This window comes from Euprymna scolopes, chromosome 15 (assembly GCF_053919585.1).
Source record: "Euprymna scolopes isolate OS-2025 chromosome 15, ASM5391958v1, whole genome shotgun sequence".
NCBI lineage: Eukaryota > Metazoa > Mollusca > Cephalopoda > Sepiida > Sepiolidae > Euprymna > Euprymna scolopes.
The window spans coordinates 132,578,513-132,639,568 of record NC_136496.1 but is presented as its reverse complement, the minus strand read 5'-3'; the positions used below and the strand labels follow the sequence as shown (position 1 = coordinate 132,639,568).

At 38.2% G+C, this 61,056-nt stretch overlaps 1 protein-coding gene across 1 annotated transcript; it reads left to right on the top strand.

Annotated features, from left to right (window-relative positions):
• The first annotated feature begins 1,587 nt into the window (after window positions 1-1,587).
• On the top strand, window positions 1,588-23,451 carry LOC145294158 (uncharacterized). Its single transcript, XM_080141265.1, has 2 exons — window positions 1,588-1,888; window positions 21,533-23,451. Exon 2 carries the CDS (start codon window positions 22,197-22,199, stop codon window positions 23,319-23,321), a length of 1,125 nt encoding a protein of 374 aa, XP_079997391.1. The 5' UTR covers window positions 1,588-1,888; window positions 21,533-22,196; the 3' UTR covers window positions 23,322-23,451.
• Window positions 23,452-61,056: the final 37,605 nt, after the last annotated feature.

Sequence of the window (61,056 nt, the reverse complement as noted above, 5' to 3'; positions counted from 1 at the left end):
GATAAATTAGCTGACAAGAGCCATGTTTATATTAACACTTAATATTTATAAAAAAAATTAAACACAATTAATTAAAAATTTATATTGTAACGGAATATTTTGAAATAATGGAATTTTAATCGTTTTAATCTTTTTAAAATTAATTTTTATGAAGTTTCTTTTTTTTTTGACAATTCAACTGATTATTGTATATATTAATTCGAAAAAACTCTATTAAAAAAAGGCAACATAATAATATTAAATTTATATATATTTTTTAATGGCAACTTCAAGTCAAATTTTTGTTCAATGTTTAAAAAATAAATATGTTTTATTTATTTTAACTCTTATTGTTTCATGATAAATAGAAGTTTCGATAGATTTAAATATATTTTGTTCAAATTTCGAAAAAATAAATAGGGGAGGGGATATGCAGTGCATGTCCCCTCCCCTATTTATGTCACATGCACTAAAAAAAAAAATATTTCCCCTCGTATATTTTACGGAAACTGCATTTTATATGTAATTTCATTCTAAAATGGATAAGTATCGAAAATTTCACGAAAATCTGACCATTAGTTGATTTTTGCTAGATTTATTAAACACGGATATGTTTTCACGTTCGAAATACTTGGGAACGTTATTTTAAAGCGCCAATTATGTAAACACGATTTTCGTCTCGCAATTTCATTATTTTGGTACGATGAAAAAGTTTTTTTTAAATTATTACTAGTTTATTTTGCCCTTATTCTTTTAGGTAATCATGAAGAAAGAGAGAGCCTGTTTCCTCCGTTTGACTATAGGTGGCGTTACTGTCTGTCCACCCAGTTATGGAAGCACAAAATGTATATAATGGCACCCTTGAAATAAAAATTAAACGTTTTTGTTATATTTAAAAAAAAAAAAAAAAAAAAACGTAAATGTTTGAAAATAAACCAGCAACAAAACGTAAATGTTTGGAAAAATAAAACTTAAATATGTTTGCAAACACAAAAAAAAAAAAAAAAAAAAACAACGTAAATATGTTTGCAAAAAACAAAAAAAAAACAAAAAAAAAATTGTTTAAAATTAAAATATAACAAAAACATTTATTTTTATTTCAAGGGTACCATTTTGTGCTTCCGTAACTGGATGGCCAGACAGTAACGCCACCTATAGTCAAACGGAGGAAACAGGCTCTCTCTTTCTTCACGATTACCTTCTTTTAAATGGTACAAAAGTTATAAAGATAATATTAATTTATAATAAATTTACATCGTTTTACATATAGGGGGGGGTAATTCTGTGGTAACATTTGGAGGTGCCTAGAGGACAAAGGATAAAATAACAAATTTGTATTTTTTAAATAAATATAATATTTGTATAAATATCAAAATCTAATAAAACAAAACCATAGCTGTTTATTCTATAATTCATTTTTAGTGTCAGTGACCATCTGTCAAATGTGCACATAATCTAATTTACACACAAAATGATTATGCCACAGAGTTTGCGTAAAACATTGGCGATTTTCCACAAACAAATGGTGATACCTAAAACCTCTCTAAACTTGATCGGAAAACTTTTCCACATGTGTACCTTCTGATACAAGGAACTAACTAATAATGTACACCGTTTTAGGATAAATCTTTCATTGTATCTGTGAAAGTCAGTTCTTTTTTTTTTTCACATTTAAATAGTGTTTTTATCTTTTATTTTTATATTTTTTCAATCTCCATACATTGTGTTTTTTTTTGTTTTTTTTTTAATGAATTGGATCTACAAAAAAGAAATTGCATCGATTTACTAAAAAAAAATCCAAACAAACAGATCTGTTTCTTTAAAAAAACATAAAAGAAATCATCCCGTTTTTTTTCTTCTTCAGTTTTGTTTTGTTTTGTTTGACGTAATGAACTTCATAGAATGACAGGTAAGATTGTTTGCTCTTTTTAAATTGTTCAATACTTTTTTTATTTTTATTTTTTTTTTAAGCAGTTTAAAACATTTAAATAAATTTATTTTGGTTACATTGAAGCTTTTAGCTTTAAAACGAGTGGGGACTTTTGGGATTACTTTTATTTCACTTTGTAAGCGATTATGGACAAAATAATTAACTTATTATTTAAGCGCGTTTTTTTTGTTTGTTTTTTGCGTTTGTGTTTTTTTTTTTTTTCAAATATTTTATTTTTTAGTAGTGCAGTGGGTGCAGTGCACTTATTGATCCGTACTGAAATAATGTTATTATTTAGAAAGCCATTCTTAACATGGGGAGAGAAGGATGTTTTGTTCCTATTCTGTACTTTTAACCTTACAATTTAATAAAAGCAGATATAATAAACGGCGGGGTTTGTATTACTGTACACATAGATTCGAAAAAGTTGTCAAAAAACAAATATATAACAAATAAATGTTATCAAAGGCAAGATAAGTTACTTTTCTACCAAACTGGATATAATTTTCGTGGTTTTATTCAATGTAACATGTTTATTCAGCTCGAAAACCATACAGTGTTTACCGATGTATTGGAAAATTCAAGATGGCGGCCGATTCTCTCTTTAACACGGTAAGTTTGGAAAAAGGTGTTATAAATAATAAACTAGACAAAATACTATTAAAAACCACCGAATATATGTCAAGTTATGTCACGGTAACATATATTGAGCAAATTTCTAACAGTATTTTGTCTAGTTTATTATTTATTACACCTTTTTCCAAACTTACCGTGTTAAAGAGAGAATCGGCCGCCATCTTGAATTTTTTCTGAGTTTTCGAGCTGAATAAACATGTTAAATTGAATAAAAACACGAAAATTATATCCAGTTTGGTAGAAAAGTAACTTATCTTGCCTTTGATAACATTTATTTGTTATATATTTGTTTTTTGACAACTTTTTCGAATCTAATACAAACCCCACCCCCCAACAAAAAACTGCGAATAAAATATATAAAACTCGTAATTTCTGTTTTTAAAGTGGGTTGTCAATTTTCTTTATGAAATATACTTCCAAAATAAACTATTACAGTCGTTTAAAACATAATAGAAGTATTATTTTTTATTTTTTAAAAACAATGTTTACAAAATGTCTACGAACGTGCGTAGACATTTTGTAAACATTGTTTTTAAAAAATAAAAAATAATACTTCTATTATGTTTTAAACGACTGTAATAGTTTATTTTGGAAGTATATTTCATAAAGAAAATTGACAACCCACTTTAAAAACAGAAATTACGAGTTTTATATATTTTATTCGCAGTTTTTTGTTGGGGGTGTCAAAAATTCCGCGGGGCCCACCCTATATGTAACATGATGTAACTTTATTATAAATTAATATTATCAGTATGACTTTTGTACGATTTTAAAGAAAAAGGGCAAAATAAACCAGTAATAATAATAATAAAAAAATTTTTTTCATTGAACGAAAATAATGAAATTGCGAGACGAAAATCGTGTTTACATAATTGGCGCTTTAAAATAACGTTCTCATGTAGTAGGCATTCCGAACGTGAAAACATACCCGTGTTTAATAAATCTAGCAAAAATCAACTAATGGTCAGATTTTCGTAAAATTTTCGATACTTATCCATTTTAGAATGAAATTACATATAAAATTCAGTTTCCGTAAAATTTACGAGGGGAAATATTTTTTAGTGCGTGTCTCCCCCCCCCCCCCATAAGTATTTTTTTCGAAATTCGAACAAAATATATTTAAATCTATCGAAATTTCTATTTATTATGAAACATAAGAGTTCAAATAAGTAAAAAATATTTATTTTTTAAAAGTTTGAATACACGTATTGAACAAGATTTACCTTGAAGTTGCAATTAAAAAATTGATATAAACTTAATATTATGTTTTTTTTAATAGCGTTTTTTCTAATTAATATATACTATAATCAGTTGAATTACCAAGAAAAAGTAACTTCTTAAAAATTAACTGATTTTGAAAAGATTAAAACGATTAAAATTCATTATTTTAAAATGTCCGCTACAACATAGATTTTTTAATTAATTGTGTGAAATTTTTTAAAAATATAATGTTATAATATAAACATGACTCTTGACATTTATTTTATGACCAGATTAAAACCGATTCAAAATTAATATTGCGTTAAAATCCAGTTTTTCTACATGCACTGCGATATGCTTGTATGTCTTGTTTTATGAAATAAAATACAGAAGCATAGAATGGACAAAAATAAACTGGTTGATTGAAATCATTCACTTCCGCAGTTGCGTTCGCCATTCTAAAATTTCACAGCTTAACTCGATTATTCTATTAGTGTTTACTAAAAAGTAACCAAATTATCTATTAAAAGTAAGTTGTTAAATTATTTTTATAAATGGTCTTTCGTATAAATATTTTAAATCGTTCCAAAGTATTGAAAACTTAAATAAACAAATAACATGTGTAGTGAAGTGAACTAACAAACTATTTTATTGTCACTTTTGCTCTTCCATAGATGTCAAAAAAGTCACGTAACATTTTAGTTTTGTGTTATGTTTTCTACCCCCAGTGAAAAAAACAGATTTTACTTAATTATTTCTAACGATAATAGTGAATCTTTTTTTTTACATTTCGATAATTTAATCTTTAAGTAAACTATTTGAATGTAAAATAAATTCCTATTAAATTACAGTAGTAAATAATAGTTTTAAAAAAAATCGTTCGCCGTGGCTCGCATCAAGCACATCAGTTAATGACATCACCAGATTATGCGTACATTTTGGAAAAAGTTCACATAAAAATGGTAGTATCATAAAACTTTAATTAAACTTGAAAATATTATTTAAAAGTTGCACGGATCAATAAGTGCACTAGCAGCAAATAACATTTCACTGTGTTTCGATCAACGACATTCCATGAGAGGTAGGTACACGCTAAAGCTTTTTGTTTATCGCCACAAGTGCTAATTTGGACTTGCACCGATTTTCCTGTTAATAATTACCTATAGCTATAATCTCCGGCCCCCCAAAAATATCCATCAAAAAAAAAAAAACAGAAAAAATCATAACAAAATAATTCACAAAGCGCAAAGTTCAAGCCAAAATAAATAAAAAAAAAAAAAATTAGGCCACACACGCAAAAAAAAAACTAGGCCACACACGCAAAAATCCTTTCTTTGTAAAAATAATAATTGCTCCCTAAGTCGAATTGCGTATTTCGCTAGAGGGGTAGCACTTATGTACGTCAGCCCAACAATGTTTATTAAACATTGAAAAAATATAACAAGTAAAACATACGTCACAGTGTCGCTATTTGCACGCACATATTGGCCAATAGCAAAAGATAACATGGATTATTTGCACAGTGAACTAATCCACACAAATCTGGGGACAAATTCATTTTTGCAAATAAAAAAGAAATCCATATGCATGTGCACTTATTGAACCGTACTATTTTTAAATAGTGTTTTCAAGTTAAAATAAAGTTTTACAATATCTTTTATTAAATTGTTAGGTGAAAGTACAGAATAGTTACATAACACCCTCCTCTCCCATGTTAAGAATGACTTTCTAAATAATGTTATTTCAGCATGGTCATTAAGTGTATAAGTACCGAAATCCGTAAAAATCAAGTAAAGCAAAATAATAATGTTTTATGTTTCTGCACCATCACCAATTGCAAAGTGAGACAAAACGGTAAATGTTATCTCATGCTACAACAGAACACCGACCATTGTAATTTGTTTTTTAGGGGTATTCGAGGTCGCTGACAACAAATCTGATAATCAAACCCATCAAAAATTTACCATTTGCATGGTATGAACCCCTGGAACCTGGGACTATTTTACGCCATTTCACCACTCTCAGTATTTGTTTTCTTACATGATGCGTTCGTGTAGTGAAGTGACTTATCACATCACAGAGGAATCTTTTTAGCAGACATTTGAAATAATAAAGTTTTAATAATGAAGTCTTAGACAGTGAACGTAAATGGTTACCAGGAATAAGGTAAATTTCCTGCATGCAACATATATCCACTCCAAGGTGCTTCAGATCCAGGCTTAAGTGCAATTTTCGCGAGCCGGCCCTTAGCCCCTGGAAGGTCAAACTAGCAAGCTTGAGATCCATGGTAATGCCTTAGGGTTGAGAACCAGAAACGAACATTGTTGTTGTTAGTGTGCTAACGGCTCTCGTGATCGAATATGTGCCCATCTGAGAATCAATGAGCCTGTCACAAGAGATACCGCTGACATGCAATGGAAATGTTAATTTTGCTATCTATATAAGGAGGAGTGCATATCTTTGAGCATTGATTGGTTAAAAAGTGCACATCTTTGTTACATGGTATGCTTTCAATTACGTCCGCCAAACAAAACACATTTTAAGTTTTCTTCCCCGCAGAATTTGTGTGGGCATATTTTTTTAAATCTTTGCCTCTCTGAAATTTGTTAATTTCATTTTGCATGCATAATTAGGTTTTTATTTATTTATTTATTATTTATAAAACAAGAAATGAATGCATTTTTGTAAGTGTGTTTAACTGCACAAGTTAAAAGGTTTCTCAACTTCTTTCATAATTAAGATCAAGAAAGATAATTCACACTTCTATGGTGAATTATTTTAATAAAATCCTTTGTTTTTTGTTGTTTTTTTATCTTAAATCATACATGCATGTTTTCTTTCTGAAAATGAGTACATGCTACTACAACACCATACAATCATATCATACATATATATTATATATTAGACATCGCCATGGTGGTGTGTAAAACATCAGCATTGTATACATTAATAGTGGTGTCATCATTTTGTGTGTTTGTGTCAATTTCTATGGATGGGCGTTATAATTGTTAATGGAAGTAACATTTTTTGATATGGATAAAAAAACAATGTAAGACTTACCTTATGGATAAAAAACAATGTAAGACTTACTTTTTCCATTGCTTCCAACGTAATAGATGTACTGAGACTAAAGCCACTTTCAACCACTGTAAAACAGTAATAAAAAATGCAAGAGACTTGTATGCTCAGTCCCTCAAGTCCAAAGCAGCTGAGCAGTGGCTTGGTTTCCACCAGTTTTGGCAAATAGCAAACAGAATCCTGAACAGAAGCGTGTGTTCTATCCCAACTCTCATAAATGGACCTGAGGAAACCTCGTCAGCATCAGACAAAGCCAAACTCTTTGCCAAGAACTTTGCAGCTAATTCTACCCTTTGTGACCAAGGCTGCCAACCTCCAATATTTCCTCCTGTATCAGAAAACATGCTATGTGATATACAAATATCTGTATGTGATGTTGCCAAGCTAATCAAAAACCTTGATTCGAGTAAAGCAACTGGCCCTGATGGTATTCCAATTATAGTACTCAAAAGACTTCAACCAGAACTAGCACCCATCTTTACAAAACTGTTTAAACGTTGTCTTAAGGAAAATTGCTTGCCATCGCCCTGGAAAATCTCATCAGTATGCCCTGTATTTAAGAATTCAGGTGATCGCTCATCTCCCTCTCAGTACAGGCCACTAAGTCTCCTGTGCGTCATGAGTAAGTTGCTGGAATCTTTGTTAAATATAGAAGTAATCAAACATCTCAGCAAAAATATCCCTCTTAGTGACACGCAATATGGTTTCCGTTCTACTAGATCTACAGCAGATGTGCTTACAGTTATATCCCATAGGATTAGCGAATCTCTCGATAGAGACTACCTTACTAGAGCAATTGCTCTTGACATATCAAAGGCCTTTGATAGAGTATGGCATAAAGGTTTACTTCACAAGATCTCCAGCTATGGTATAGCTGGAAATGTCTTCTCAATTAAATCATTTCTCTCTGATAGATTCATAAGAGTAGTGGTTGATAGGCATAAATCAGAAGTTCTCAGTATTAATGCTGGAGTTCCTCAGGGGTCCATCCTGGGCCTAACTCTCTTCCTGATCTACATTAATGATCTTCCAACTCACATCCTTACATCATTCATAGACATTTATGCTGATGACACTACTATCTATGATAGCACATCTAAGACTGTAAACGACCAAGTTCTCTCTCCTCTGATCTTGAGCAAGTGGTACAATGGGGAAAGAGGTGGCTTATTACTTTTAATGCATCTAAAACCAAGCTTTTATCTTTACATCATCAATGCTCTGATCCCCATCTGGCATCAATTGAAATGAATGGGTCTTGTCTTGAGGAGGCCTCATGTTTTGACAAGCTTCTGGGCTTGACCTTTACTCCTGATCTGAAATGGAACACATACATTAAATCTGTTGCTAAGGCCGCTGGAAAAATGGCGAGATCCTTCTATCGATCCAGTAGATATCTCATTGCTGATGCAATTCTCTATCTATATAAGAGCCAGGTACGTCCAAGGATGGAGTACTGTTGCCACATCTGGGCAAGAGCTGCTAGAAATGACTTATCCTGCCTTGATAGAGTTCAAAAAGACTTTGTAGCCTCATAGGGGATGTCCTTTTCTTTTCCCTGAAACCTCTTTCTCACAGAAGAGATGTTGCGAGTTTGTCTATGCTTTATCGTTATTTTCATGGCAAGTGCTCGGCTGAGCTCCAATCTATCATCCTCCCTCGCCTAAACCTCAACGTAGATTCCATGAGAAAAGCTTCTTTCTTAGAACTGCACGCTATGGAATTATCTTCCGTTTTCCTGCTTTCCAGCTAACTACAATATGGTTGTCTTCAAGTCTAACGTAAACAAGTTTTTTATGAGCCATTCCATATAAGTTAACAAATTTTCCAAATTTCCATTACTAACGATTACTATATTGTCCAATTTCTACTGTACACTCTTTAACCTTTGGCCTTGATAAGTGATGATGCCTATGTAAAAAAAACAACAACTTTTATTTATTAACGAACTACACAGGCTAGAGTTAATAAAATAAAATTAATTTTAACGTCTTCTGTTGACACTTATGTATCTAAAGATAATGTTGCTTACAGGCCTCCATACTTATTTGAAAAAAGTCACAAAGCATAATGATCACCCTTTATCAATTTAAATAATAAAATCAAATTAAATTTTTTTAGGCTGTTTTTTGATTTACAATTTTTATTATCTCAATAGTCTTATATTCTCTTATATGAATACATTGTTTTATTATTGGAAACCTGTCATTAAAAAAATATGTTTAAACTTCATATCACGCAATATTTGAATTAATATCATTTAAAACTTTTTAGAATTCTTTTAATTCTTTTCTTTTTGTTGTTGTAATTCAAATAATTATATTCCCGAGAAAAAAAATTATAAAGAAATGTTATTTTTTTTTTTACATAATAATATTGATTTTATGTCCAATTTTATTTACAATTTTAAGGTAAGTGAAATAAATAACAGGATTTTTTATATATATATATATATATATATATATATATATATATATATATATATATATATAACTATTTTTTAATTATTTGATCTTTTCAGCTTTAAAAATGTTAATTTTTATTGACCTACATTTATTTTGTTTAGTTTTTGGACCATGAAATATAGGGAGGGTAGATCACCTAAAACAAATGTATTTCCTCTAATATATTTAACGAAACCTACTTTTATTATGTTAGTTTATTTAATAATGAATAAATATCGAAAATTTCAGGAAGATATTAAAATTATTTGATTTTTGCTAGATTTTTAAAACATGGGTGTGTCTATGACTTCAAAAATGTCACTACATAGGAACGTTGTTTTAAAGTGTCGATTATGTAAACAGTATTTTGTCTCGCATTTTCATTGTTTTTGTAAGCTGTAAAACGTTTTATTGAAATATTAGCAGATTATTTGAAGCTTTTTCTTTTAAATGGTAAAGAAGTTAGGATGTTAATATTAAATTACAATTACGTCGTGTTACATATATGGGGAGTTAAAACTATGGTGCGCGTTGGATGTACCTATTATATATTGCATTACAAATTGCTTGTTTTCTAAAACAAGAAATTTGTTTTATCGCACAAAAGTTTGAATTATCTCTCCTTAAATAATCCCAAGGAAAAGGAACAGCTCTGTATTTTAGGAGCAAGAGTGACTCCTTTTTAAAAAGTATGAGGAGCAAGATCGAGAGCAACTCCTAAACAGTTAGAGCAGCAAAAACCTTAGCTATATGGATTATCTTCTTTATTATACTGAAAATGATGGCAAGAAACAATGTCTGATAAAAGTTAAATAGAAACTTCATGTTAAAAATATGAAGAAAATCGTTACTTGAGCTAAAGTATTATCTAAGAATTTAACAAAGATTACTAAATTCCTCTAATTAAAAAAAAAAGAAATGGATTTTTGTCAGCATTTTAACATTCTCAGTTCTAACCTGTTCAGTCCGGTTCTCCCGAACTCGATTCCCACCATCTTGACTGCCGGCTTTATATTCCCTCATTCCAGTGTCTAGCCTCATTGATATGGAAATTACATCGCACCACATTCCACCTGATACTTGAAGATCACATCATAAACTTAAAACCCTTCAAGTCTCTCTACTAGCTGACTCAAATCCTTGCTATTCTCTCTGCTAGTCCACTCAGATCCTTGTTAGTCTCTGTGCTAGCCCACTCAGATCCTTGCCAGTCTCTGTGCTAGCCTACTCAGATCCTTGCTAGTCTCTGTGCTAGCCCACTCAGATCCTTGCTAATCTCTGTGCTAACCCACTCAGATCCTTGCTAGTCTCTGTGCTAACCCACTCAGATCCTTGCTAGTCTCTGTGCAAACCCACTCAGATCCTTGCTAGTCTCTGTGCTAACCCACTCAGATCCTTGCTAGTCTCTGTGCTAACCCACTCAGATCCTTGCTAGTCTCTGTGCTAACCCACTCAGATCCTTGCTAGTCTCTGTACTAACCCACTCAGATCCTTGCTAGTCTCTGTGCTAACCCACTCAGATCCTTGCTAGTCTCTGTGTTAACCCACTCAGATCCTTGCTAGTCTCTGTACTAACCGACTCAGATCCTTGCTAGTCTCTGGTCTAACCGACTCAGATCCTTGCTAGTCTCTGTGCTAACCCACTCAGATCCTTGCTAGTCTCTGTGCTAACCCACTCAGATCCTTGCTAGTCTCTGTGCTAACCCACTCAGATCCTTGCTAGTCTCTGTGCTAACCCACTCAGATCCTTGCTAGTCTCTGTGCTAACCCACTCAGATCCTTGCTAGTCTCTGTGCTAACCCACTCAGATCCTTGCTAGTCTCTGTGCTAACCCACTCAGATCCTTGCTAGTCTCTGTGCTAACCCACTCAGATCCTTGCTAGTCTCTGTGCTAACCCACTTAGATCCTTGCTCAGCTAGACACTGTCAGTCCATGATACTCGGCTAGACACAGTCAGTCCATGATACTTGGCTAGACATAGTCAGTCCATGATACTCGGCTAGACACAGTCAGTCCATGATACTCGGCTAGACACAGTCAGTCCATGATACTCGGCTAGACACAGTCAGTCCATGATACTCTGCTAGACACAGTCAGTCCATGATACTCTGCTAGACACAGTCAGTCCATGATACTCTGCTAGACACAGTCAGTCCATGATACTCTGCTAGACACAGTCAGTCCATGATACTCTGCTAGACACAGTCAGTCCACGATACTCGGCTAGACACAGTCAGTCCACCATATTCCATTAGACACAACTAGCCCACGATAATCAACTAGACACAACTAGCCCATGATACTCAACTAGACACAGCTGGCTCACTATATTTGGCTAGACAGCTAGCCCTCACTTGAAAGTGATGACTCCTTTATACAACCCAACCAAATCGTTTTTCCAGTTCTTCATGAAAAACGAGGACTTTTTCAGAAAAAAACAACCGGATTGCATTTGAAAAATTCTTCAATTTAAAGCAATGACTCCTTTTAACTTCTTTGTTTAAAAGTGACAACTTTTTTTCAGCAAATGCCATTAATTTCATTTTAAATTTCCCATTTAAAAATTATGACTTTTTACGTACATCGACCAAAATTGCATTGTAAATTCTTTTAACAGTGATGACTTCTTTTATGTTCAAAAACAAAAAATCTGACTTTAATTGTATTTTCATTAAAATAACTCTTTTGTCTAAAAGGGACAACTTTTTTTTCAGCAAATACAACCGAATTTCATTTTAAATTCCTCATTTCAAAATGACTTTTTAATACATACAAATCGACTAAATCGCATTTTAAATTCTTTAAAAAGTGACAACTTTTTCAACCCTCCCCCCAAAAGAAATTCGATTTGAATCATACTTTCATTAAAATAACTCTTCTATTTAAATAAATATGCACATATATTAAATTATCCATAGCATAAATTTTTACGTTGACTTTTGAATGCACCTCCAACATTTAACCAAATCGTATTCCACACGTTCATTTCACAATGACATTTAATCAAATAGTATTCAACAAGTTCATTTGACAATGGCAATTAAAAAAGAAAATTCAGCAAATCCCACTCAGAAGACCAAACAAAATAAAACGAAAAAGGTCCGACTCACTTTAATGGATTTACATCAGATCCCTGCTTAGAGTTGATCAGCCCCCCCCCCCTGTCGGTTGCGTGACACTGCTGTCCGAACTTTCACTTTCTGGTTACCACTTGACGCGTCTTCTCTCCACTCCAAAACGAACTTCTGCAACTTTAGCTGTTCTCTCCCCGAATCTGACTTTTCTCTTCTACAAATACAACTTCTCTGCTCGCAATCTAACTTCAGAATGCCTTCCTTCCCCAAATCACTCCTCTTTTATCTCCAATCAGGAGCATCTCATTTGCATACCTCGTGGTCACCCTGTAGGCAGATAAAGAAACAGGGCAGCCATTTTTGTTTCTTTCTTCTTCATTATGAATACGAGGTAAGCCACACAAAAACGCGGTCGGTCGTTCTTGTTTCTTTTTTCTTCATTTACACCACACGCCCCCCTGATCTTCGAGATCAATAGGATACTTCGTAATCCTCCATCCAAGCAGGCCGCCTCCTCTCACGTCGAGGCCTCTGGGGGACAACTTCTCGGGGGTTAACGTTTTCAGGTTCACTACAACGCGGGCCTAAGTCAGGTCGAGCAGCATCATTTGCTTCTCGGTGGCCCTCGATTTCCCCTTCTTCACTGCCCTCACTGCATACCGGCAATGTCACACGACGCAGGTCTAAGATATGCCGGGGAACGCCATTCACCATCACATTGTTCTTCGACTGCAATCCTGTTACGACCCCTCTTTTCCAACGAGTGGTACACTGTGCATTGGGGGGTTTCACCCACACCTCTTCACCTACTTTGATAGTGGCTTCTTCACTCACAATTCCTGCTGTTTTGTTGCATGGATGCCGCCACTTATATGTGAAAATGGCCCTATGAGGCACAGTTGTCTCATCCTGTTTGGTCTTCGGCGAGATGTTATACCAAAACACCGCCTCTATGGGTGATACGTTGCTTTTTTCCGCAGCGGCTTTAATGGTGCGATGATTCCTCTCCACTATTCCGTTGCCACTCGGCCGATACGCTGCTCTGAAAAATTGCCTTACTCCCCACTTATCGCACACCCCTTTAAAGGCTTCTGATCGGAAAGCGGGGCCATTGTCCATTAAGAGTTCCTCAACCGGCCCTCTCTCCAAAAATATCTCCTCGATGACCCTTCCGATCACCCATGCAGCTTCTGCCCTGATCTCTCTCCAGATGGCAAACCTTCCCGGTCCACAGTCGACCATCGACAGATACAATTTGTGGCGATAGTGTGTCACATCAATGGCCAATTGCTTCCAGTCCTCCGCAACGTGTAGCTCTCCTGCTTCGTGTCTGGACGGTCCAGGGTCAATTGCTTGGCACTCTCGACAGTTCTCCACCACCTCCCTAACCTCCTGCTCGGTGGTCTCCGGGTAAACCTCTCTGGTTAGGAATAACGTTCGTTCCCGACCAAAGTGGTGCATTTCGTGTGACTCTTTGACTTCTTCCCCTGCACAGCATACCGAGGAGACCTCCTTTCCCTCCTGCAGCCAGGCCTTCTTCACGCGTGTCATCGAATCCACCTTGTTTTTTTCTGACGGGACCAACACAACAGATACTCTCAACTGGAATTCCGCTATCAGGTCGGTGAGCGCTCTGAGTCTGCGCTTGATCAGCATTTCCGCAGCACCCCTGGTCTTAACTCTCTTATCGCCAGTTACTGCCGACCGAATCCACGACGCTACCGTTGCCGAATCGGTTTTGACTTCAATTATTTTCAATCCCCATTTCAGGGCCAGATTGATTCCTTTTATAGCGGCATCTAGTTCTGCTACATTGATATGGGAGAAGTCGTTGTTTTTTCTTAGCCACGCTGCATCCTCCACAGTTACACCTCCTATCTCTAGTATGACGCCCAACGCCAGGTTACTGGCATCGCACCAAACCACACCCGCGTCTTCGCCGCTGACATACCATTTCCCTTTCACTGGGTCCTCATTCCTCACTCTCGCAATGACTTCTTGCAGCATGTTCATGACCTCCTTCGTCACACGGCCCTCCCAGCCATCAGTGCCTGTTTGTCGTTTAATAAAGCTGCATGCTATCCTGAGCCAGCCAGCGATAGGATAGTGCCCGACCAGCCTCCCACAGACTGAGAAGAGTTCTCGCCTCGTCAGCTCAGATCCGACTTTGGGTATTGCATTCCCTCGTTCGAAGACAAGGCTTTCTTTTCCATCTCGCCTTAGTTTCAACCCCAGCACCGCTCCTCCATCTAGGGCCTCCGCCGGTTTTGCAGTCAACCCATACTTCTCGACATGGCTTCTTACTTTCTCTGCTGTCACCTCTGCCTCCTCCACTAGGATGTCGTCAATGTACGAACTAGTGGCCTCCTCTACTGTACAGTCTTTGCTCAGCACTGTCTTCAGCACGGCAGTCATAATTTTGGGGGCTGAACTCAGCCCAAAGCCTAACCTTGTCAGACAATACACCCGCCCCTTGTACCGGACCAGTTGGTACTGCCAGAGTTTTTCATCTACATGGATCTGCAGATATGCTGATTTCAGATCGACAATCTTAGTGGCCCGCCCCATTCTTCTCCATTTCCTCATGACCTCCTCACATACGTCGATCCCCGTTCCAGTGTGGCAGGCTACGTGTCTGTTCAATTCCCTAAAATCCAGCACAGGCCTAATCTTGTTTTTGGTAGGCTGAACAACCGCCAGTAGTGGCAACACTCCTTTTTCTTCCCTTGTCCACGGTTTCAGAATTCCTTCTTTTATCCACCTCTCCACTTCTTCCTCGAATCCTTTTCTTATTTCTCCTCGCAGGGTGTTTTCGTAGCAGCCCACCTTATTCTGTAGTTCTGGGGGCCCGGAGATCCATTTCCATTCCACCGTCCACCTCATGCCATCAAACTTCGCCAGGAAATCTTTGTCCTCAATGCAGCAAACCTCCAGTTTTGGGGTTCTGACGGTTCTATCACCTTCCACTCCTGCCATCCCCACTGCGCCGAGACGTCCAAACGTCACTTGGCCCCCTCTTAACGTAGCGCCCCCCAGTCGGTTAATTACACTCATACCTATAATCACGTCGACACCACCGACCAGATGATTCAACACTAGGGCTTGCAGTCCAATGGGCACCCCTTGCACCATTACTTCCGCTGTCGTCTCTCCTAGGCATTTCACATCCCTGCCATCCACGGTCCAAAAATCCTGGTTCTGCTCCATGACCTCGCGACATTCCTCGCTAACAACGTTGTAGTGCAGCCTGTGTCGACAAGGGCTATGGCTCTCTTCCCATTGACTACCACCGGTAACTGAGGCAATGTTCCATCATGCGCCATTTCCACACAGAAGGGGTAACCACTGGCGCAATAGCTCCCCTTCACTCATTTCCCTGGTCCCGTGCAGCAACACAATAGCGGCTAATATGCCCCACTTGTCCACATCGGTAGCACGTGATCCCTGGTCTCGGCTCTTTGCAGTCCTTGATCAGATAAGGACCCTGGCACCGGAAACACTTGATGGCAGGTCTCCCCTCCTGTCGCCTCGCCGGCTGCCTCTCATTCAAGTGAGGCCTCATGCACATATTTCCACTCACAGCTGCAGCCACGATTGGGCTTTTAACATTTTTCACTAGGACTCTGGCGTGGACCAAGAGATCGTCCACTTCCCTAGAATGGATCCCCGTGATTCTCTGCATATTCGCAGAGATTTCCTCTGGGAAGCCGTTCACTAGGTACAGCTTTACCGTCATCTCCAAGCTCCTCCCCACGTAACCAGCCAACCCTGCCAGTCTCCTGATCTCTGCCGAAAAGACGTCAACGGACTCGCCGGTCCACCTCAAACTTGACAGCTTGCCAAGTGCTTCAAATGGGCCCTCAGCGAAGGCCAATTTCAGCCTTTGCTCCACTAAGGCAAGGTCTTCCTTGTCTTCATATCGCATCTGCTGGTAAATCATGAGGGCTTCCCCCTCTAAGTATAGCGGCAGCAGGGTGACCACATCTTCTATCTTTTGCAGCTTCGCCACCATTTTTAATTTCTCCAGCCACTTAATCAGGTCACCCTCCCCAGTAAAGGGTCTCAACATCTGAGTGCTCAGTCTCCACTCAGCCATGTTAATTTGCTTGATGTGCCGAAATAGCTTGTCGGTTGCGTGACACTGCTGTCCGAACTTTCACTTTCTGGTTACCACTTGACGCGTCTTCTCTCCACTCCAAAACAAACTTCTGCAACTTTAGCTGTTCTCTCCCCGAATCCGACTTTTCTCTTCTACAAATACAACTTCTCTGCTCGCAATCTAACTTCAGAATGCCTTCCTTCCCCAAATCACTCCTCTTTTATCTCCAATCAGGAGCATCTCATTTGCATACCTCGTGGTCACCCTGTAGGCATATAAAGAAACAGCGCAGCCATTTTTGTTTCTTTCTTCTTCATTATGAACATGAGGTAAGCCACACAAAAACGCGGTCGGTCGTTCTTGTTTCTTTTTTCTTCATTTACACCCCCCCCAAATACAGCACTTAATTTCTACCACTAAGCCAGTTCGCACGCACACACACACACCCATGTATGTATATATATATATATATATATATATATATATATATATATATATATCTCAATTAATTGTAAATAAAATAATGTATACATGCTAGATAATTTTCCATATTTTTTCAACTTGCATTAATTTATTTTTTTACTTTTTATTGTATCCACTATATGCAGAGAACAAATTGCCCAACATGCACATACTCTCCTAAAATTGTAGCTATCTCCCCTCCACCTTCAAACTTTTTAGAAAGGAGCTGCTCTTCTTCTAAAAGTAGGTCTCCTTTTTCCTCTCAATCTCTACCTTAAAATAATCTTCAGAAAAATTCAACCTATTTTAAAAATTATTATAAAAATAAGTTCCTTTTTACTTATTTATCCATGAGGGTAGGGTTTGACACAATGTCAATTTTGAATGTGGGAAAAATCCATTTCAACTTTTTGCGGCTGCCATAAATGACGTCTAAATTTCAACTGATAAACATATTTTCTCCTGTAGTGAGAAGAAAATGACAGAGAAAGAAAGACAATGGGAAAGAAAGAGAAAGAAAACATGGATGCATATTAAGGACAAAGAGAGAGATATTGTTATTAGGTTCACTGATAGTCTTAACCTTTAGCTAAGCCAGTGTCAGCTAGCATTAATCTGACCTTTGGTCTACCAATCATTACTCTCTGTCACTAAGCTACCAACTTTAGCTTAGCTGCATTATATGCTGCATTTTTCACCATATTTCAATATTTTTTCGAGTTTACTTGTTCCCTCAAAACAACACGGAAGGTTAGATATAAGGCTGCTTAATTTAGGAAGTTCTAACTCCTCTCAAAAGTGCTCTTTATCATTGTGGCACAATACTCTAAAGAAACTGAAATTTGGGAAATATTTATTAATTCATGTCTAATACTAATAATAGGATGGGTTTCGTGGATGGCTGCTATCAGAAAACCACTGTTTAATTATTTTCCATTATTTTGTCTAATCCTTGTACTTTCTCCACATCCGAGTTTTCATCTATTTCTATTTTCTTACATTTCTTTCACACAAAAAGATTATTATTTCTCAACTTATCAGTATTTCTATTGCACTTCTTTGGTATCTAATGCTTAGAAGTACCACAACATTTTCTGCAAACTAAGTAGTGAAACTTTCCTCTTTCTTGGGAGTTTCTAATACTACAACAATTGATCATCATTTTTGTCTTCACTCTTCCATACAAGTTGCTGGCAGAAAATCACTGCTTTCAATTGTTTTTCATTATTTTGTCCAACCATTTTATGTAACTTTACATATCGATGAAGATTAATTTTTTCGAAAAGATTTTTAAATTTAAATTTGTTTCTTTCTTTGCAGACATTCCAGTTTTAAATACTTTGGAGTTATTAACAAAAACGATATGCACATTATCTGCAATTAAACATTTGTTTTCATTTTGTTTATTTAATGCTTATCAACTTACCTCTATAGCCACAAGTTTAAAAGTGCTTAAACTTAGAAGTGGAGTAGATAACCTGATCCTTATAATATGTGTAGAGGGGACAGGACAGGATGGTCTGCTTGCGTGATAGACAATCCCGTCCCCATTGTGTATGGTGCATGTATTGAATGGTAGAAGGATTGAAAAAGCAAAAGGTCGCATAATGATGACAAAAACATACCGGTATAAATCAGCTAAGGAATGCAATTTATTTACATGAATATACATGAGAAATATTAAGAAAGAGAAAAAATAAGAGTTCATTGAGAAATAAGAGTTCATTACTTGCGATTGATGATAGGCTGATGAGTTAGTCAGGAGATAGTTGGGTGGCCGATGCCCCCACCAGGAGTGGTATCTGTTACATGTTGACTGGTCGAGCGTTCAGCGGAAAAGAGAGAAATATGAAAAACAGGAAGTGACATAGCTAGGTCGCTCTTTGGTAAGGGGCGACAATCGAGTTAGCCTAGGAGTTTCAACTCCCACATATATATAAAATTTCACAGAGGAATACTTATGAATTTTAAAGATATAAACAAACACAATATACACCTTATATCCAACTAAACATTAGTTTCCATTTTGCATATTTTGTACTTATTGAAATATCTTTATAACCACAAAACTTTATGAAGGAAATAAATCTTCAACTAATCTTACAGAAGTGGTCTTTAGAAATTCAGAGAATCTTGCTTGATTGATGTCTAAAACTATTTATCGAATCCAATGTAAATTTGAAATCTTACTTTTTAAATAGTAATTTTTGCCCATATTATGCCTCTTAAAAACGCTTTAAAATACTCAAAATAAACTAAAATTTTAGGAATATTTATTAATCGCCGTCTTGTTCATATTAAGATTTCAAAATAAATCAAAGATATCTAAATATTAGCAAAATACTACTGCCCTCTTTTTACCCCCTTTGCATAAAACTAAATACAAATGTCTAAAGTTAACCCTATGAAAATGTTCTAAAAACTACTGTATATAATTTTTTTATTCTAGAAAATATCTAAAATCTAAGGTTTAAACATGAGAGGCCTTGAGAAGAAAGTGAAATTCAGAGAATCTTGCTTAATTGGGGGTCCAGTGAATAATGATCAAATTAATGCAAATCTGATATGGGCCCATATTATGCCTCTTTAATATGCTTTAAAATACTTTTTAAAAAAACCCTAAAATTTAAAGAATATGTATTAATTACTGTTTAATATATGAGGTTGACAAAAAGTTCTTGTGGTTTTTCACTTTTAAATTCAGATGAACATATCTCGACTCAAACAAAGCTTTATTGATCAAAATAAGCGTTATCAGAACAAACACACTTTTTGCCAATGCAAAACAAGTGTATGTATACCAGTAATGTAAAAAGCTTGTGTTCTAGTGGCGATAAAGTCACTGAAGGCGTTTTTGATATCGCTTAGATTTTTTAAGCATTTCTCATGCAGAAAGTTGTTGAGATGCTGGAAAAAGTGGTAGTCAGTAGGTGAAAGGTCTAGAGAATATGGCAGATGAGGCAGTTTTGTAGCCCAAGTTCAACTTCTGCAGGGTTGGTTTAGCAACATGCGGTTAGGCATTGTCATGGAGGAGAATTGGGCTTTTTCTGTTGACTAATGCTGGGTGTTGTTGAAGTTTCTGATGCATTTCATCCATTTGTTGACAGTACTTTTCTGTTGTAATGGTTTTGCCTGTATTCAAAAAACTAATGGATGAGACCGGTCGCAGACCATCAAACAGTCAGTATGACCTCTTGGGGCTACTTTGGCTTTGGGAAGCATCATGGAACTTTGTCGGCATCTAACTAGTGAACTGAGCCTCGCTGGTTGTCATAAAGAACCCACTTTTCATTACAAGTTACAAACCAGTCAAGAAACAGGTTGTTCTTGTTGCGTAAAAGAAGGAAAGATGACACTTCATGATGCCATTTCTATTGGCTGTTGTTCAATTCGTCTGAAAAGAAGACATAATTGTTTTAAGACAGTTGTAATTTAAATGATTAGATACAGCAAAAAACGCTCTTTTTAAAATGATATATAAAGTAAAGTTATTATAAAGAAAACTTATAAAAATACATCATTTGAAATCAAAATTTAAAATTCTGCAAGGAATTTCTTCTCAACCTAATTGTTAAAACTTCAAAAAATTCAGAGATATCTAAATTTTCACAAAGTGCTACTATTTCCTTTTGACACATTTTTGGTTAAAACTAAATTAAGCTAAATATAGTGCTTTCCAATATATACTTTCCAATCACCTTGTGTATATATGTTAGAAGAATGCCTACCCCAGTATTGGTAAAACTAATTTCCTGAACAGAATAGTTTTGTACTAATTTTATGTCCTTTTAAAAAGATTAAAATCAACACATAATGTTAATAGATTTCAAATTGATTCTTTTCCACCTTACAACTGCATTCCAACATTTATAATGACTAGCGGGACCTGTGGAAATTCCACAGAGGACTAATTCATATGTAATATATTGATGTTGACATTCTGTAGATGTTCAGTGTAAATGGAGATGCTCTGATATTATTGTCACTCTTTTGTTAAAACTGCGAAAGTATTTATCTAAGCTAGCACAAACGCCCGTCAAAGCCTAATCATAAAGTATGCTTAAATATGATGTTATAATTCTTGCAGATTTTGTAGATATTATTATAATGTTCTATCAGTTTTTATATATTATAAAGTTGCAATTTTAAAAATAAAAAAAATATATCCATATGACTTGGATGTATTAGCTTGAATCAAAACCGAAATAAAAACTTATGAACAAGATTTATGTATATATATATATATATATATATATATATATATATATATATATAACTTGAATTCTTTCAGCCATAATCGAAACTGAAACCAAAACTTATGAAGAATTCTTGATAAAATTATTTATAAAAAACATAGATGACTTAAGTGCCATCAGCTATAATCAAAACCAAAACCAAAACTTATGAAGAATTTTTGGTAAAATTATTTATGACAAAAAATTGAAGTCCATAGCAATTAAACAACCCCGATGTAAGCATGACACAGAAAATAACACACATGCTATCATATCAATATATAGATCAGTGAATCCTGTATATAAAAACATGAATATATGAAACTTTATTTATCAATGGAAATTAAATTCTTGAAATGATTTTGAAATTTTGAATCTATTTCTTTTTTTGTAGACGTTCCAGCTTTTAATCATTTGATGGATTCCTTAATCATCTTACAGAAAAGTCAAATTTAAGGCAGAAAGAAATCTTCAGCTGTTCTCACAACAAAAAACAACCTGTGGATAACTGCTCAGATAAATCAACAAATTGTTCATCTGTTATGTAACATAAATACCTCCGACTAATTGGACAAGCAGCAAGATCCCATTCTTTCATTGTTGTGGTCCGTGGATGCCAGAAAGTCTTCTACTGTAATAGTTTCTACAGTTAGATTTCTAAACTTTGAAATTTCTCTTCTGTTTCCTGCATGTTTCAATGTGATGTTAATAGGCATCTCACAGCTCATCTCCTCACATAGTATTCTGTATATATGATCCTAAATAGTATCCCTTTTTGTTTAAGTGGCAATATTCCTTGTTTTGGTAAACAAGAGTAAAAAAAAGAGAAAAAGCAAAAAGTAAAAAAGATTCTGTTCATGAAGGCAATTCATAATTCCTAAATAATCAAAAACTGGAATAACAAATATTAAAACAAATCCTTTGATGGATTGGTTACTCATTTTCTTATAGAAAATTAAGATTTAAGGTGTAAATAAATCTTCAGTTCTTGTTACATAAAAAAACTCACGGAGAATTGCTCAGCTGCACCAGCAAATTATTCATCTGCAGATATACATATGGATAACAAAGAGGAAAAAAATTATCTTGTCAAATGTGACTCATCACTGCCAGATAATCACAAATTGGATGAACAAATATCAAAGCACAGTGAAAAGAAGTCATCTTCAACAGAAGAGGTAGACTCTTCTAGTAATCAGAAATTGAGTTTGGTAACACAAATCAAAACACACTCTCAAGGGAAGCGATATTACTGTGATTTATGTGAGGCTTCATATTCAAGGAAGGCGAACCTGATGATTCACATCCGATCACACAGTGGAGAGGAGAAGACGTATCTTTGTGAAATCTGTGGTTCGTCGTTCTCACATAAATCAAGTCTTGTAAAACACACGAGAATTCACACAGGTGAGAAACCATATATGTGCGATTTTTGTCATTCGTCGTTTGCGTTGCGCGCAAATTTGGTCGTGCATAAACGAACGCATACTGGCGTCAAACCGTATTCGTGCGAACAATGCGGTTCATCGTTCAATCACCGGTCACACAAAACACGGCATATGCGAACACATACTGGGGAGAAACCATATTCTTGCGAGATTTGTCGGGTTTCTTTTTCAGAAAAAACAAACTTAACTGTTCATTTACGACGACATAATGGATTGAAGCCATATGTTTGCAACGTGTGCAGCTGCACATTTGCAGACATGTCAAATTTAACAGTGCATATGCGTACACATACTGGATTGAAGCCATATTCTTGTGGCGTCTGCGGTTTTTGCTTTCTTCAAAAGTCGCATTTAATGGCTCACATGAAGACGCACAAGCGAGAGAAGCTGTTCACTTGTGAAGTATGCAGCAGTTGTTTTTGTCAAAAGTCAAAACTCGATGCTCATATGCAAATGCATGCTTTGGAAGATAAGAAATATTCAAAACTCGATGCTCATATGCAAATTCATACCGATGAAGATAAAAAATATTCAAAACTCGATACTCATATGCAAATTCATGCTGAAGAAGATAAATATTCTTGCAATGTGTGCAAGTCTTCATTTCCAACTTGGTCAAATTTTGTGCTGCATATGCAAGAACATCGTGTAGAGAAGCAATATTCATGTGTTTTATGCAACATTTCTTTTGATTATGAATCTGAATTTAACGTGCATATGGGAACACATGAATGAGATAAGTCATAATCTTTTTGCATGTATCAAACATTTATTTATAAATCACTCAGTGAGACAGAATTACATACAAGATAAAATCCATATTGTGAATTTATCATTGTAATGAATATGTGTAACTGCATACATACATACATATATCTATATATATATATATATATATATATATATATATATATTATATGTGTGTGTGTGTGTGTGTATACAAGGATCATTTCAAAAGTAAAGCCTCCTATTTTTTATTCCATCTGAATGAAACAGAGGATTACAAATTGCATTGTTATCATGAATGAACTTATGCATTCATGATTTGAAAGTTTCATCTCTCTCTTGCAGGTATTGGATGGTGTGAGACTAAGAAAGCAACCCCTGTCATAGATGTGCATCAGAAATAGAGATGCTTCATTGAATTCCTGGCAAAAGTACATTGAGAATGGTGGTGACTATGTAGAAAAATAAATTCTCGAGTAGAAAAGATCACTCCTTTTAATAGTATCACTCCTGTTTTCATAGCTCTTCAACTTTTTTGGATAAGAAAAATATGGGTTTTTTTACTTTGGAAATGACCCTGATCTGAAAAATGGGCTCTGGACATCCATGCACATCCATTGTTTATCGCTGGCAAAAGGGCATTGAAAATAGTGGTAACTACATTGGAAAATAAATTTTGGAGCACAAAATGTTGCTCCTTTTCATCATACTACTCCTGTTTTTGTTGCCCTTCAAGTTTTTTAATTTAAAAATAGGTGGCGTTATTTTTGGAATTACCCTCATATATATATATATATATATATATATATATATATATATATATATATATATAGTCATCATTCCAAAATCAGATGCCTTCACTTCATGATCATAATATTTTATTCACATTTTTATGAGGTATGTTTTACATGTTTTGTTGAATAATGGAAACCCACCAAACAACCTATCAGAGGCAGGTGTATATTTCTCATAAAACAATTAGAAAGTTGTTTTTTTCATTGGGATAAAAAAACAATTCGGTAAGAAAAATGTTCATAAAAGAAATGGAGATATTTAAATTTTGCAAAATCTTAAGAATGAAAAAAAAAATACTTACTGCTGTGTTTATAGGCAACCTCCTAAAAAAACAATTGAATTCAAATCACACATTGTTGCAATATTTGATTTTCAAAAATTTTTTAGCTATATTTCCAAGAATCTGTATATAAGTTCAATCAAAACTAAAACAAATCCCTAAGTGATACTATTTCTAAAATATTTTTTATATAAAAAACAGCCTTAACTTCAATAAAATCTATTAGCCAGTCAAAAGTTTTTTAAAACATAATTTATTAAACAGATTTCCTACAAAATAAATTAATTACCAATAAAACACGTTTTCCATTACATTAATAAAAGTTCTTACTTCCTATCAAGAAAATGCTATCTACTAGCACAAGACAAAAGAATTATTAAATCTGTTGCATTGTTATTTCTAATAAGGTATTAGAAGAGATGATGTATATTATATATTTGTTGTATCATAAAGGGGATCGTGTGTGATCATCTAGTCAGAGTTAATGTCGTGATCGTCTAGTGGTTCTGTCTATTTGTTCATATGCCATTGTGTGTGTGTGGTACATGTATTTTTGAACATACCTTCTGTGTCTTGGATGTTGGTCCATCTGGAAACGTCTCGTCATGGAAAGGAGACTGGTACTTGTTTTAGACGAATATTCATTCACTCCAACATGATGAATTGGTTTTATAGTTTTTATTTCACTTTCCAGATGTCTCGCAGAGGATGGAAAGTGAATCCCTGGCTTGTATGGTTTCTTCTTCTAGGTCTTATTTCTACACACGTCAGCGCCCCCTCCCCCAGTGAAGGGGAGAAGACGTCTGTGATAGCCGTCCGTCACCTTCTACGCCCAAACCAAATCTCTATGATTCAGCTAACCTGATCACGTGACTCACACGCAATCCGATCAGCTGATCCTGACTTCCGGTCAATGTGTCTCAATCTAATTTATACACCTCCCCCTCTCTCTCTCTTGATCCATTCCCTAACATTTATTATGAATGAAGATTTTATATTCGAAAAATTGAGCAAGTAGTTTTGTATATTTATAAAAATAAATTTGCTGTTTTTTACCGATAAGTGACAGACGAGGCCATATTTTACTAGAGAACGATCTATATATATATATATATATATATATATAAAGTAGTAGTGTTAATGTGTGCGTGTGTCTGTGTGTACAACTCTCCTACAGCCAACACCATTGGACTGATTATGACCAAACCTGGGTTGATGATGGTCTCTAACCTAAGGATGGTGCACACCATTTTTCAAGGTCAAAGTCATATAGTGCAGTTTTTCATAAACTATCTGAAGCAGAATGTTCTATTTTTAGTTTTTTATTCTTACTGTCCGTTTCTTCCTGACCTCGATTTGCGATACTGAGTATTTCCTTTCTTCACCCTCTTAAGTACAAACCGGATTTCCTGTACCATCATGCAGGCGCAGTGTCATTTGTACATTAGACGTGATAGCATTTGGCTGGTCATACATTGTCTACACTAACCCATCAAGAGCTGGTGCACTCCAAGTTGGGGTGCATCACCATCCTGGGGATTGCCACCATAGCACCAGCCAACTTCTTTGTGAATTTTAAATCAGATCATCCTCCTCCACCCCTATCCTCTCAAATAATTTAACAAATCTTAACCGTTGTGATTCTTTGAAATACCTTAAGAAATAGTTGCTCTTACAATATCCACTTATTGCAAGGGTGTTTGCGAAGTGGGTTATAGCAGTCAAAACTTGCTACAATAGCAGGCAGGGGCAAAATCTCATGGCTCAAGATTTAAATCTTCTGTCTTACTGGCTTGCCCAATCACAAACCAGCTCCCAGTCACGTGACCGAGTGTATAAAAGGCAGCAGACATTCACCTTGGCCTTTGGCCTTAGGCTAACATGAATACAACAAGCCAATATGACTATCTTCAAACACCCTCTTATTTCTACGTACGGTACCCACACAAACTTTCTTTATGCTACAGAACTGCTCTAATCGATACACCAACACACACTCCTAGTATCCCCTACAACACGTAAACACACTGAAGACTTTGCTCTTTTTTTCTCATTTAACCAGCCTCCTTTGTCCCTATGACTACTGGTTACAAATGTATTAAGAGCTATTCTCACCTTCAACAAACTGGCATAATATTCAATCTATCTTTACACGCAAGAACACTTCCAGCTACTAACCTCTCTCATATATTCTTACTAACGAAGTTAATCACTTATTACATCCCTTATTATATTACTAGCAAAGATATCCACGCTTCGTTTGAGACTTTGCTATATGCTCTGGTACCCTGTAGAATAAAGAGGACGAAATGGAGTTTCATTCTATATTCAAAGCAACTTTATTTGTTGTTTCGACAGTTTTCATATGTATTAGGGTTGTCTGCCCTTGTCTACCAGTTTGTCGAAGTTCCCCCCCCCCCTCATTCATCAAAACAGAATCATATTTGATTTTTTTTTTAATAAAAATAAAACTACTTAATCAAATTATGTAATTTTTGGATTTTTTCATCTTCTTCCTGTGACTAGTATGTACATCATAGACATTTTCCTTCACCCTCAACTGGGCACTTTTCTACAGGGAGGGGTCGCTTTTTTCACTGATATTTTCGAAAGTCATCCCCTCTTTTCGCTTGACTAGCCTTAATTTAAACGTATGTTACTTCTGGTTGGGTGATGGGCGCAACAGCAAAGATATCACATTTTTTGGGTTTTTGTTCATGTTTTTTAGCTCCTTCGCGGTATGGGTTGGAGCCTCCCTGCCTACTACCACTTTTTTTTTTTTGCTCAACACACACCTCCAAACACTCAGGCAACACCGGCCATCCAGGCTAGTTATAATTAAAAGGCAATAAAAAGTCAGTACACACCTGTTTCTTGTGTGGTCTCATGCAGACAAAAAGAAAAGAAAAAAATGGCTGCCTTTCCAGTTTTATGCTAATCCAACTGATTGCTTTATGTAAATGAGATGCTGCTGATTGTAGTATAAAAGCCTGACTTTTATAGAGACTCGGCGATTTAGGATTTGGTGACAGAAGGAGTGAGTCTTGTGAGCAGAGAGTTGTGTTTTGCAGTTGGAAGAATTTAGGCAGCAGAATGGTGGGAACGTTTGTCGTATACATGCATCATTATGTATGTGATTTATATGAGCAAAGTTTATCTATTTGTGAGTGTGACAATAAAATAAGTTTGTCTTACCGTGCAGATACTTCTTTAATATCATTATGAGTGAGTAGAGATCAGGATGTCCTGTGGAAGAGATATGAGGAAAGAGATTGACTCCGAGTAGTTTAAAACACCTTTTATTTCCAGAGCGCCATCTTACTGGAAAACCCAGCTGCTTGAAGTGTCCTCAACTGTCAACCTGCAATAAATGTCTTTAGTATATGTATATATATACCTATATAACATCCCCTCTCCCAAGGTCCTTTGCTATTGAAATGCAAGTTCACTTAACATATATAATCTTGCATCCATCTAGGTTGATGTATTGGTCGTCCTGACCTTGATCAGACTCCTAACTCTAGAGTTGCTGAGTTTGGTGCTCCTGATCTTGGTTGATGAACTTGCTTGGGTAAACCAAATATTGTGTCAGGGTAAGGTTGTGCTGTTGGTACCTTTGAATCAGGTACTAGCAGTAGATCTCCACAGTTTCAGTGTATAGTTCTGCCATTATCCATCAGTACCAAGTATGAGTTTGGTTGAGAGCAATGTTCAATCACTTTGCCTATCCTGGACCAAGTTTTCCCATCACACACTCTGATATGATCCCCATATCTTTAGTGAAGGCAGCACATGCTTATTACTGATATGCTGTTTTACCTTCTGCATGTTTGCATGTTAGTTGGGGATGATCTGCAAAGATCATAACCATTATTTCTTATGCTTGGAAAAAGTGTTCTCAGTTGGTGGTTCATCAGTTTAGCTGCTGGTGAAGGAGAGTTATTTTTACCAGGTGTTGTACGTAAGGTTAGTAGAGCAAGATATGGATCGTCTCCAGTCTGGAAACATTTGTGCAGTGTTTTCTTCACTGTTGTTATAAGTATAACAAATATTGTACACCCTTTAAATAAGGTTTTTGTTAGCGCAAAAGAATGATACGTCCGGTCCGACGTCAACACTATAAAGTAACATGGCGGATACTACTGGAGTAGTATACAGAGCTAGCGCTTCGTCAGGGAGAGTGCTATTGGGAAGTTTTGTATCCATACGAAACACAGTACAACATTCTCCTCTCCATTAAATTAGAAAGTTCCTGCCATGGGTGGAAAGTTCATTCAAGTATTAGTGTATGAAGGTGGGTTGATCACAACCAATGCAAGGAATGTAGTGTAAGAGTTCAGATTTTCAATGTTAAAACTCACTAATTCAGCCAGCATAAGGAGTGCAATTTAATAGTTCTGATGCGCAAAATAAATTTAATCAAGATTCACTTAATTCCAGAATCACAAATTCAACTTATTGGGTGGTCTTTTACTATGTTGTGACCATCGCAAAACAGGTGGTTCTACTGGTGGGGATGAATTTTCCTCTTGCTGATCTGTTGGTGTATCATTCCAGTTTTCCGAGTCATGTGGGTGATCGGTGAATTGGAAGTCTTTCAACGGGGCTAAGTCACATTTAGATACACTAATCTGCCTACCTTCGTTAGATCGAACAAAGGCATAATGGGGGTTAGCATCTAGAAGTTCAGCCTTATCAACTATAGGTTCATATTTAGTTAACCGGTTGTGTCTCCACATTAAAACAAAACCAGATTCAGTCATCCAAGATGGTACTGCTGTCCCGGACACTGATCTTCTTGGGTGTTTAAACTGGCGTTCATGAGGTGTCTCATTTGTGGCTGTGAATATTAAAGACCGAATGGAATGGAGGGAGTCTGCTAAAACCTCTTCCCAGTGTTCAGGCGGCAAACCTTTGTCTTCCAATGCTAATGAAATAGTTTTCCACACTGTTCCATTCATTCACTCCACTTGACCATTCCCCTGTGGGTGATATGGAGTGCTGTAGCTGGTGGAGATCCCTTTGTCATGCATATAATTCTTGTACTCAGCACTCTTGAAACAACTCCCGTTATCAGAATGAACTTGGCTGGGCATGCCAAATATAGAAAACAGGTGGGAGCAAGATTGCAGTACACTCTGGGTACTTGTGTCTTTACAAGGGTATACAAATGGGAAGTGGCTGTATTCATCAACTAATACCAGCATATACTTATTTGGGGTAGATGAAGGGATGGGTCCTTTAAAATCGAGGTTCAACCTCTCGAATGGTTGAGTTGATTTGATTAAATGCCCATAAACAGGGCGGAAAAATCTTGGTTTGCACTTGTTGCAAATAATACAGTCCTTTGTCATCTGCCGAATATCCTCAAGAGAGTAAGGGAGGTTTCTACTCCTTATGAAGCTCATCATACTTGTAATCCCAGGATGGCACAAGGATCGATGCAAATTGAGGAGGTTGTTGCTACTATTCACAGTAGCGCAAGAAGCACGTGTCAATGCGTCAGCTACAAGATTATTCTCACCAGGGTGATAGATAATGTCGAAATTGAAGCATGAAAGCTCCAATCTCCAACAGAGCAATTTATTTTTTATTCGACTATGGTGATTTTGGTCGTAAACAAATTTTACTGATTTCTGATCAGTAATAAGTTTGAAGTGCTTCCCCAAGAGGTAATGGCGTCAATATCTAACTGCTTCTATAATGGCAGCCACTTCCTTTTCAACAGCTGGGTGGTTTAGTTCAGAGCCATGTAGAGTTCGTGAGAAAAAACCAACTAGTCTACCGTTTTGGTTGAGGACTCCAGAAAGAGCACAATCAGAGGCATCAGTCTCCAACTCAAGGGGACCATTCTTGTTGATAGTTTTTATTACAGCTGATTCAATATCTAGTTTTAGACTGTCAAATGCATTTCGAGCTTCCTGATTAAGGGGAAATAAATTGGTCTTAATAAGAGGCTGAATCTTATCAGAATACCTATGGATCCACTTTGAATAATACGAGAAAAAACCCAGGGCTTGCTTGAGTGATTTGCCATCAGTTGGATAAGGGAGTTCTTTTAAAGGCTCCAACCTCTCGGGGTCAGGTTTAATTTGACTGTTGAGTCCAATGATATAAACCATGGAGCTCAGTTCATTCACAGAAAACACACACTTTTCTTTATTGTGCGTAATTTTCCGTTTTTCTGTGATTTTGATCAATTTCACCAGATTCTCATCGTGTTGCTCCTGATCCTTTCCACAGATTAAAATATTGTCCAGGTATCCAAAGGTATCGTGTAAGTCCTCAGAACTAATAATTTCATTGACAATTTGCAAGCAACTCCATTTGTAACCCCAAAGGGTATTCGGGTGAACTGATACAAACCGGAGTTAGCTTCAAAAGCAGTGAAGGGTTTGTCATTCTCATTGATGGGTATCTGGTGATATGCATTTTTCAGGTCGATTGTGCTGAATACATTATACTGAGCAACCTTATTCACTACGTCATCCAGCCAGGGCAGGGGGTAGGCATCAAGGCTTGTGTACTTGTTCACAGTCTCAGAATAATCAATGACCATTCTCTTTTTCTGATTATCGGATTTAACCACGACCACTTGTGCCCTCTAGGGGGAGTTTGAGGTTTCGATGATCCCCTTCTTTAAAAGGCACTTCACTTCTGAGTCAATGAACTTGCTATCACTTGAGCTATAATGTCTAGAGTTGGTGGCAACCGGTTTGCAGTTCTTATTTATATTAGCAAAAGTTCAGACGGTTCCACCGAAGCCACAGCGTGTCCACAAATCTCAATAGGAGTTGAACTCCCACCATACTTGAAGGTAACGCTTTCATGTTTACTTTGAAAATCCAGTCCGAGAATCACATCACAACAAAGGTTATTTAAAACTGACAGTTTCTGGTTGGGATACATACGTTTGTTAAAAAGTATGTCAGGAAAACAAGCACCTACCACTTTGGATGAGAGGTTAGACTATGCCATCGAAACTCTCAAGTCGGAATCTGTTATTTTTAAATCCAGATCCTCAGCTACTTTGGTATGAATAAAGCTGTCAGAGCTACTACTGTCCATTAGTGCTCTTAATGGGGGACCCAAAATGTGGATTTCTACAGTGGATCTCTGTAGGGATGATGGAACTGCCGAACACGAGCTTATAGAGGCTATGGTTGGATAATGGACCGAGGCAGAAGTTGATTGAGTAGTATTATTTGATTTGCAGCATTTTGCAAAATGCCCAATCTGTTTACATTGATGACAAACACTCGATTTTGCTGGACATCGTGATTTTGGGTGTTTATAATTTCCACAGTTCCAACATTTAATTTCTGATTTAGCAGCATTTAGGTTTATTTGATTAAAATCCAAGTTCAATGTCTCTTCCTTCCCAAGGGCTGCAGTGGTTGGTTCCCGGTATCGTGCTGGTGAATATGACTCCATATTCCTTGTTGCATTGTCCAGCGCTCAGGCCTGGTCAAACATAGTGTCCAGGTCGATCGTTTTATTTTCCAACAAACGCTGGCAAATGGTATGGGACTGAATTCCAGCAATAAAGGCATCCCGAATCGATTTATTAGTGTATATCACCGCGCTGACGTCCCTAAAATTGCAGTCCTTGCTAAGGACTCTTAATGCCCAAAGATACTCGTCCAGACTTTCAGTTGCTGACGCCTCGTGGCAAGTATATGCCATGTGTATATCTCGCTTTTTGGTTTGATAGAGTTCCTCAAGTTTGAGACAGGCTTCTTCATAATTTCCGAAATCGCTGACATATTCAAAAATATCCAGTGAAATAAAATTTATCAGGACCGACAACTTGTTGAGATATTCCTGGGGTAGTGCCGCTAAAAAATATTTGAATGTAGCAAGCCAGTACTTAAACTCTCGCTTGGCATTAGATGAATTAGAGTTTACGTCCAATCGAGAAGGCCTCAGGGCACAATCTATTTTTTAAATCTTTTAGTTTTTTGGGTTTTTTTTAACCTTTTGTGCTAATAAAATTATAAGTAAAACAAATACTGTATACCCTTTAAATAAGGTTTTTATTAGCACAAAAGAACGATACGTCGGGTCCGATGTCAACACTATAAAGTAACATGGCCGACACTACTGGAGTAGTATACAGAGCTAGCGCTTAATCAGGGAGAGTGCTATTCGGAAGTTTCGTATCCATACAAAACACAATACAACAACTGTTTGGATGGTTCTCTCAACTAGACCATTAGATTGTGGGTATTCTGGACTGCAAGTTACATGGAAAAAATCCCATTTTGTAACAAATTCCTTGTATTGTTGAGACTTAAATTGGGGGCCATTATCGGATATTATCTGTTTGGGTATACCATGGCTAGAGAAGTTATGTTTTGTACAGGTTAGTACTGTTGATGCAGTTGTATTAGTGAGACGGCTGATTACAAAAATTTTGAGTTGTAATCCACTACCATGAGGTAATCTTTCCCTCGCAGCCTGAAGAGATCTGTACCAACTTTATGCCATGGTTAGTCAGGAATGTCAGGCCATATTTCTGGGTCTGACCTTTGTCGATTGCTTTAGTGTTGACATGAATTGCAATTTTTTATCATGTCCTCTATTTCTTTGTTCATGTTTGGCCAAAAAAGAGACTGCCTAGCATTGGATTTGGTTTTCTCAATACCAAGATGTGCCTGATGTAAAATTCTGTGCATTTCTGCTCGCATATTGGTTGGGATAACAATTTGTTAACCCTTTAATAGTAGTCCTTCCTGGTATGTCATATCATCTCTGTAATTAAAATATGGTTAAAGACAGCCATTGAGATTATTTCGATGCTGTGGCCATCCTGACTTGATTTGCTGTTGCAGTTGTTGTAATGTTTCATCATTAGCCATCTGAGTTATGAGCTGTTGTTGACGTTTGTCGCTAATGGGTATTGAAGAAATTAGGAAGTGGAGAAAAAAGTTCATTTCTTTGTCAGAAATTTCTGGATTGTTGTACTTTAGTGCTGCACAGCTGAGTGTGTTAATAACGTGCATTGCCCTGAGTGTATTCAATTTCAAAATTGCATTTCTGTAAGCGTAAAAGAAAATGTTGTACTCTGGGTTGGGATTTAGAAATTGGTTTTGTGACAGTAGTTTTCAGAGGCTTGTGATCATTGTTTATTAGAAAACGCTGCCCATATAAGAATTCATGGAAATGTTCACATGCAAATACTATAGACAACATTTCCAGTTCAAGCAGGCAATAGTTGCCCTCAGGTGATGTAAGAGAACAGCTAGCAAATATGACCTTCACCTTCACCGAGGTGCATGATTTATATGATCTTCACCGAGGTGCGCGATTTGACACACAAAAAAATCAGCCTCTTAATCACCTGCTAATGCACGCATCGCTGTAACGTCCAATGACAACAACAACAACAACCTTCTCACTCGACCTGCCTTTTATACCACTATCTCAATCCCTTCTCTTGCGCATGCGCTTGTAGATTCCTGACAACCTCGAGACTTCCGCTTATAAAAACCCAAGTTTTGTTGTCGCGCATACCTATACAAGGCACAAACACGTGGGCGTTTGTTGTGTTGGTAAGTACTACAGCAAATGCCACTGGAGCCCAGTTATTATTGTGTTTTGTTCCAACATAGCTCCAAGTCCTAGGGTTGATGCATCTGAAGAGACTTTGGGGAAAGTGCTGGGTCAAAGTATTTTAATGTTGGACTATGTGCAACTAATTTTTTTAGTCGTTGAATAGCTTCTTTCTGTGGTTTATCAAAAGACCACATATTATCTTTTTCCAACAAGAGGCAAAGAGGTACAGTTTCATTTGATAAGTTAGGAATGAATTTTCCTAAGTAATTTATCATGCCTAGAAAACGCTAGAGTTCTGTTTTGTTTGCTGGATCTGGCATGTTCATGATCGCTTTGCATTTTTTGTCATTAGGTTCAACCCCTCCACTGGATATTTTGTGTCCTAGGAATGTCAACTCAGTTATGTTGAACTGACGCTTTGATTTATTTAGTTTCATGCTGGATTTCCTTATAGCATTCAGAACCTCAGTAGTTCTCTTCTGTAAGAGTTCTGGAGTTGTAAGAGTTCTGGAGCCCAAATGATGATATCATCCTGTGAGTTTCTGCATCCTTCAACATATTCAATGATAGCTGCTATTTTTGCATGACATATTTCACTGGTACTGTGTATGCCATATGGTATACGTGTGAATCTGTAGTGTCCACAAGTTGAGTTGAAAGTGAGAAGTTTGGAACTTCCCTCATCAACTTTAATCTGTCAGAATGCATTAGATGCATCAAGCTTAGTGAAAAACTTTCACCTGCCATTTCTTGTATTATGTCTCATGCTGTTGGTAACCTATAATGCTCTCTTTTTATAGCCTTGTTAAGATTCCGTGGATAAAGTCGTACACGAAGGGTACCATTGGGGTTTTCTACTACTACCAGTGATGATACCCATTCTGTTGGTTCTGATACAGGTTTAATGACACCTAACTCTGTCATTTTTATAAGTTCCTTTTTTGATTTTTTCTTTAATACAACTGGAATATTCCGTGGAGGGTTTATGACAGGTTTAATTCCTGGGTCCATTGTGATGTGATGAATACCAGGGAGAGTCCCAAGTTCTCCAAAGCATTCCTTAAATTCAGAGAGAAAATCATTGTTATTTGTGTAAATTTTGCATGCCTATTTTATTAGGTTGAGACTAGTACAGGTGTTTAGTCCTAGTATTGGAGATGCATCTATATCTGCTATGACAAACATGACATGATATGTGACATTATTTCTTATTACTTGAGCGACACACTTACCTTGAACTGGTATTGCTGTATCGTTATAGGCAGAAAGTGTTATGTTGGTTGAATGCAATTTTTGACGAACCGATAATCTGTTGTAATCTTTTATCGGAGGAATGTTAACTTGACTGGTGGAGTCTGTAGTGTTATCATAGAACTACTTTCATACGCGTAACAAGGAAATCATGGCGTATGAATATTGATGTAAACTGCCTAATACATATCGTATTCGACAACATGGCGTAGACCTCTACACACGTACCTTCAATCTCTCTTCCTATGTAAATGTGTAATAAAGTTCTATATCAAATAAAACCACAACTTGGTTATCACTTACTTATAATAACAAACATAAATTAACGACATGGTGGCAGTGAAATGGATACCGAACATTTATAACAGTTAAAAAAAAAAAAAAAAAAACTTCGACAACAGACACGAGAGGAAAAATACGTTTACAGAAGACAAAACAAGGCATGTAAACCAATTTTCATTAATTTACCATTAATGTGCATTTTATAAAACTTTGCTGTCATTCTCGTATATGCTATAAACACGTGTGAATTTTTGCACAATAGCAGACATTTTGAATTTTTGTCAACTGTTGTTATCGTATGTGTTCTCGTAAACACGTGTGGATTTTCGCACATTGGCAGACATATTGAATTTTCTGTTTATTGAAAAAATACATAGCCGTGAATAATAATATCTACCAATAATGACATTATTCCGTTTATGGACTGGGAAATGCCAAATCCAGCGGAAACATTTAAACTTTTTAAACAGAGGTTAGAACTATATTTTGCTATAAACAAAATAAAAACCGACCAACAAGTGAATTACATACTGCTAAAGACCGGCAACGAAGGTCTCAAAAAATTTAACACTTGGAAATTAACAGATGAGGAAAAACGTTCTCCCGACACTATTTTTAATAAATTCTTGGAGCATTTAGAACCTAAAGAAAACTTTAGGATTAATAAGCTAAAACTAATGTCTTATAAACAAAAACAAAATGAGACATTAGACGACTTCGTCAATAGATGTCGTCAACTTACGTTAAAATGCTCACTAACCGACACTGAACAAGAACAGCGAATTATAGAACTAATTATTGCGAGTACCCCGATTGTCGAATTCCAAAAAGAACTATTACGAAAAGATAATACGCTAACACTGGATGAAACCATCCGAATTGGTAAAACGTATGAGGCAACAAACGCACATATTAAACAGCTTAGAGAGATGTTAAACACCAATAACGGGCAGGACAATAGCGCCAATACTGACATACAAGCAATTAAAAAATATAAACAAAATAGAAAGACAAACAACTGCCTTAATTGCGGAAAAAGTCACGAACGTCGACGGGAAGCATGCCCAACATTTGGTTCCAAATGCAAAACGTGTGGAAAATATAACCACTGGGCAACAGTATGTTTATATAACAGAAGATCAAGGTCAAGATCGCAAAACAGAGACTGTGGAAAACAAAAACCATTAAACATGAACCAGACCAAGAAAAAACATTTCATCCAAACTGATATATTATCCAGGAACAACAGCCAGGAACTAAATGAACAATTCAAAAATTTAACTTTTTCCACCATTAACACACCCTCTCAAACACAGAGAGATGAAGCCTCCACTTATATAAATATAAAATTACCTAATCGAAACGGGACTCACAGACTACGAATTAAAGTAGATACTGGAGCCCAAGGTAATACATTACCAATTTCTACATTCCGTAGAATGTTTACTGAGAAATTAACTACTGATGGCTGCCCAAAACTAAAAAAACAAAGTAAGGACAAAAAATGAATAGCCTACAATGGAACACCGATAAAGTGCTATGGCAATATCAGTATACCATGCAACTACCAAACCCCTGATTGGCACGAAAGCACCTTCTATATAGTAGATGTAAATGGACCAGCAATTCTAGGATTACCATCACTGGAAATACTGAAAATGGTCACTCTTCACTGCACGGTGAAAGAACAAAATATAGTCAAACCAATCAACAAAATCGAAGACTTGGTACAGATCTATCCAGATCAATTCGACAAAATAGGCTCTATGCCTGGACATGTCAGGTTAACAACGAGCAAAAACATACAACCTCACATTGACCCACCAAGAAAAACTCCAATTGCCCTAAAGGACAACATAAAACAGGAACTAGACAAAATGGTCAGCAACAAGATCATTAGAAAAGTCATAGAGCCAACAGACTGGGTTTCCAGCCTAGCTTATTCACACAAGAAAGATGGAAGCCTGAGAATCTGTCTAGACCCAAGACGCCTTAACATTGCGCTAAAGAGACCACACCATGCAACCCCTACAGTGGAGGAGCTAACACACCACTTTGCAGGTGCCAAGCTGTTCTCTAAACTTGATGCCAAAGCTGGTTATTGGTCCATACATTTGGATCAGGAAGCTCAGCTGCTAACGACATTCCAATCCCCTTTTGGCAGATACTGTTTCCAGAGATTACCATTTGGGTTAAGTGTATCCCAGGACATTTTCCAAATGAAAATGGACCAGATACTCGAACAAGTTGACGGAGCAATTGGAATTACAGACGACATTGTTGTCTATAGTAAAACGGACAAAGAGCATGATAAGATCTTATACAGGCTCATGCAAGTAGCTGCAAAAAATGGTCTTGTGTTTAATTCAGCTAAATGCAAAATAAAATAAAAAAATATATCTTTCTTTGGAATGATATATAGTGAAAATGGTGTTAGCCCAGACCCAGAAAAGCTTAAAGACTTACAAGACATGCCATATCCAACATGCAAAAAAGAACTACAAGAATTCTTAGGCCTTGTCATATATTTATCACCATTCATACCAAATTTAGCTGACAAGACACATACATTAAGAGGCTTGTTGAAAAAAGACGTACCTTTGTAGCAGACACAAATAGACCCCTTTTCTTCTCGCGCATTCGCTTCCTCTGAGTGAGTGATGAGGCGTTAAACTGTCCAATCTGAGGACTTGCACACGAATACAAATTAACCCCTAGGGACCAGACAGCTTCCGGTCCCAGAAGAAAACTCTCTCTTACGCTACCAGCCTTCGTCGGTGCTAGACGCCTGTTCTCTTCGCTGCTCCTACTAAAGGTATTGACGACAGCCGCGGGCTGTAACTACCTCGTAAGGCAGTGGAGACCCGACTCTACTTTCTTCCTTCAGTACGCTTTGCGAATAAACCTTTCCCTTGTTAAGTTGAAGAAGTTGTTTGTCATTGTTCATAGAATTGTGTTATTTTAATTTATTAGGGAAATTCCCTAAAATGGTGACTCCGTCGTGATAACACATTTCCGAACAGACACTTCTTTCGCGTTTTAACAGGGCAAGGAAGGCACACATTTTAAAAACCAGCACATGGTTTCCGACCACCCACATAAACAGACAACGGATTCGGGAGAGCACGTTTAAAACTTAAAAAAAAAAAAAAAAAAAAAAAAAACCCATATCATCCTCGTCAAACGAAACATTTTCAAAGACACGTGTCACACACAAAAAAAGCTGAAAAGGTTTTTAACGGAAACGCATTTAATTTCAAATACATCCCACATTTTCACGGATAATAATAATAAAACGTTCAACCGGATACGTTTCCTTGAAACAAAACAAAGAAAAAACACCTTTTTCTTTCACAACGGCTCGGGCTACACATAAAAAAAAACGCCAACCTACAAAAAGAGGTGACACTTTCTTGGTGTTCGAAAATTCTTATACCAAACTTGAACTTCTAATGCTATCTTTTTTCTACCTTGAACATTTCTGCCGTGTTAACGCGCACCGCGCATAAGAAAAAACTCAAAAAAAAAAAAAAAAAAAAAAAAAGAACTTTCACGAAGTTTTTCCGCATTAGGACTCTTCGGCCAAAATGTAAGTACTTAAAGAGTTCATTTATCTTCAGGTTCACACACATTTACAAAAATAAGAAAAAAAAAAAAAAAAAAACCCATATTGTCCACATTTTTTTTGCTTCACGGCTCTTCCTGATATAATTTTTTTTTAGCTTTATTTCATGGTAATTTTGTTTCTTTCTTCTCCTCCCCCATTAGCCTGTTAAAATTTTTTTTTTGTATTGTCTCTGTTTAAAGATTTTCTCCATATTTCTCCTTTCTTCTCCACGTGGTCCATATTCGGCGTCCTTTCAAATTTCGGATACATTATATATATATATATTTTTTTAAATATTTGGTATCTACTTTCGGTAGTGACGATGACAACGTTGCCTGCCTTCGCTGGTGACGTCCGGGTTTGGTTTGCTCAACTCGAGTCTTATTTTGCGGCGAACAACGTGTCAGAGCAAACGAAGCTGCACATTTTATTCAGTGCCTTCCCCGCGTCATTGACTCCTGCGGTCAAGGACTTAATAACGGACACCCCGTTAAACTCCACTTATGATAGCATAAAACGGGAGGTGCTACTACGGACGTCCGTGTCGGCGGAAAAGCGTTTTCAAACGCTGGTCCATGACGAGCACTTAGGTGACCGCAGGCCGACGGAACTACTCCGTAGAATGAGGGAACTGGCAGAGGACGTCCCTCCTGACAGTGCCTTAATTAAGCAGCTCTTTTTCTCAAGGCTGCCGGCGCAGGTAAAGGCCATACTTGCGCCAATGTTTGAAAAACACACCGTCGATGTAGTAGCAGCATCGGCGGACAAGGTCATGGACTTTGTGAGGGGGCCTACCACCGCGGCGATTCCACAACAGCCTGCTGAGGTACCCGCAGGCACCGCAAATGTAAGACAGGATGCTACATCGGTGGCTATACTAACGGCCATCGAACGCCTCACTAGAGAGGTGAGCAAGCTCAATATGGGCAGGTCGCACTCACCCAGACGCCGCTACAAAAGCCGCTCATCTTCCCCGCACCACCGTCGCCGTGCAAACATGCCGGGACTATGTTTTTATCATAGTCGCTATGGCGTTGAAGCACGGAACTGTAAAATGCCCTGCACTTTTAACAACCAGGGAAACTAAATTGTGGAAAGACGAGCACGGCAAACTTTCCACAAAATGCAAATAACCGTGCCTATTTCGTCACTGACGTAAAATCTCAAGCACGTTGCTTGGTAGACACTGGCGCTGCTTGTAGTATATGGCCACTTAGGCTACTTAAAGAAAGGCCACCAGTGTCATTGATAACACTGCAAGCGGTGAACCATTCACCTATCCCCACGTACGGTCAAATTTCACGTTCTGTGGACTTGAATTTACGGAGAGACTTTACGTGGGTTTTCACTGTAGCAGATCTACCGTACCCCATACTAGGCGCGGATTTCTTGCATAATTTTAATTTAATGGTCGACATGCGCAGACGCCGGCTGATAGACGCTAGCACGGAACTTTCCGTCCCTGGCTCGTTATCTAATGCCCCATCTATCAGCCCGGTATTTTTCATTGCCGCTGCGAATGACCCATACCACGAGGTGCTACACTCCTACCCGGAGTTAACCAATTTAAATTTTGTGGTGAGCAAACCCACGCACACCACAAAACATCACATTGAGACCACAGGTGCTTCTGTGTTCTCACGCCCTCGTCGCCTTCCTGTGGATAAACTTAAAGCAGCGAAGGCAGAATTTAATCATATGCTACAGTTGGGAATTATACGCCCCTCGTCCAGTCCTTGGGCTTCCCCTCTGCATATGGTTCCAAAACGAGACGGAGATTGGCGTCCGACTGGGGACTATAGACGACTCAATGCTATGACGGTACCTGATCGTTACCCAATCCCGCATATTCAGGACTTTGCTTCCTCTCTGCATGGTTGTAAGACCTTCTCTAAGCTAGATCTGGTTAAGGCTTACCATCAGATCCCGGTGCATCCGGTCGACATACCCAAAACTGCGGTTACAACTCCATTTGGAGCATTTGAATTTCTTACTATGCCTTTCGGCCTACGTAACGCTGCCAGTACTTTTCAGCGCTTTATGGATGAAGTAGTGCGTGATTTAGATTTCGTCTATAACTATATAGATGACATTCTCGTGGCTAGTGCCTCACCTGAGGAACACGTCACTCACCTCCGCCTACTTTTTGAACGGTTTCAGCAATACCAAGTGAGGATTAACCCTGGTAAATGCGTTTTCGGTGTTACGTCACTAGTTTTCCTGGGCCACATTATCAGCCCAGACGGTATATCTCTGTTGCCGGAAAAAGTGAAGGCTCTACAAGACCTTCAACCGCCCACTTCACTTCGCCAACTTGAGCACTTCCTTGGTCTGTTGAATTACTACATACGCTTTATCCCACACTGTGCGGATCTCTTAGCTCCTCTTTCCGACCTGTTACGTAACAGGAAGAAGAAAAACGAACAGATCTCACTTAATGAGATCCAACTTAGAGCATTTGCTGGAGTGAAAAATAAACTAGCGACGACATCTTTGCTGGCACATCCTGTACCCGATGCCCAGTTTTCACTGGTCGTTGATGCATCGGGCACAGCTGTAGGTGCAGTGCTGCAACAGCAGCACCAACAACAGTTACAACCTCTTGCATACTTTTCGCGACAGCTGAAACCGGCCGAACAACGTTACAGCACGTTTGGCCGCGAACTACTGGCAATGTACCTCGCAGTGAAACACTTCCAACATTCACTCGAGGGCCGACAATTTGTGATCTACACCGATCACCGTCCGCTTACATACGCACTGCGTGCTAAGCCGGACAAATATTCTCCCCGCGAAACACGTCATTTGGACTTTGTTTCGCAGTTTACTAGCGATATCCGACATATCGCGGGTGAGCAGAACGCAGCAGCAGACGCATTGTCTCGCCTGCTCATCAATTCTCTGTCCTCACCATCGGATATCGATTTGCAACAGATGGCCTTAGACCAGCCAAGTCTGGACACGTTGGATCCATTGTCACCTGAATTCGCGACTTTCAAATTCGCATATCTGCCCGTGCCTCATTCTGACATGCAGATCATCTGTGACACCTCAACGGATTCACCTCGACCATTCGTTCCAACGACCCACCGTAGAGTGGTTTTCGACACTCTACACAACCTGGTACACCCCGGACGCAAAGCCACAGTAAAGCTGATTACAGCTAGATTTTTCTGGCCTAACATGAGGCGTGACATCACTGCTTGGTCACGTTCCTGTGTATCCTGCCAAAAGTCAAAGGTGCACGAGCATATCCACGCACCCCTTGGAACATTCAGCACCCCAGACGCTCGGTTTAGCCATGTTCACATTGACTTGGTTGGACCATGGCCGGTCAGTCAGGGATTCACTTATCTTCTGACCTGCATAGACCGTTTCACACGGTGGCCAGAAGCCATCCCACTCAGTGACATTTCGGCTGAATCTGTAGCGCGAGCCCTTATATCAGGCTGGATATCACGCTACGGAGTTCCCACTACAATCACCACTGATCGTGGTGCACAATTCGAATCCCACCTATTCCGGGAACTGTCCAAGATCCTCGGGATCACTCGCATTCGGACAACAAGCTATCACCCTGCTTCAAATGGGATGATAGAACGCTTCCATCGCCAATTGAAAGCTGCATTACGCGCTTACCCTGATCAACAGCGATGGAGCGAGTACATACCGGTCATCCTTCTTGGCTGTCGGGCATCAATCAAGGAGGACCTGGGATATTCCGCAGCCGAACTGGTCTATGGAGCACCTCTATCGTTGCCAGGTCAGATACTGACCCCGATAGAGGATATATCAACTGACACAGCTCTATATGTCAACAGACTACGAGCTTATCTCAGTAAGCTACCGCCGATGCAACCTAGGGAACAGACCATTAAATCTTTGGTTCCGAAGGACATAGCGACATGGACTCACGTGTTCCTTAGAAAAGACGCAGTAAAAGCCCCCCTAACTCCACCTTACACTGGCCCTTATCGCGTGCTTTCACGCACTGATAAAACTTTTATCCTAGACATTAGTGGTAAAAAAGAGACAGTATCGGTAGATAGGGTAAAAAGAGCCTTTCTGGACATATTAACACCTGAGCCACACATTCCTCCAACATACACACAGCATAATCATACACCTGAGGTAAATGTTCCACGTGAGAACAATTATGTGACCACTACACGTAGTGGTCGACGGGTACATTGGCCGAAGAGACTTTGCAAAACAGTGTATTTCTGTTGAAAAAGAACATTTTTTCTTCTCTCCTTTTTAGAACAGAACGTTTTGTGCAAATATTCCAACTTTTCACAGAAAAGTAAGAACATTTTTTTTTCTGCAAGAAAATAACCTAAAGAAACGGACATTCCTTATTGTATTTTTTCTTTCTGCTATTTGTTATGCTACCTTTCTCTCTGTCGGCTTTCAGCCTAAGCAGGGGGTTATGTAGCAGACACAAATAGACCCCTTTTCTTCTCGCGCATTCGCTTCCTCTGAGTGAGTGATGAGGCGTTAAACTGTCCAATCTGAGGACTTGCACACGAATACAAATTAACCCCTAGGGACCAGACAGCTTCCGGTCCCAGAAGAAAACTCTCTCTTACGCTACCAGCCTTCGTCGGTGCTAGACGCCTGTTCTCTTCGCTGCTCCTACTAAAGGTATTGACGACAGCCGCGGGCTGTAACTACCTCGTAAGGCAGTGGAGACCCGACTCTACTTTCTTCCTTCAGTACGCTTTGCGAATAAACCTTTCCCTTGTTAAGTTGAAGAAGTTGTTTGTCATTGTTCATAGAATTGTGTTATTTTAATTTATTAGGGAAATTCCCTAAACCTTTTCTCTGGGAAGAGCATCACAAGGTATGCTTTGAGATGCTTAAAACAATAATCACCAAAGACTCCACACTAACATACTTCGACACGAATGAAGTACCAATACTGCAAACTGATGCGAGTTTAAAAGGACTTGGAGCAGCATTAATGCAAAACAAAAAACCTATTGCATATGCGTCAAAATCTTTAACAGACGCCGAGCAACGGTATTCGTGCATAGAAAGGGAACTTCTAGCAATTGTATTTGGTGTGCACGGGTATCATGTCTACCTATATGGACGGAAGTTCAAGGTACACACCAACCATAAACCCTTGGTCATAATACTACAGAAACCACTGACCAGTGCACCTCCTAGGCTACAACGAATGATGACCAAATTACAGGGATACCAGATACAAATAGAATACATACCAGGCAAAGAAATGACTATAGCTGATACACTAAGTCGTCTCCCCAGTACTCAAAACACTGACATGATCGACTTAGATATTCGAGTTGACTTGGTGAGATTCAGGAGCGAACGCCTGAATGAAATAAAAAAGGAAACAAAGTCTGATCCAATACTCAACCAATTACATGAAACCATAACAACAGGATGGCCAGACTCAATTAAGGAAGTACCACCGACAATTCGGTCATACTGGTCATACAGAGATGAGTTATCTGTCAGTGATGGCATAATCATGAAAGGCTCAAGGATTATTATCCCTGAAAATAAGCAGAAAACTATCTTGGACCAACTACATTACAGCCATCAAGGTATCGAAAAGACACGTCTGCAAGCTAGAGATACTGTCTACTGGGAGCGAATTAACACTGATATTGAGAACATGATCAAAAAGTGTTTAATACGCCAGGAAAACCTCCCAGCACAATCAAAAGAAACGTTACAACCACACGACATCCCTAGCAGAGCATGGGAAGTTGTTGGCACTGACTTGTTCCACTGTAACGACCAGGAATACCTCATAATTGCTGATTATTATAGTAAATTCCCAATCATACGGAAAATGAATGGCATGGCCACAAGCAACATGGTGATATCAACAATGAAGCAGATATTTTCAGAACATGGTATTCCCAACAGAGTTATTAGTGACAACGGACCACAGTACTCCAGTGAAGCATTTAAAGAATTTGCTCAACAATGGCAATTCGATCATATCACATCATCTCCAAGGTTTCCTAAATCAAATGGTTTCATTGAACGACAGATTCAAACCATTAAAAGAACAACAGCCAAAGCAAAGCAAGCAGGAAGAGATATTAACCTTGCAATGCTGTGTTTAAGAACAACGCCTATCAGCCACAAACTTCCAAGCCCAGCTGAACTTCTAAACAGTCGCATCATGAAATCGAACCTAATTGCAAAAATCACGAATCACAGATTTCCCAACCGTGACCATATCCACGAAGAACTAAAGCACAGACAGGATATACAAAAAACCTATCACGATAAAACAGCCCATGACTTACCAGCACTTGTCCCTGGACAACACGTACGTATGTGGGATAACCAAACTGGAAAATGGAAACAAGCAACAATTCTCAGCAAATGTACAGAACCTAGATCGTACATCCTCAAATTGCCAGATGGATCGTCAAAAAGACATAACAGCGTCCATATCAGAGCAGATGGAAAAGCAACCCATAAACATGTTCACTTCAGTGACCAAACCCAATCTCAATCTGGACTCCCTAACACAAGCATCTCAAACCAAATAAACACTAAGAAACACGCACCAAATATAACAAGACATGGTCGTGAAATCCATAGGCCAAACAGATTTAAACAATAAACATCTGAACAATGTGTACTACTTTTCTTCCTTCTGGTAAGGGGGATGTAGTGTTATCATAGAACTACTTTCATACGCGTAACAAGGAAATCATGGCGTATGAATATTGATGTAAACCGCCTAATACATATCGTATTCGACAACATGACGTAGACCTCTACACACGTACCTTCAATCTCTCTTCCTATGTAAATATGTAATAAAGTTCTATATCAAATAAAACCACAACTTGGTTATCAATTACTTATAATAACAAACATAAATTAACGACAGAGTCCATTTTAAATTGTATGTTCGTCCCATTGACTCGTAAATTAATGTTCCAATCTTCAGCTAAGACATTAACTTTGTGGATTTTTGTTACTTTTTTCGCCTTGGATGAGAATTTGGCAGAGATGCTATCTACATAATTTTCATAATTATCATCGTCTGTAGAAGATGCCTCACTGTGTTCCTGGTGCACTTTCTGTACTACTCTTTTAGCAGGACATCTACTCGCAAAATGATTTTGTCTCTTGAATTTATTGTAGATTCGAATATATGCAGGCCAGTTTCCACGAAAATGTGAGAATGAACAGAATGTAGTTTTTGATCAGAATTTCTGCAGCACCTCTGGTCCTAACTCTCTTATCACCAGTCACTGTTGACCTGATCCATGAAACTACCGTTGCTGAATCCGATTTGATTTCAATCGTTTTCAATCCCCATTTCAGGGCCAGATCCTTTCATAGCGGCCTCCAGTTCGGCTGTTGATATGGGAATAGTCGTTTTTTCTTTCTTAGCCACGCCGCATCTCCCACAGGTACACCTCCCATCTCTAATACGACGCCCAATGCCAGACTGCTGACATCGCATCAAATCACCCCACGTCTCCGCTGCTGATGTACCATTACTTTACTGGGTCTTCTTTCGTCACTCTCGTGATGATTTCTTGTAGCATGTTTGTGACCTCCTTCGTCACACGGTCCTCCCAGCTATCACTGCCCGTTTGTCGTTTAATAAAGCTGCACGCTATCCTGAGCCAGCCGGCGATTGGATAGTGTCCCACCAGTCTCCCGCAGACCGAGAAGAGTTCTCGTTTTGTTAGGTCGGTTCTAATTTCGGGTATCACATTGCCTCGTCTAAAGACAAGGCTTTCTTTGCCATCTCGGCATAGTTTAAATCCCAACGCCGCTCCTCCATCCAGAGACTCCGCCAGTTTTGCAGTCAACTCATACCTCGCGACATGGCCTCTCACTTTCTCCACTGTCACCTCTGCTTTCTCCACGAGAATGTTGTCCATGTACAAACTAGTGGCCTTGTCCACTGTACAGTCTTTACTCAGCACCATCTTCAGCACGGCAGTCATAATTTTGGGGGCTGAGCTCAGCTCAAAGCCTAACCTCGTCAGGCAATACAACTTCCCCTTGTACCGGACCAATTGATGTTGCCAGAGTTTTTCATCTACATGGATCTGGAGATAAACCGACTTCAAGTCGACAATCTTAGTGGCCCGCTCCATCCTCCTTCATTTCCTCATAACCTCTTTGCATACGTCAATACCCTTTCCAGTGTGGCAGGCTACGTATCTGTTTAATTCTCTGAAATCCAGTACCGGACTAACTTTGTTCTTTGTGGGTTGAACAACCGCCAGTAATGGTAGCTGATATATCCTGCGGTGGGTGGCCGTAATAAAAGGATATTCAAGAAAGGTATTCCACAAGGAAAATAAATGGATAAAGAGGTTCTGAAGTAATAAAGAAATAGAGAAGTTTATTGAGAATATTTACAGAGACAGCATGTTACGTTTTTAAGTGTTCCCGCCTAGGGAAGGCTCTCACAACCGGTGACCGGTGATAACGTTCTTTTGATAAAAAGTTCCGGCGGTGAATTGCTCATCTCGCCATAATACTATAACCGAGTCCATGGTGTATCAGTCTTTGGCCACAGTTGTATCTGCACAGGTGGTGCCTTTGCTGCTAGCTGACACCCTTGACACTCTCTTACGAGTTTTTCAATGTCCTGGTCCATCCTAGGCCAATACGTATATCCACGCATCAAAGCTTTCATTCTCAACATGCCTGGATGACCACTATGAAATTCTTTTAAAATTCTTCTCTGAAGCGTAGTCGGTATGACGACTCTGTCTGCATACATCAAGGTTTGAGCACAAATGGAAAATGGTAAAATTTTAGGGTCTTTTTTTGATTTTCCATTTAGTTGCACCAACTTTTTCATTTTCACAATATAATCATCCTTTTCTGCTGCCTCATTTTTTTCGTTTAGAGTCACTGGTAACTCTCTGATTGTGTTGCACAGTAATCCGGAGAGTTCTTTTTCCTCTGTCAATGCAGCTATTACTGTGTCTTCCAAAGGTTCAGCACACTTTTGGATGAGATTGGACAGTCCATCTGCATGTCCAATATTTTTGGATGATATTTGTACTCCATTTTAAAGCTATAATTTAGTAGAATTATGCTCCATCGTTGGAGTCTGTTCGCAGTGTGCGTAGGTATGCCTTTTTTTAGAGCCAAAAATAGTCAATAAGGGTTTGTGGTCGGTTTGCAAAGTAAACATCCTTCCATGAATAAATCTATGGAATTTTTTAATGGCATAAATAATCGCCAAGCTTTCTTTTTCAATTTGAGAATAGTTTCTTTCAGCCAGCAAAAGTGATCTGGATGCATGGGCTATTGGCTTTGTTGATCCATCTTCAAGTTTATGGAGAAGAACTGCTCATACTCCGTAGTCAGTTGCATCTGATGCAACAATCAATTCTTTCTGTGGATCGAAATGTGCTAGAGCTAAATCTGATAGCAGGCATTCCTTAATATCTTCAAACGCATTTTGGCATTCTTTTGACCAAATCCACTTTTGTCCTTTTTTTTAACAAATCATTCAATGGTACCTTCAACTTATGCATTGGAATATAAATAGCATAATATTGAGCCAAACCCAAAAAAGATTGTAACTGGGCAACATTATTGGGTGCTGGCATCCCATCCTCTCGATTGCTTCTGTTCTCTGAGGATCCGGTCTTCTGCCTTGGCTGTCGATAATTTGACCAAGATATTTTATCTGTTTGAAAAAGAATTCACATTTTTCAGCACTTAACTTGAAACCAAATTCCTCAATTCTTTGGAAAACTGCTCTGATGTGTTCCTTATGTTCCTGTACATTTTTACTTTTGACAAGGATGTCATCCAAATATGCGATTGCGACATCTAAATCAGCAAGCATCGTATCCATTATTTGCTGAAATAGTGCTGGGGCCACTTTTAATCCAAAACGAAGTCTTTTTAGTCGGAAAAGTCCTAGATGGGTATTGATACACAAATACTTAGAACATTCTTCACTGACTTTTACCTGAAGGTAAGCTTCCGATAAGTCGATTTTGGAGAAAATTCTACCTCCATTCAGCTTTGTAAAAATGTCTTCAGGAGATGGAAGTGGATAACTATGATCCATCAGACAGTCATTAAGGCCTGTAGAAAAATAGGCACATACCCGTATCTTCTTATTTTTCTTTTTAACATACACAGTGGGGCTCGCCCACTCAGAATAGTCAACTTTTTCGACTACACCATTCTTCTGTAGTCTTTTTAGTTCAATTTCAATATCTTCTTTTGAAGAAAAAGGCACATTTCTTTTTGGTCTAAAAACAGGTTTCACATTCTGTTTTAATTCAAAATTTACTTCAGTTTTGGTGCACACTCCTAATCCCTCTGAAAAAACTTTGGGGAATTCACTTTTTTACACTGCCAGAAAATGGTCATTTTGTTTGGAATTTTTCTTTTCCAACGCTCTTACATTATTGCAAAAGGAATTTATGGGTAGCTCCCATAAATCAAAGAAAACAATCCAATCAATTCCAAAAAGGCAAGAATTTATTCCTGGAACAACTGAAAGGTTTGAGGAAAAAGTTTTCGATCCAAGAGAAACACTGCAATTAAATTCTCCCATGAATTTTAATCGCTCTCCAGAAACACCTTTAGCAATTTTTTGTGTTTTTCTCAGTTTTGGACCACCTATTCTCTTCCAGGTCACTTCGTCAATAATTGATATATCGCTACCTGTGTCTAAAAGTAGCTTCACTGAGTGACCATTTATTTGTGTGTGAACGAATTTCCGTTTCCCTCCTTGTTTTATTTCTTCTTTGGACAAGACCACATTTACTTTTGGCTTCCATTTCCGTCTTTTGTCTTGCTTAGTTCGGCAGTGGGATGCCCGGTGTCCCACTAGGCCACATTTCGTACAACGTTGGTCTTTATAAGGGCAGTTTTTTCTTAAGTGCGGACCAGCACAACTCCAACATTCAAAACTTTTACCTTTGTCTTTTGGAAATGTCTTCTGTTTTACTACCTGGACTTGGGATGTGACTTTTCCCTCTATCCTCATAGTGCCCCTTTTTACATTTATCAATTTTTGACATTTTTCTGTCACTTTTTGCAAGTTCATTTCCGGGTCTTGCTCCATGATTGATAATATCCTTGACCTTAAATCCTTGTCCTTCGGTGCTGTCAGTCCCTGGACAAATATGTAGCACTTAAACATGTCCACTGATAAATCCTTTAATTTAAACAGTTCACACTGGCCGTTGACTTTGCTCGCATATGTGACAATGTCATCAGTTTCGTCTTTTGACATATTTAAACACCTATACCGTGTATGAAAAAGACTATCTCTTTCACCAAATATAACACACAAAATTTTCACCGTTTCAGAAAAAGAGATCTCTTCCGGTTTTTTAGGCAATATCAAATTCGTGAATTTAGTATTTTCTTCTGTGCCCATTTTTTGGAGTAATAGTGTTATTTTTTCCTCATCCGACCACTTCTCGCATCGTTTTGTAAATATCGTTTCGAACCTACAATAATAGGCTGGAAAAGTGTCACCTTTTTCTGGGTCATATTTAAACTCTGAAAGCGAGTTTGCTATACTCTCAGCCGAAAAAAATCTGGATGCACCCTCCTTAGATTTTTCTGACAAAATCGTTTCACAAAATAAGCGATTATCCGTCGTTTGTTGTATTACAAGAGTTTCGAAACGTTCTTGTTGAATTAGCATTTGCTTTTGAAAATCCATTTGGGCTTTTTGTTGAGCGATTAAACTCTCAGTTAACGTTTTCGTCAACGTCGCTATTTGTTCTGATGTCATTTTCTTTTTAAATGTATCAATAGCAAGTTAACGTATACCACAGAGAAAAAAAAAAATTGTTCAAAAACAAGATGCTTATTTTCACAGAAAATTGTCAACACATAGGAAAGTTCCGAAAAAAAAAATCACCGTTAAAATAACACTTGACAAAATTTCAAGAGACTCTTTTTCGTCTACTTCAGCAGACACACGTAAACTTCTTTTAAAAATTTTCTTTATTAAATAAACACAGATTCCTCAGTATTGTTCATTTGTTGGTTTTTTATCGTATTAACCAAATACAAAAAATATGTAAAAATATCTCTCATGAAGAAAGTCACAATTTACACACACACACACACACACACACATGTTATATAACGTCAACTCTTTGGGAGTTTAAAAAGAGAAAAACAGAGTTTAACTCGTCAATAATATAAAAATTATTTTTTTACTTGCGTAAATTTGTGGCAGACACCAGTCTTTCGCTTTCTCAGAAGCTTTTTCTTCAATTAAAAGTGAACTTTGTGAACAACAATTTTCAGAATGTTCTCGGTTACCACATGTTTTTTTTGTTTTTTTTTTAGATGAATTTACAGTTCGTATCTCATCTTCGTCGCCAGTTGATATATCCTGCGGTGGGTGACCGTAATAAAAGGATATTCAAGAAAGGTATTCCACAAGGAAAATAAATGGATAAAGAGGTTCTGAAGTAATAAAGAAATAGAGAAGTTTATTGAGAATATTTACGGAGACAGCATGTTACGTTTTTAAGTGTTCCCGCCCAGGGAAGGCTCTCACAACCGGTGACCGGTGATAACGTTCTTTCGATAAAAAGTTCCGGCGGTGAATTGCTCATCTAGCCATAACAGTAGCACTCCTTTTTCTTCCCCTGTCCACGTTTTCAGAATTCCCTCCTCTATCCACCTCTCCACTTCTTCCTCGAATCCTTTTCTTATTTCTCCTCGCAGTGTTTTCTTGTAGCAGCTTACTTTGTTTCGTAGTTCTGGAGGCCCGGAGATTCATTTCCATTCCATTGTCCACCTCTCACCATTGAACCTCGCCAGGAAATCCTCGTCCTCGATGCAGCAAGCCTCCAGTTTTTGCATTCTGATATTTCTATCACCTTCCACTCCTGCCATTCCTACTGCGCCAAGGCATCCGAAAGTTACTTGGCTCCCTCTCAACCTAGCGCCCCCCATTTGGTTGATCGCACTTACACCTAAAACTACATCAACATCACCAACCAGACGATCCAACAGCAGGGCTCGTAGTCCAATAGGCACACCTTGCACTCGTACTTCCGCTGTTGTCTCTCCTGGGCATTTCACCTCCCTGTCATCCACTGTCTTAATACTCCTTGCTCCGCTCCATGATCTAGCGACATTTTTCGTGCATCATGGTGCAGCCTGAGTCAACAAGGGCCATGACTCTCTTCCCATTGACTACTACCGCTAACTGAGGCAACGTTTCATTGTGCGCCATTTCCACATAGAAGGGGGAATCACTGGTGCAATTGCTCCCCTTCACTCGTTTCCCTGGTCCTGTATAGCAACGCAATAGTGGCTAATGTGCTCCACTCGTCCACATCGATAGCAGATGACCCCCCGTCTAGGCTCTTTGCAGTCCTTGAGCAGATGAGGACCCTGGCACCGGAAGCACTTGATGGCAGGTCTGCCCTCCTGTCGCCTCGCTACCTGTCTCTCGTCATTAAAGTGGGGCCTCATGCACTTATTTCCACTCACAGCTGCAATCATGATTGCGCCCTTGACATTCTTTACTAGGACTCTGGCGTGGACCAAGAGATCGTCCACTTCCATTATATTGATCTCAGTGATTCTCTGCAGGTTTGCGGAGATTTCTTCTGGGAAGCCGTTTACTAGGTATAGCTTTACCGTCATTTCCAGGCTCCTCCCCACATAACCAGCCAATCCTGCCAGTCTCCTGATCTCTGCAGCAAAAACGTCAACAGACTCGCCAGTTCACCTCAAACTTGCAAGCTTGCTGAGTGCTTCGAATCGACTCTCAGTGAAAGCCAATTTCAGTCTTTACTCCACTGAGGCAAGGTCTCCCTTATCTTCATCACGCATCTGCTGGTAAATAGTGAGGGCTTCCCCCTCTAAGTAGAGCGGCAGCTGGGTGACTATGTCTTCGATTTTTTGCAACCTTGCCATCATCTTTAATTTTTCCAGCCATTTAATTAGGTCACCCTCCCCAGTAAAGGGTCTCAACATCTAAGCTGAGAGTCTCCAGTCAGCAATGCTAACCTGCTTGACATGCCAAAATAGCTTCTAGGGTTACAATCAGGATTCGGTTCTGGGGTTCGGGAAGGAGTGAGTCACTCTCTCGACAACAGCACATTTCTGCCCTCTTCTTTTCCAATCGACCACACCTAGCATCTCGCCACCAATGTCACACCCCACAATCTGAATGTCAGCAATACGAAATTCTTTTCAAGAGAAGATGTCACACAACTCTTTTCTTTCTGCCCCTCCAGGGAATTTTTCCCAGCTTCTATATCCTCCTATCTAGAAAAAAAAGGAAGAGACAGGAAAAAAAAAATAGCTTCTCCCATCATGCTCTGCCTTCCCAAGATGCCCTTCATGTATATAAATGAGCTAGCCATCCTTTCCTTCTTCTTTTTTCTCAAAGAGCGATGCAGATACGCCCGGTACGTTTTTTTTCTTTTCTAACCATATACCCCACAGTTAAAAGAAAGGTCATTTGGCCTTGTGTTTATTTAAGCAATTATTGTCCAAAAAAATAGTGACCCGAAACGACCACAGACCTTTTGATTACAAAGCAGCATTCCTTTTATTTTTTTTTAGCAAAATATAAAAAAACAAGGGACCAAATCAAAGGCAGAATGACTGAAAGAAATATCTTTTCCACAAAAAGAACTTCGACAAAAACAACAAGAACATTATTCATTTTTCCTTTTGTTGCCATCGCCGATACAAATGGACACAGCGCATTCAAAATAAAAAATTTAAAAAAACAATAACAAAAAAACTTCGAAGCAGGTTTCCCATCTCTCACTTCTAAAAAAAAAACTAACAAAAATAAGAAGAAAAATACCCCATTAAAAAAAAAATTAAAAAAAAAAAACAGAAAGCGAAAACATTTTGTTTTTCTTTAAGCGCTATCAACCATTGAGCAGACAACATTTTGTCTTCCATTTTCTTTACCGAAGAGACCAGCTACTACATATTTCTGTTGCGGACCAGGATATAAATACCCTAACTCGCTACAAGAAAAAATAATGAAACGAATTGAATGAAGGAAACAAAGAACTCAAATACTGGAATAAAATAAGCATGTTATTTATTTTCTGTCGAGAAATAAAAGTCTTGGGTGTACACGTGTTCATTCGGCTGTTGGCGGCTACGCACATGGAAGGAAAGGCGAATGCAATAGAGAAACGTGAAGTGGCAAACCAGCCTGTAGAAAGAGAGGGTTAAGCTCAGTAGAAAGTAACGCACATGTCTGTGTTGATGGACCAAAGCCGAAGGGGAGATAGAGTGAGAAAGTCAATCCAGTTCATAGAGCGAGAAGCGTATAAAGTGTACATGCGCTTATCCCATATTATAGTAGCAGGGAAAGTGACGTTAGGGCATGCAGTCGGTTCGTCGACTCAACAGGTCGAATGCTGATCCGGACGAAAAAAGGGAAGTTGACAGGTTTTGTTGACTTTTATACTGGGGTCAGTGTTCTGACTGCGCATGTCTGGCTTTCACTTTAAATGAAGTGATGTCGCAGCTCGGGTGTGTGTGTATGCATGTTAGCGTGTGTGTGTGTATGCGCATGAATGTGAGTGCGTGTATGAGGATGTGTATATGCATGCGTGTGTGTGTGCGTATGTGCATGCGTACGTGTGGGTGTGTATATGTGAAGAAAAACATGTTCGAACACTCCAACGCAATAAACTCAAAATATATATATAAATATATATATTTATATATATATATATATATATATATATATATAAATGAAGAACTTTGTTCCAAAAATAATTATTTTTTAAAGGCGAACTACACTACAACCGGCACATCACCCTGTTATTTGACTAAACACAAGCAATGTTGGGTATACAGACGACGAGGAAAAAGAGAATTTCTCTAGCAGTGTATGAATAACAATGACGAAACCCCTCGTCAGACTCGGCAAAGAAAAATAAACACAGAGTTGTCGACTTCATACCAAATTAAAAAAAAAATTCGAGCTCAACAAACATGTTTCACGGTTTGCTGACATTACCCTGCAACAAACGCGAGGAGCAAAATCACATAGGCCTATACACATTCTCTCCCGCACAGCAAATACAACAACAAAGTAACAATAACAGGACATCCCTATCAAAACATAGGAAGAAGTTGAATCAACAATTCAAGTTGAGATGCACCACCATGCACACAATAAACTCATAACTGGAAGTTTCGTTGGCAGCCGGCAACTGCACACTAACTGTTCAACATGAACGAATGCGCAACAAGCGCTCGTACGGGCAATGTACACACACTACCGCAGATTCACTTGCGAAGACTTTTAGAACTACACACACCACGTCAACATGAACAAAAATTTTCCTTCCAAACGAACAATTCACTTCACTGTCCAAGCAACTCGTTGCACATGTCAGCACAAAACAAAAAAAAATAAAAATAAATAAATAAAAACAAACAAATCTCAGCCTAAAAAAAAAAGTGTAAACGCCTTTTCCAAGTGTAAGTAAATACTTTTTTTTATAAACACACTCCGTTTTTGGAACAACCACACCAACAAGAAAAACAGGATGAAAAGTCAGTTGCCCAAAACATTAATTATATTTTTTTTTTTTTACACAGTGATCACCACTTATCAAGGCCCGGAAGCCACTAAGGGATAAGGGTTACTGCAAGTACATTGCGTTAGTGTGGAGATTTGATGAAGTGTTTACTTAAGGGGCGATTCATTAGGAATTTGTTAACATTGGAATTGAAGACATCCAAGTTGTAGTCCGGTGGGAAGCAGGCAGACGGAACAGAGTTCCACAGGCGTGCAGTTCTAAGAAAGAAGCTTTGTTCATGGAATCCGCATTTTGATTTAGGCACAGATATAGAGTGGGGGAAATTTTTCACAGTGGATTTAGCTAGACTGGCGAGGGGGGACCAGAGATTGGAGTTCAGACGAGCACCTGCCATGGAAATAATGATAAAACAATGATGACGAGGGTGCGGAAGACCTGGCTAAAGGCGCCGAATGAGGCGGCTGTTGCAATATGTTGTTTGAATGAAGACACTCTGAAGGATTTGCATGATATGCACCATTTCGGAGTGGATAGAACCTTGTTCTTGGCCAGGAGTGGTTGAGAGATACAACCGGTGTCAATCAATCAACCCTGCGCCAAGTAGACACGAAGCTGGTGAGGTTCAGGTGGCAGAGAACTGGAGCAGGTTGGCGATAGACGTAACACACTATCAACAGAGGCCGTATCTGTCAATGGTCGACTGTGGACCAGGAAGAGTAGCCATTTGGAGGGAAATCAAGGCAGAAAATGCAGGTGAAATTGCAAAGGTCTTGGAAGAGGTGTTTTTGGAGAGGGGTCCAGTGACGGAAGTGCTAATGGACAATGGAACTGCCTTTCGCTCAGCTGCCATGGAGAATGTGTTGGATAAGTGGGAAGTGCGGCGCTATTTCAGGGCTGCATATAGACCAGGTGGAAACGGAATTGTGGAGCGGCATCACAGGACCATTAAGGCTATAGCTGAAAGGGGCCAGATTTCGCCGCCAGAAGCTGTCTTCTGGTATAATATGGCTCCAAAGTCAGGGCAAAAAGTGGAGTCAGTGCCGCAGAGGGCAGTCTTCAAGTACGAGTGGCGGCATCCCCGAACTGCACAGGTACCCGCGGAGGAAGGCGAGAAGCGAGCGACTGTGCGAGTGGGAGAGGAAGTGTGGATCAAACCGCCTGATGCTCACTGTAACACACGCTGGGGGAGGAGCATTGTGACAAGTGTCCAGTTTCCGAACAATGTATCTATCGATGGCATCCCTCGACACATCCTTGATGTGCGGCCGGTAGTGGTGTCATCAGAGGAAGACAGCGACGTCGAGCCAAGTAGCGACGTTCACGAAGAGGCTCCGCGGAGATCGCAGCGAGAGAGACGGCTGCCATGTTGGTCGAGCGACTACGTGATGGGTTGACATGTGATGATCGTGTAGATCAAGGGGGCGTGTGGTTTGAGTTGTCCCCCCTTTGCAAATTGGCTGCTTGGAGAAATGGAAAACTAGATGGCTCTGTGTGGTTTGAGTTGTCCCCCTTTGCAAATTGGCTGTTTGGAGAAATGGAAAACTAGATGGCTCTGGTTGATAGTCAATTTGCATAAGTGGAGAAATGGGCAGCATATAAACGGTACTTTTTTTTTAAGCAGGTGTGAAGAGCGCAGAAAGTGAAACGACGGTTGGAAGAAGTGACAGCAAATTCTTTTTGTGACGGTGAATCATTTTTGGACGTTGAAGAGCTTGACCTTTTGGAAGGAACAGCTGTGTCTTATATATTTTTTTTAAATTTCTTTTTTTTCTACTTCACTACAGTTCTGTATTTTTCTAAAGACTGCTACCTTTTTATTTTTCTTCATCGGCTTTTCGCCTAAGCAGGGGGTGATGTAGCAGTTAACAAACTATTTATTATAAGCGGATCAATGCCCTGTGCCAAAGTGATTCGGCCGCACTGACCAATCGGTTGGCAGGGCACATTGGTTTGAGCTGTCCCCTTAAGAACTATTTTTAGCTCTTTGGGATCTCAGCTGCTATCGCCAGAGGGACGCCAGTAAGCAACTTATACAGACCTCTCTCACTCACTCCTCCCACTGCTACTTGTTGAGGACTGCAGTCTGATGGCAGACGACACTTTAAAACAGACATTTATACTTTGTTTCTTTCTCTCCAGTCTGAGATCCAATCTCGCCTTTTCTAAATAAACCCTTTGTTGTTGTTTTGTTAAAAGAAATGTCGTTTGGCCTTGTGTTTATTTAAACATTTCTCTCCTATAATAGGCCCTATCATTGATAGGTTATGGATAGGGGAGGAAAACAACAAATTAATACGGTAAATAAATTTACCTCCTCACCGCTTGTAAAATCAGAAAACTTAATCAGTAAAATTTGGCAACCATTTTTAATTTGGTACTCATGCAGAGAGTGATCCGTGCTGAAATAATAAGGTTATTATTTAAAAAGTCATTCTTAACATGGGGAGGGGAGGGTGTTTTGTACCTATTCTGTACTTTAACATTACATTTGAATAAAAAAAAAAACATATAATAAAATTTTAATTAAACGTGGAAATACGATTTAAAAAATAACGCGAATCACTCTCTGATTAGCACCTTTAATTTTAAAAGAATCGACCACTTTTGTGCAAGTAGTTTTTATTTATTTATTTTATGTTATGATTTAATTTGTTGTTAAGAGTTATCCCCCTTGGGATTGACATTCATAATAAAAGCGCCCTCTGTTTCATTTTCCCGCTCGATCCTTTCAAGAGCGTACGTGTATTTTACAGTTAATAAAACCTTTCTAAAAGGCAATTCTTTACTTACTGATACTATTCACTTCAATTTTATTAACTGTAGAAAAAAAAAAAAAAATAATGGATCGAATCTTACGTCCCGACAGATTCGAGGTGGAACCTACATGCCCTAATTCCGAAAAATCCTATAGGCATTGGAAATTAACCCTCCAGAATTATATCCGCTCACATAATAACGGATTAATCGAAAACACTTCAGATAATTTCTTTGCCTTGATCAATTGTATTTCAGCCTCTGTTTTCGATTTAATAAGCGATAAAACCGACTACGATAGTGCATTAAGAACATTGGACGCCGCTTATTTAAAACCTGAAAATATTGTTTATAATAGATATCGATTGATGACGACGAAGCAACAAACAACACAAAATATAGATGCCTTCATACTACAATTGGAAATGCTTGCCAAAACATGTAACTTCGAAGCGGTTTCTGCTGAAGAAAACAAAAATCATTACATTCGGGAAGCTTTCATCGGTGGAATTTCTTCTTCGTCCATCCGACAACGACTGTTAGAAAAACCCATCCTGACTTTACAAGACACATATGCCACGGCCAGATCTCTTGAACAAGCAGAAAAGCATTCGATAAGCTACGCAAATAACTTTACTGTAGCAGCTACAAATAATCCTTCGGGCTACAATCGTATAGCTGTGACTAAAGAAAATATGCATCCAAAAGGGGTTTGTTTTTTCTGTGGAAAATCACGTCATCCTCGATATTTATGTCCTGCACGAAACGCCGAATGTAAAAAATGCAAAAAAAATGGTCATTGGGCTAAAGTGTGTAAATCTTCTATTTCTAACACTCATACTGCTGTTCTTTATGACGACTCTGACTACCCCTCACCTTCTCTATCCTGACTAGGAACTAACTCCAAAGATGTCACATTCACTCAATGCCAAATTAACGGGCACTTCGTGAACGCTATGGTGGACTCCGGCAGTGTAAAAACATTCATTAATGAAAATACTGCTAAAAAACTTAAACTCTTCACAATACCTAAAAACAAAACTATAGCTCTGGCTGCTTCCGATCAACATGCTAAAATAACTGGCGAAGCTGTCGTGGATTTAATACTGAAAGATAAAACCCATTCTGGAATAACAATTGAAATCATTGAAAACCTTTTCATTGATTTAATAATCGGAAAAGATATTTTAAAAAAATATAAAAAAGTAACACTTAAATTCGACGGTCCTAGAGACAAACTTATAATTGGAGCTATAAACACGAATAATTTTTTTCCTACCATAAACGTTCCACCCCCTCCTCTCTTTTCTAATCTTTCTCCTCATACTACTCCTATTGGGACAAAATCCCGACGTTACATTTTTGCCGCCAACAAATTCATAAAAGAAGAGACTGCTAGAATGTTGAAAGAAGGCATAATTGAACCTTCGATATCTCCGTGGCGAGCGCAAGTTCTTGTAACTTCGAATGAGAATCATAAGAAAAGAATGGTAGTCGACTACAGCGATACCATTAATAGATTCACGGAACTAGATGCTTACCCAATGCCTAATATCAATAAGATGGTAGACGACATCGCTCAATATAACATCTTCTCTACTCTCGACCTAAAATCTGCTTATCACCAAATACCTATAAATCATGCTGATCGTAAATTCACTGCGTTTGAAGTAAGTGGCAAACTTTTTCAATTTACTCGTCTTCCTTTTGGCGTCACCAATGGAGTAAGTGCTTTCCAGAGGAGCATAGACTATATTATAGAAAAAGAAAATCTAACCGATACCTTTGTGTATGTTGATAACGTAACTATATGCGGAAAAAATCAAGAAGAACACGATTACAATCTTCAAAAATTCTACAAAATTGCTAAACAATATAACATCACTTTAAATGAAAATAAAAGCATAATTTCTTCTAGTTCTATTACTCTACTCGGCTACACCATAGAAAATAATCAAATAGCTCCCGATTATCAAAGACTAAAACCATTACTCGAAATGCCACCTCCGCTGAATCTTAAATCTCAAAAAAGAATAGTTGGAATGTTTTCCTATTACTGCAAATTCATTAAAAAATTTTCTGATAAAATTTTATTACTAAATCAAAACAAAGAATTTCCACTACCTCCATCTGTATTAAAATCTTTTCAAACATTGAAAAATGATCTAAAAGACGCCACTTTAATAACGGTAGATCCAAATAAAGAATTTGAAGTAGAAACGGACGCTAGTAACTATTGCATTGCTGCAACACTAAATCAAGAAGGTCGTCCTATTGCATTTTTTTCAAGAACTCTCAATACTAACGAAATTAAGCACCATGCAGTAGAAAAAGAGGCAGCCGCTATTGTAGAAGCTCTCCGTAAGTGGCGACATTTTCTACTCGGCAGGCACTTTAAAGTCATCACAGATCAGAAGAGCATCAGCTTCATATTCGACAATAAAAGAAAATCAAAAATTAAGAATGACAAAATATGTCGTTGGCGTATAGAATTATCCCAATACAATTTCACTATAGTTTATCGACCTGGACCTGAAAATATTGCTGCTTACACATTCTCTCGCATCTCTGCTCTTACTTACAATCTACAAGATCTTCGTGATTTACATAAACAATTATGTCATCCTGGTGTTTCAAGACTAGGCCATTTTATAAGAACGAGGAACCTCCCTTTTACTTTGGATCAAATTAAGAATATTA

Excerpts from the sequence above, each read along its gene's own strand:
- LOC145294158 (XM_080141265.1), top strand. The coding sequence starts at position 22,197 with ATGGATAACAAAGAGGAAAAAAATTATCTTGTCAAATGTGACTCATCA.